Raw genomic sequence first — 72089 nt, 5'->3', positions numbered from 1 at the left:
GTGACAGAAGGAAAAAGAAGAACAAGTACTTTATGGCTCCTAAGGTAAGCTTTTCCCACTGAAAGAACTCATTCTATGTTGGTGGTATATTTGCAGTAGCTGAAATAAAAATTTTATTGGCCACTTCAACAATGTGTCAAATCAGTGTGGTATTTTGATATAAGCAAGATATAAAAATAGAACAGCAACCCAAAACATTCACTGCTCATAAGCAGATATGCAGAGCCTGCAACGTACTTAGGGCCGTATTACAGATCAAGCTCGACCAACGTTAACCTAGCTGTGAGAAGGGGAAGATCACGACTAAGTCAGATTTTCTTTATAGAACAGCTGGTGAAACCAACAAAGTTACTCATATGACAGAAATAAACTGGCAGCAACCATAGAGGTAAGCTGCATTAAGAATACGTAACATTTATCACATATTGGTCAAAAAGAACATGATGTTATTTGTGAGTTGCTGAAACAAAGTGAAATACATGGTTCATCTCATGTAACAAAAGCAAGAGTACTGCCTAATCAACAATGCACTACCCACCTCATTTTCTGCTGCCAGTTGTTCTCAGCTCCACCAAAGACCAGGTCAGTGGCAGGGTGTCAGTCACTGGTTCCTATGGTCCTGACTGCTCTGTAAATCATATCAGTCCATCTGGGAATGCTGCTGCAGCAGCTGATTTTCATCTCGTGTATCTTCTCGCACCTCTCAGGTTTTGTCACAGACCAGCTATCTGCTTGTGCTCTAGCTTCCAGAAATTCAGCCATTTTTTATTCTTCTGTATCTTGATCACTACAGATAAAAAGCACGACAAGGCCATTTTTAAAGCTTTTTTTCCTCATTAACTGAGGCCCTTCTTTCTCACTGTGTTCTTCAGCCTCATTTTGAGCTTGTCTCTAGCTGGCACCTATACAGCCAGGATAGCATCTAAGCCTTCCACTAGCCAAGAAGACAACTTAATTCAAAAAGCGTTCCTTAAAATTCTTATACATACACTTTCTCAATAAGTTTTACAAAGAAATCCAACAGGAGTAATCAGAAACCAAGCCTAATGTTTGCACTGGAAAGGTGGTTTCCTTGAAAATGGTGAAAGAATTAAAAGTATTTCTTGAAGCGTAGAATGGTTAGGGTTGGAAAGGACCTTAAGATCATCTAGTTCCAACCCCCCTACCACGGGCAGGGATGCCTCATCCTCGACCATGTTGCCGAAGGCTCATGAAATCTAATCAAGATTGTGTTTTTCACAAAACCAGGGAAATCAGGTGCAGGGTGTTCTTAGCATTGATTGTTAACTACTGGGAATTAGGAAATGGAATTAAGTTGCAATGTGCTGCATACAGATGCCTGACTTGTCCTTCTTCAGGACTGATGAAAAGAAAAAAGAAGTTAGCCAGAAAGATTACTAAATTGTGGTTTTTCACTATGCAAAAATTCTGAAAATGCTTTGTCCTACATCTATATGGAATAGTTCATAAAAGAAAACCATAATTCAAGATTGATGTCATCAGAACCATTGCTATTCTGAATCTGTCTTAATTTCTAGTTGCTTAATTCAGTTGCTTCACTCACTTCTCTTCAGACAGGATTTTAATTTATAAAGTTTCTGCTTTTTCTGTAATATTTTTCAGCAAGTTTAGCTGTCTTCTGATCTACAATGCTACTGAAGATTTCACAGTAAGTTAGCCATCTATGCTCAGTGTCACCACTTTTAAAGTAAAATTATTGAATAGAAATGCAACCAAAACAGTAAATATCTGGGAAAAGACACTGCAGAACACCTTTCTTACTTAAATTCACTTTAATATGCTACAGTAGAAATTAGTAAAATTTCATTTTTGTTTTAATCCAATCAGCACAATATTGATTTATATACGGCAAGGAAGCTATGCTCTGTTAAGGGACACAAGAATATCTGGTTTGGACTCCGGAAGTATATTGCTTTAAATGTTTCTGATGTTTGAAAGGGTAAGTTTACCAGGTGGATACATTTCATTCCTCTCCAAAATCATAGCAAACTGGAAATACTCTACATGAATTAGCTAAATACATGATTTCTTGGGAGCAGGATCTCTTCCTCTATTCTAGATCATTAAGTGGTGAACAATGTGAATGAACGCGGGTGCTTCTGTAAATTGTTTTCAATTAGCTGTTGAAATAGAAAACTCATCTGAGAAACTGCTCTAAAATTATACCACAAGTTTCCCAAGTGAGTGCTTTGTTACTGAACTAAAAGAGCAGTCCTGTAGCTTAAGCCACTAGAGACTGTTTACGACTAATGCATCATTTTTTGCAGATGTATTTTTTATAGATTTTGTTAGGGTATTGGCATTTTACAGCTAACTTCGATTTCACCAAACTGAAAGTTGCAGTTTTAGTCCACAAACCATATATTGAAAGAAGGGAAGTGTGTTGTTAAATGTTAAGTCCATTCCACATGGTTAACTTCCAGAAGACTATTTGATTTCCAAATTAACCTTTTGTCAATGCTGGCAACCTAAGTTGCAGCACTATGTGAAAGTCTTCTCTAAAATAATAATTCTAAACAGAAGGCTGCCTTTAAGTATCACTGGGCTCTATATACCACTGTTTCCTGAGATTCCATAATTCTCTTTCTGGAAAAGTAAACTATTAGCCTATCTCGAACCTTCAAAGGTGAGAGCTGTTTTGTACTGACTTGTACATGGCCTTTTCAAAAACTAATTTTGGGGACTGGCAGATCTGGTGAGTAATCCTGGCTTGTAGTAAAGGATACGCACAGTGTTCACATGAGCTTAGAAGACATGAAAAAATACAATTTAAAAAAAATCTGTCAAATTCAGATTGGCATCTGTTTATCGTGGAAGTTTAATACCTGTACTCCACCTGCCTAAATAAAAGCAGAGTGGTTGACTGATTCTTCTCAGTGAAACCATCCACTGCAAGTGGGACACTAGAGAAAATTACTAGTCTGAGCTCTTTTGTTTGTGACAATGAAATTAACTACAAACCACCAACTGTTTAGGGCTTCAGTGTCTTGCTAGATATTTAATGTCTAGAAAAATTGTTTTTTTACTGCACCTAGATTTGTACTAACATATTAGCACAATTAAGGAAATCACCCTGCAAATGTCTGCTGCAGGCATATAAAAACAGTTATTAGAAACCTGTGGGCTGCAGAATGTTATGCTCAAGATCCCTGAAACAATTCTGTGCAGCCTCTGCATATCTGTATTGTTTGTTAGGATGTTTTTAATTGCCATAGCATTGTTATTTATCATTTAATACCGCTTGTTCATATAATTAAATTTATTTTTCAGCTGTTGTTACACCGGAATGGCATTTCTGTGGTCCCAGGCCACAAGAATTTTCAGCTGGTACCAATGCAATACTGTTAATCACAATGTCATTTGAAAATTCCAATTTCTCTCTGTAAATCATCACTCACAGATCAAAAAAGCATCTGTTATAACTTCACTCTTCTGTAACTCTCTCTGTAATTTCAGGTTTAGCTCTAAATACTTTGTTGCTACAGGCTCTCGTGCCATGTTGGTCTCCATTGCTACCGGCCCGTTATGTGGGTCTAAAACACAGAAATATCATCTCTAGTTGGCATGAAAAGTAACACTGGCCAGACACAGAATCTGAAGTGAGAAATTAATGGATATTTTCACTAGTTTTATGCACTTACACATTGGGACAATGACAGGGTATATTGAGAGGAAATGGAGCGCTATGGGGGATGAGAAAAAGGAAAGAGAACAAAGATAACCAACTTGAAGTGAGGTTAGCACAGAAATGGTGTCTTCCCTCCCTCTTCCATATGCTGTGAAATGTAAAAAAAATAAAAAAGGAAGCTGTAAATTCTAGTTTCAGACAATTATTATTTAAAAAATACTTGCAGGATGCAGAAAGATAACACATAAGTCAGCAGAATAATTCTGTTTTCTGATAAACTGCTAGTAAATGTTAGAGGTGATCGAATGACACAGACTGTCAATGGGACTCTAGCTGTGCTTTAGGAGCCAACTCAGACTCTGATTGCCCATGTGCCATCCTTGGCACATCCTCGGAGTTCAGGAATTACTGGGATTATAATGGTGCTTTCCCTTTGTTAACTCAGGTCGGCAAGAACCACAACAAATGAAACCTGGCTCTTGCTTGCAAACTGATGGAAGCCACAGTTGTGGCTCTCTCTCCTGGATAGAATGAGTGTTTCTTCGTTCTAACTCTCAGTATGGGTGCTCTCTACCCAGCAGTTATTTTTACAAAAATTTAAAACTCTTTATTACTTTAAAGGTGTATCTACCTTTTACCAAATTTGTCTCAAACCAGCCTATGTGCTCAAAACCTATTAATGGGGCACATATATGCTACGACTGCACAAATCTCCTTTCCTTAGTAAACTAGGCTAAATACCTCTAAGAAGCCAAATGAAAGTTTAATCTTTAAGAAATGACATGTTGTTAAAAATCCATTACTTACAGACATTCCTACCACATTTTATGTCATGTTAATATTACATTCAAATGTAGAGGATAAAATGAGAAATTTCATATGATTTTCTGATCCCTCCATCCCACTGATTTTCAGTCAAGCTGTTTAGAACACCTGAAATGTTGCACAGCAAATGACTGCCTTGTCTTCCTCACAATATTAACACCAATGAAGTATGCATCACCGTGGTATTCAGACGGACTCTGAATTTTGATTGAAGTACAAACACGTCCAAGTAGAAAGCATGCGTTCTGTTTTGTAATTTGGCGAGAGAACTACAAACTGCCTAAATTTTAGTGAAGGACCAAATATTCAAGAATCTGGACATGATGGAGAGCCTTGACAATATTAACTCTGTTTTGGAGTTGCTGCTCACAACTTTGTTTCACAAGTTTTCTTCCACAAGTACAGTAATTCCAGCTACGAACACTATATGCCCAACATGAGGGACCCTGAAGGAAAGATAAACAATTCAAATCTGCTGAATATTGAGGCAGAAAGGAAATAGCTGTGTAGATATGAGGGCTGTTGGACAGTTTCAGACTTTATAAATAGCACTCAGTTGATCAGAAAACTTGTAACAAAAAACCCCAGCACAACCATTTCTTACAGTTTTAAAAAAAATATAATTCTACCATTTGAAAGTTATCATTCATATGCTACAGAGGAACTGTCTAAAACTGAAGAGAAAATGCTGATTTCCTAAAGACTGGTCTCCATAGAACCTGGGAAAAAAAGCAGTTTAAGGGAAGGCAATGATACAGTATTCACATGAAATAAACAGCATGTTTTAGAGGCCAACACTTTCTTTTGATGGTTCCGAAACTTCATAAAGCAGTATGAATGCAAAACTCTAGGACATGACTAGCTAAATTCATAAGCAAGAAGAGGAAGGCAGAAGTGATGATGCCTTTCATCCAAAAGTCCAAGCACCAGCGCATTCATCTGGGAGAATGCACCAGGCAGAGAAGACCTCTGCTTAGCTCCCTCTTGCTTGAGATCTGCTCACTCAGACTAGCAGGGATTTTGGAATAAACCTCATTTTGATTCACTAAATCAGAATGACTCAAGTCTGACAGGTAAACCAGGAACTGGGGAGGTGAGGCTCTTAATCCCCATTCACACAGACATTTAACATTCTTAAACTGGAACAGCTAAATCAGAGAAGAACACCCCAAGTACTCTGCAAAACTGATTAGATCAGACCCATGGGAAGTGTTGATTCTATGACCAATATGGGATCTCTCCTTACAGACTGTAAACTACTTGGCTAGTGGATAAAACAGCAATCCCCATTGTTTTCTGTTTTGTTATCCCAATACTTTCTTCCGTTTCAGTTTGGCAGCCAATCTGACAAGTAAAAATCAGTTACTGGCACAGACACACTCAGAAGTCATGGACACATTTTACAGATGTGATGATAATGTCAAGAAATCACTTTCAGTTCCAGTTTTATGAACAGAAGTTGCTAGGCAAATGCACGATTACTTGTACAGAATAAAAGAAATCTAACAATCTGAAAGTGTGTCACTTTCTCCTTACAGTGATTTGCCCAGAGTTGCACATAACTCAGCAGAAATTCTGAGTAATATTATCCTAAAGGAATATTACATTTAACAAATTTTCTTTGCTTCTGTATTATTAGTGCTTTTCTTTTGGATTATGAGAAAATACTTACGGCTTAGGAGCTGATATGTTTCTATGTTTATTCTTCTGGTATTTTTAAGATCTTTGTAATATCGACTCACTGTGACACAACATAAGTCACTTTGATTTCAAAGCAGATGAGTTAGTTATTACTTCTTGTAGTGTCTGCAATAGCCTAAAAGCTGCATTGGGGCATTGTACTTCTACAGGTTTAAATTCACCTTTTTTTGTCCTTTCTTTTTTGTAAGGAATTACCCTCTTCTTGTCTGCCCAACACAACATGGTTTGCTTGGGGGATCCTCTATGAAGAATGGCTAATCTGTCGTACAATGGGTTAATCAATTTTTAAAAATCACAACAAAAAGAAGCAACATATGACTTTTTTTTTCCTTTTCCCAGCAGAAAATATGACTGTAAACTTTACCCAGTAGTGTCATTTCTCAACAACAGTCTCTGGGGCATATGCTGAGTCAGTATCATGTCACTTCTCCTATTTAAGGCTCTGCCAATATAACAATGTCTGGCGTCAACCCAGTGGAACAATGTTCTTTGCTACTGAATTACTTAATTGAGTAGAAGTGGACACAAAGGCTAAACCAAGCAGTTATTTGCTTGGATTTTCTTTACCATGTGGAGCACACAGTAGCAGACAGTTAGGATTGAATTTGTTCCAAGGTGAATGATAAAAATGAATCCAATAGACAAGGTGTATTCCCTGTGTCTCTGATCTGAGAACCAGACGAGCAGTTGCACTAGATAAATGGATGTACATAGTATCTTTTTTTTTAAATCAATTTCTTAAATGAAGACTAACCTATTTCAGGACTTATTTCTTAATGTTAACTTACTAACTTTATTTTAACCCAAAGTCATTAAGAAAAGTTTCTGGAAAAGAAACCTTTTTTTTTTTAAGAACTATTTTTCTTTTGCATCCGAATAAACAAACTGGATTTGTAATAGCAGTAGCTCTCTTTGTGGCCATTTTGACTCTGATAGAGTTCATCCAATTCAAACATTTCTTGTAACTTCAAACAGTTTAGCATGTGTTCTCATCTGTTAGTTTGAGTAATGTTGACAGGAGAAATATCTGCACACTGAAGAGACACTAACTCTTAGAGATGTTACTATTTTTTTTATTATTATTACTATTATTCTGCATGATGGTAGTTAGAAGTGTTTAAAAAGAAAATTTATGGTTCGGGTTGGGTTTTTATCTTATTTTACAGAAGCCTACTTCTAAAGTTTAAAGGACTGGAAGCTTATACTTTCTGCAGGGTTGCACGTTAAGACTTCTCATATTGTCTCAAAAAGGAAAACATAAACATGTAACGTATGCCTAACAAACATTATAAAATAATGTTATAAACAGATTAGCTCACCCCTTAGTGTTTATACTTGTGCCAAATTCCTGGAGGTATGATACCATAATAACAAACCACAGCAGACTAAATGCAATCAATTTTACAAATGTATCTTATGGAATACTTGAATACTTGAATAAACCATACATGTGTTGAACAGTGTTTGTTTTGCAGATGTTCATTTAGTATCTGTTTGTGCATTCATAGTTACAGGCTTCCCATCCGAACATACCCATTCCAGCAAAATTTTGGCAGCAGCTCCAATTGCAGTATCATGCAGGTTGGTACTTGCTGTATGTGTGTAGTGTGTCTAAGAGTAACAAATTATATTAAACAAACCCATAACTTCAAACCCATAACAAGCCAGACCTCCTTACTCTCCTGTGTTCTTACTGACACACGAAAAAGGAATATGACAATTGCACTTTGATTCCCAGATTACATTCAAATGGAGTCCTTATTCAGTAGGGTTTTAAAAAAACCATCATCATTAGGTGTACTTGCCACGGCAGTTTAGTAGCACTTCCACCAGTAGCTTATAGCATGAAATATACCAGGTCTGTGTCTGACATGTTTTAACTTACTCCAGAAATCTTCAGTGATGGGGACTTCACAGTCTCCCCAGGTAACTCCAATGAAGTAAACTTTGAGGTTAATAATAAGGCAGCATTATGCTAAAGTCAAGCCACACCTAAAATTTGTTTTTCAGGATTCTGGTCAAGATGTCTCAGAACATACAATAAACTTCTCTACACTTCAATCACTTGCCAAATACTAATTTTGTTTGCTAAATCAACAGCAATGAAAAGACTCAAAGTTCACTTTTAAATAACACAAAACTGAAAATTACATAAGAGATATTTTAGTATCAGCAAAGCAGAAGGGGATGTCTGATGAAATGTATTGTAAAGTTTTAGTCTGTAAAAGTTGTTTTCCTAAAAAGTTTGATAACCTTATGTTCTCCTAGTACTCTGCTTGTATTTCTGTGTAGGTAAATTTATGATTCCTATTTAACTTGCCTGTAACTTTCTTTGTATGTGGCACTCTGCTTCAATTGGAACGCTCCTGGCACTGTTATATTGATGTCCAAGTTCTGTGACAGAGATATCTTCTTGCTGGTGGAGCTTAACCGATCCCCATGTTTATGTAACCTATAAACTTGTAAGAGGCTCACGCAAACAGTTTATGATGACACCTGTCACTGCTTCAGTTACGAAATGTGAATTCCTTTTTTATATATATACATATATACTATCTCCCATTTGTCTCTGTATGTGGAGAGAGCTGGGGAAGTGAAGACTTCCAATCTAACAAAATTGGTTAGGTCATCATAATAACAAAATGGATTTCCTAAGATGAATGTCAATAGCAATAGTTAACAAGAATGTCCTTATAAATTCTTAATCCAAACACAATGTAAGTTGTAATGCATATCTGATTTTGTGAATCTTTAATGGCATGGGTAAAGGTTATCCGAATCAGCTGTAACTACAGATGCATACAACACTAACTTGTCTTATGATTTCATGGTAAGAGTTAAGGTGGTTTATATGCTTTAAGCACATATTTTGCAGTTCTTGCACAGCAAGGTTTATAAAGTATCAGCTACATTTTTTTGTTTCCCACTATCTAGCTTTCCAGTCTTGATCTGGAAATGTAAAGCAGTTCAACCAAACAATTTGTGTTGCTAAAAACCTTAATGGAATTTCTACCTTTTAACTACATACGGATGGATGTCTGTGGTTAAAAATCAAAAGAACCAAGTTAAAATGTATGTTGCCAAGGTGAAAAGTAATCATCCAGCTTTTGCAGACGTCAATGCACTGTTTAAAGACCTGAAAATTGATATAAAGAGTATGAGGATTTTGCTTCCTCAGCCCCAAGCTTTTTTTTCTGTAAGAGAGAAATGGATGACCATCTGGAGCATTATTATACTGAGCCTTTTGGTTACAGAAATCAAAGACAGATAGACATTTACTTGCTCTTTTTTTTTTTCCTAGACTCTATGAATCAATATGAGGATTTTATTTCTTTTTTTGTTAACAGTTGAGCTGAAGCAATTGCGAGCAACTGCTGTCTTGCAACTTGCTTGTCTCTAGTTATTACTTACTACTTGAGAAGACATGCTTTGGTTTCCAATTTGCCCCCGCTTTTTTTTTGAGTTGCCTACTCAACTGCAAAATCCTCATGCTTAGCTGATGCTCTAGCCTCAAAATGCCTGAATGTGATAAGCAAAATAAGAACAATATGAACAACTGCTGGTTGATATGCAGAATAAAGCTGATTGATAGCTGCATTCATAATTTCTCACTTACTCATTTATCCCTCTACCAACATAAAGTCAGAGGAGTCAAGACAGGAAATAAGTTATACCCTCCGGTTTTGTAAGCAATACATCTACCAGTTTCTGCTATTTCTTAACAAACTTTTCTATGCCCTCTCAAAATTAAACTATCATCTGCTAATTCATCAGTGGGCGATACAGGGTGATGTGGGGGAACAGACCACTGGGATAGAAGCATTTTGGACCACTGAGGGATTCTGCAATCAACTGACTTCTCTGGCACAGACAATGCCTTTGAGACAAAAAATGAGAAACTGATGAGGGATTACTGCCAATAACTTTCAGAAGGGAAAGGAATGTCTCTTTAGTAATTAAGTCACTGGCCGGTAGATCTAAGATGAAGTAATTCAGACTAGTTAGCTTTCAAGCTCAGCTTTACTACTGCAGCCAACAGTGCATGCATGCTGCCAAACTGCATGCAATACAACTGTTCCCTTTAATCAGCTTCTGTGAAATTTCTCTTTTAGGGTGTATCATATGTTTGCTGTTTTCTCTGTAAGTTTTCAGGCATGGTTCTGCTAAAATATCTCGTTACCTTATCAGTACTTCCTCTTACATATAAAGCAGCCTTCCTTCATGGTACTTAATTCTGGCTGGCATCTCCAGAACTTGCAGTTTTTTAGACTGCATTTGAAAGTACTGCATGTCTTTCATCTGCCTTCTCCTAGAGGAGATATAAATCTTCCTGTGCAGCGCATCTGCCCATGCCTTTCTTTTTTCAAGGGCACCATGGAGGAGTATGTTCTTTAATTGCCTGGATCTACTTGCTCACTGCAATAACTGCCCCAGACTATTACTAAATGTGGAGGGTAGGAATCCCTGGTTTTATTTGCCCCCTACCCCAGCACATCCCACATCATTTCCATTGCTCATGAGGAACATTAGAAGGTCACCTTCACTGCTGATGCAGTCTATGAAGTCTCACATCTTAATGTCAAGGAGACATGGCTCACCTACATCACAGCACGCTAAGTTTTCAGTCTCTTCTTTTATAAAGAGCTTTTTCCGATCTCATTGAACTTTCTTCTTTAATTAGTCATCAATTATTTGTTGCAACGCAAAGTTTTAGGGCTTTCCCATTAACCGCCTACTAAGCTTAGCAAAGATGCTTGTCTATAAACCAAAGGGGCCTTGGAAAGAACTATTTTATTGTAATTGTGGGGCCTATTTACTATCCTTCTTTCATTTGTGAGTTTTGAAGTTGTGAACGCTTATTGATTCTCACTGGACAAACTTGTTTTGCTCCTATGGCTTTGTAGGATGATGCAAAAACATGATATTCAAACAAATTTGTCCAAGGACCTAGGTAGGGGTCTTGCAGAACAGACAGTATGCAATTGTGCACCTTCCGAATGCACAGATTTACTTAATTATATATGCAGAGTTGATTCTATTTCTGTTATTTCACACTTTTTCAATGTTTTACCATGTAATCTCAACGTACTTTTTATATTTATCTTGCTTTAGAAAGAACATAAACACCTGCAATTATTTCTCAGTAAGTAAATGAGTAGTCGAAAATGTGTTTCAAATAACTGGACTATACCTCTCACTTCACAGTCACTTCTATCTAAAATAAGTTTCCCTCTCTAGTTCCCATACTTTTCTCCTTTTCTGCCAAATATCAAGAATATTTCTTTCTCTTTTTTTCTCCTACTTTGGCAGAATGGCATAGTTTAATAATTGTTTAATTACTAAACTGTAACAACCAAATGATTTAATGGCATAATCACTAAGCAGCAATTATTTAATTACTGATGTTGTTTAGTTTTTTTCTTCACTTCTCTGAGATTCCAAAGTAGCCTGGAAGCATCTCAAGCCTAAAGATGATAGCGAAAATGAACAGAGTATTTTCCAGGCTGAACACAGTAGTCAAATCTTGAGAGCTTAAGTTCACAAGGACAATTCAGTTATTCTTCTGAAAAAACCCTCAGCTTGAGAGAGAATCTACAATCAATTGAGGATGCCTGAGGGCAGCCATGGCAGATGTCACCAACAGTAACTTCTGAGAATTATGGGCTGAAAAAGTTGAGTGATACAGATTAATTTGGATAAGTACTTTCCCAGTATTTATCTTCAAAATTCACCAGAAATATTTCATACTCTACTAAATGAAGAACCGTGTTGGGGCTTTTCTGTGTGCGGTTTTTTGTTTTGGTTTTTTTAGGGTTTCGTTTTTTTAAATTAGGGTAGAATGGACAGCAAAACTGAGAGGGGAAAAAAGGAAATTTAAACTCAGGAGCGTTCTTAGATGTTGGCCAGGGTGAGAGAGCACTATGGACAAAAAGATATATGAAAAACTGAGTTTCTTAATCACCTTTTGATTCAGAGATTTTCTTGTGTAAACTCTGAGGTGAATGAAGAATGCAGCAGGTCTTTGTGGTACTGTGCTCCAGGGCTGTTTTCTTTAGCGACCATGGCTTCACTGCCCAGTTTAGGCCTTGTGTAGCAGTTACGCAATGTCCCGCTGAAAGTAATGGGAATGTTTTATTGAGTAAAGGTTTGGAACAGTTGATCATGTATTTATATTATTTAACCAACTGGGTAAACAACCATGACAAAAACCCACACGGAAAACACAGGCACACAGCACACCTCCCGTCAGCACAGCATTCAGTTTAACAGCTTGTACTCCACTAATTCCAGAAACACAGTGTTAAACTGAGTTGTCTGTACTTCATGTTAACTCTGGGTACAGCTTTCCCTAGCTTTTCTTCGGCCACATGTGGAGATACTGGTGCTTGTGATCGACTGTACCGCAAGGGAAAGGCCTGCGCGCCGCTCGCGGCCTACGAGGGATGCGCCCGTCGGCCCTTGCACGGCAAGCGGGACCTACTTACAGGGCTGCGCTGAGGTGACCGCTGCTCGCGGGTGCTGGGCCCACCGCGGATGTGGCTGCGGGGCGGCGGCGGCGCGCAGGCGGCGCCGGGCCGGGCCGGGCCGGGCCGGGCCTGGCGGCGGCTGACGGGGCGCGAAGCGGCGGGCGCGCAGGCCGCAGCCGGCCGCGGGGTGTGAGGCCCGGCACATGGCGCGAGGCCCCGCCCCCGCGCGGCGGCCCCGGCCCAGCCCCGCCCCGCGGCTGCCGGAAAGCACGCGCCGCTGTGGGGCTGACCCGCGCTCTACCCGGCAGGCAGCGCGCCGCGCGGCGGCCTCCCCCGGCGGAGGCTGAGGTGGGGCGCCGCGGTCCGGCGATGTGAGGCGCCTCCGCCAGCGACGCTGCCTCCCATCCCCCCTCCCGCCAGCCCGCCACCGTAGCGGGGCGGCCTGCCGCGGCCTCTCCGGACGCTCAGCACGGTAAGCCAACCCGCTCCTTGCCCTCGGCCCGCCCTGCCGGGGCGGCCTGCCACCTCCTCGGGCGGAGGGAGCCGCCGCTGAGCGGCTGGCGGGCCGCGGGGGGATTGTCGCCTGTGAGAGCGACGCCATCTTAGGTCGAAGCGCGGCCTTGCACCCCCCCCTCGCGTCTCTGGATGGGGACCCCGCGTCGTGAGGGTTTCCTCGGAGCCCCCACGGGGTCCTGCTGGGAACCGTGGGGGTCTGTCCGCAGGGGCATCCCGGGCAGGGCTTGCTCCGCCCTGCTTGCGCTGTCCAGGGGTCGGCTGCGGCCAGGGCCCCCCGGCCATTGGCAGTGGGTGCCAGGCTCGCCGCCGGGCCTCCTCCGCTCCCGCCAGGGCTGTGGTATGCGGGCCTCGTCCAAACCCGAACCTGCAGCCTCCGCTGGAGTCTTGCGGTCACCCGGCGCGGGAAGGCAGGACGGTCAGGCTGCGCCCGAGGCGGCGGCGCTGCGGGCGCAGCGGCAGCTGCTCGGCTGCCCTGGGGGACTTGGCTTCCTCCCGCGGCCTCGCACCCATCGCAGCTCGGGGGTGTGAACTTCTGACTCGTTTGCAAAGGCAATATTACCCTTCCCTAGGCGGAGCTTATACCACCTCATGGCAGAGAGGGTGGTGTGGGCTGTTTAGGTTTGGTTTTGAGGGAAGTTGCTTTATATTTCGACGTTTTAAAACTTCCAGGTTCAGTTTCAGCCTGGTCATCGTTTCTTTGCTGCTGAAACAAATGCGGCACTCGATAAAAATAAAATTGCTTACAGTCCTGATGAAGCTGTGGATTGCACACTCCTCTACAACTAACATGTTATGTGCCTGTATGGGGAGTTGTCCGAAAAATACAACATACATGCTCACCGTATATTATTTACCACACAGATAATAACTTCCATGTTATCCTCCAGCTATTAAACTGGAGGGAAAATGTATTTGAATAATTCACTGATGCTAGTATTATGGAAAGATGACGAGGCCAGCATGAGAACTTTCTGGTTAAGGTAGATGTCCTCACTCTTTAAGCGCACTGCCAATTTCATACTAGTGATTTGATTTCAGTTCTTTTAAGCAAATCCAAAGAAGTGTTGAGTATGGGAAAGCTCGCTTGACTTTAAGAGTGGAACAGGTAAATTGCATCTAAAGTAATAAATGGGGTTTCAATAACTCTAAATCTGATTGCAGCTGCATTTCTCATGGTTTTGTATTGTATTGATTTCTGTGCGTCTTTAAGGTGCTCTTCTACAGATCACTTTCTGCCATTTTCACTATGCTGTTACACTCTTGTTACATTTAGTAACGTTTGTATCATTTTTGTTGATTCAATGTGAGTGCTTTTAAATACAGTTAAAAAAAACCCCAACCAACCAAAAAACCCCACTGGTTTTTGATAAACTTAAGTATGTTTAAACATAATTGCCATGATAAATGAAGATGTTCGAACTAGTGCTTTTAAACCCCTTATTTTATCAGAACCTTATTGCTCTTTTGTGCAATGAGTTCAATTTTTTTTTCTGTCTTGTATCACGTTTTTAGTTCATTGCTTGTCTGGTAACAATACTGCTGTTCGTAGAATTGTATTTTCACAGGTTGTTGATTATCTGTGCCTGCCTAATGAACTTACATGGCTAGCCTTAGCTTTTGATGGGCAGTTGCCTTTTAAAACAATATCTTGATACAGTTTAATGATATTTTTGAGTGTTTTAAAGAGCTAGTTCACAATTTTGACACTTGTTCTCCCGGAACAATGGTTTAAAAACTTTTTTATGAGATACATTGTTTCATTGGAGTTTTGGACCTCTCGGATCCAAAGGACCTCTCACCTTTAAGGAGACTTTTGTATGAATATGTATATATGCTTATACATCTTAAGAAAACAAGGAAAATATATTTTACTGGCAGTAAGTTTACCTTTCTTATCCTGGTGTCTGCATCTCCACTGGGAAACATTTGTGGAGAGCGGGGGAAGGATTCACTGTTGGGTTTGGCTTTGAGAGCAACCACTAGCAGGATTCCTGGAATGCATTTTCTATGTTAATGTAGTTAAAGAAGCTGAAAACTTGGAAGCTAGTTGTAATCTAAAAATGGATCTAGAGGTTTCCTTTGGTAATGGAGACCATTTGAGCAGTTCCTGACACCTGTAATCAAACCCATTCCCCCTTACTGCAACTTTGATTGCTCAGGCCACATGTTTTTTGGCCTTAGTTGTGCTGGTAAAACTCTTAGTGGGCCAAGTTATTTTTAACCTGCACTGGTTCACGTTTTAGTCCCTTGAAAGGTTGTACTAGTACAACAAGGGAGCAGTGCAGGAGCAGGATGGGAACCTATTAGGTCGGCTTTGCTGTCAGGAAAAAAAGACAGTGAAAGCTTGGCTTCAAAATACACATTGAGATTAAAAGAAGTCTGAAATAAATAAAATAGATTAAAAGGTCTGAAATAATCTCGATACTTGTCTTTTAAAAGTTGCCATATGTTTTGAGTCACCTTTTGAGAATACCTTAATGTATACATCCTGATTTGTAAAATTAAATGTCCTTAAGAGGTGCCACCACTTCGTGTAACTGTCTAGAAGTCCATGGTTGTCTTATGAAATTACTTTTAACTGTATTTAAAAAAAAATAATAAATCAGCTGCATTATACTGTAGCTGAGGTTATCACATGCATCTGTTAGAATGTTGCTAATATATCGATTGCTTGTGTCTGTTTTGTGTTTTCAGTATAAATTACACATGCTCTCATTTGCACTCGCTGAGCACATTTTATAATAGATTACTTTTTTACCTGAGGTCAAATACAACTTTTTTTTTTTTTTAATAAACCCCACAACTCATGTCAGTTCCATGAAAAAAAGAATCTGAAAATAGTCTTTCATTGTGCCTTGAAGTCTAGTAAACTTTGCCTCTATGTTAGTAAAGGAAAGGTGTTCTAAGCAATGTCCTTAAACACGGTCGTGCTGGATTCTCTTTCCAAGACCCTGGCACATTGTCTGCGTCAAGTGGAAATTGGCTTTGTGCTCTTCCTCTTTTCGCGCAACAAGAATCTAGTTTAGTGTCTTATTATCTTCTTTTCTAGCGTGATGTTTAACTTCAGCACCCAAAACTGATGGAGGGAAGAAGGAAGGAAATAAAGCTTTACTACTTTATACTATTCCCAAGACTTAGCATGTAACACCAGCAGCCCAATTCTCATGGACTTTAATGCAATGACTTGAATGATTTTTCTGCTCCCCTGTGATATGCTATTACAGACTTTTTCTTTCTACAGTCCATCACCAAATCTAGCAGCTCATTACTCCTATCCTGAAGTTGTCTTCTCTTGTTAGATACTAGATGGTTTCTCACTGCATCTGTGCTGAAGACTTCCTTTTAAAACCCTGCGGATAGACAATGAGGGATATTCTTGGTTTTGCCTAATTATACTTCAAAAAAGAAACTTGACCCAATGGTTAGTACATATGTTGTTCTTGAAATATTTTTTGGAAAGGAGAAAATAATGGGAAATTGTAAAGAAAAATGTGTTGAATAAACACCCGCTTCATATTACAAGATAAATAGTTTATATTAAAAGACAGAATCGTAGAATCAACCAGGTTGGAAAAGACCTTTAAGATCATCAAGTCCAACCATTACCCCAGGACTGCCAAGTCCACCGCTAAACCATATATAATAAAGACAAATAATTTAGCTTAAGAGGTACCAGTTTATGATTATGAATGTAATCTTGATTTTTCTTTTTTTTTCCAACTTGTATATAAGTTTTCAATGACAATTATATAGATTACTGCTGGTCTGATGCCCTGACTATTACGTTTGGGGAATTAAACTGTCAGAGAACTTCCCACTGCATAATAGTGGGAAGTAAAGTTCGCTTAACTAGTTTGCTTTGTCAGGTAAGTGTCGCATCAGCACAAGAATGAAAGAAGTATTGGTAATGCTTTCTGTTGGGAGTAGCCTGGTAATAAGACCAGAAATACTGATTGTGGCCTTTGTGAAAGAAACTGTGGCTCAGATATTCTTCACTTTTTGTCAAAGCAGTCCAGTGATGAATTGAATTGCATGTGCTTAACTCCTCATTAATTTAAAGGAATTCCTATTGTGGCTGGATATTAATATTCCTATACTGGCTGGGGTGTTCATGCAAAACTGCATTGTTTCCCCTCCAATTCACCAAGAAATGGAGACACTGAATTTTGTGAAGCTCTGTGTCTAAGGCAAAGCAAGTACCATTGTGTGGGAGCCCTGATCCAGGTTATTGCTGAGGCAGCACTGTGGTTTTATGAAATTACTGCTCTTACTACAAATTAGATCATTGGTAGTGTGTGTAAAGAAATACAAAAGTTTCTATTTCCTGTATTGTTCAGAAATGCTTTCAAGATTATGTTACAGGATGTGAAAAGAAAGAAGAAAACTTAATTGGCCATCACTATTAAAAAAAAAAAAAAAACCAAAAACCAAACCCAGTTGTGTTAGAAGTGCTGATGTTAATTGGTTAATTCCAGAAGTTACATATTTTCATTACTATTTTCATACATGACTTTTTTTCCTTATTGTAAGAGCAAGTCTCCAGGCACAAGGGATTCAGTCTAGTGAGATAAATGCAAAATTTTTATGAAGTCCTAATTGATGATAAAAACACTATGCGCTGTGTTGTGGGCATGGGTTGGGATTTTTTTTGTTGTCATGGGTGTTTTGTTTCAGGGTGGGTTTTGGGTTTGGTTTTCTTTTCTTGTGAATGATTTGTTTGGGTTTTGTTCTGTGGGTTTTGGGGAATTTTGTGATGGTTTTTGTGGTTTTAAAGAAAATGTGACTATATGGGAAGGCCTGGCAAAATCTTAGAAAATTTGTGGGGCTGTGGTGTAGGTTGTGGGTTTGGGTGGGCGTTTGGTTGGGTTGGGTTTATTTAGATGTAAAGAGATTAAAGCTGTAATTAGTGTTTCAGTAACTCGGTTGTGCTAGGTATATTGCATGCTTTGTAATAGGGTCTTCGTGTTTCTTGTGAATCACTTAACAGGAATAGGAGTATTTTTTTTTTAAAGATACTTTTCAATGTGGTGTCAGAGGCTTCCTCTGATAGTTACAGGGAGATTATAAAAAAAAAATAGTTTACCTGCAGGATATCTTTGGTCTTTTCTTGTCTTTAGTAGCAAGAATTGGAATTTAGCGAATCATCAGAAAGGCGACGTGGTGTCAATCTTTAAGATCTATATCAGATCAGGTTCAACCTGTACAGAACATGAGGGGTGGGGAAGGGAAAGAATTATTGTCAAGTGCAGTAATCTTTACTGAACAGTGAAACATTTGTTTCATGTAAGTACGGAACGGTTTGGTATGTGTGTTTTGTTTTTTCTTGTCTAGTCTCAAGATGGCAGAATTATTTATGGAATGTGAAGAAGAGGAGCTAGAACCATGGCAAAAGAGAGTGAAAGAAGTGGAAGAGGATGATGATGATGATGATGATGAGCCAATCTTTGTTGGGGAAATCTCAAGCTCGAAGCCAGCTAGTACATGTAAGATAACATTTTCCGTAATTTAAAGTAGATACTTCTGGGTGTAAAACTTTAAACTTAATTTGAAAATAGAGATTTTTATTTTTTTTGCTTAACATTAATACTTAAGAAATTCTACATCTTAAAGCTGTTTTGTAGGTCAGTGTCATACTGAAAATTTGAATTCTTAAGAAATTCTGTTCCAAAACCCAGGTTATACACAGCTCTGTCTACCTCTAAACTTCAGTCTCTACAGTCAAAACAAAGACATTTGAAGGGTTTAGCATTAACAATATGGTTAAAAATCAAATATATACAGTGCTGAAACCATGCATGCAATTGCTCTCAATATAGTTGATGTTTAGTTACATACTTGGAAGTGTCTCCCTGCTATAGCAATGTGTGTGAATTTAAGTACCTGTTTTTTCTCCACCCCACGTTTCATGTGTTGGTGGACAGTCTGATTGGGTGGACATCATTCTGACAAAACCAAGGTAACTGTCTTAAAGTGTCTATAATGAAAGCACAATCAGGAAAAGTGATTAACGTGAAAATGGTAGAAGCCTCTCTGTTAAGAGAGAGATTTTTATTAATAAATTCATTCATCCTCTGTAAAATAAAGAGATTTTTTTTCATCAAGTTCTGTAGTTTTCTCCTAATGCAGGCAGTGCAGGGAGTGAGGTTAGGTGGTTGTGATGACAGCAGATGTGTCAGAATTCCATATTTGTCCTGTACTTGTGCAGGTAAGTAAAGGAGAACATCACTTTTATTACTTGAATTTTAGTAATGAAACTTCTTGATTTCTGTGTGCGACTGTCTTGCAGTCATTTGTTATGAGGTGTGACCTAAGATTTCTCTAGCTGTTGAATACTCGGGACTTTGCCTGGTGAGGTTACTGCTTTCAGTTTCTGCCTCATCTCTGCTATGCTTTTATCCAAGATTTCCATAGTTGTTTTCTGAAGGTGTATAGTTTGCAGTGAAGAATCTCAAGACAAAATATTAAACTAAGCTTTTTGTCACATTCCAGTGCGTGGACTTTAGAACTGTTCTTAGCTGTTCAGTCAATTTAGTTCACAATACTTTCATCTTGCATCTGAACATTATTTTTGTTACTCACTGGGATAGTAAGTCTAATGCTTCTTGCACTAGCTTAAAAAAGTGGAAAATTGTGCTTTGAAGAAAGATGGAAGCTGATGTTAAAGTTCTCTCACCTGAAAACAGTTCCTAAGGGTTAATGTTTTTGAATATTTTAAATATATTCTAGATCCTGTTGAAAATTTGAGGAATGTTTTAAAATCTCTCTAAGAAGTTTTCTGCAGTTACAAACTTCTAGAAGGATGAAAAAAACCTTGCTGTTTTCTGGAAGGTCCAGAAACCTCTGGATTGCTGCTGATCCTTGGCAGTAGGTTATAGCATAGAACAACTGTTAAGGCACAAGGCATACATTGGAACAACAAATATGCCAAGTTTCATTGCAGTTATTGTGGTTTCAAGACTTTTTTGTAGTCATAAAGGATAGAAATAGTTCAGATGAAAACTATAATTTTAATATGATTCAGCAACTTCCAAGAACTTTGGTAAAAGATAGCTAAAATGTATGCATCGTATTCTAGTACTGTCCATACTCGGTCCTGACACAAGTAAAATCGCTTATGGTATAACTTTTTACTTTATCTCTTTTCCTTCCCTTTCCTCAACTTTTCTCTTTGTAATCTTCACTATCAAAAACAGCTATGGAAGAATGACCTCAGTTCTTCTCTGGCTTGTAAGTAGTACTACCTGGCAGTAGTCAGGCTTCAGTTTGTTATTGGTGATAGGCAAGACACAGTGAACTCAACTTTTCTTATCACTGTTTAGTTTTTCCCTGAGAAAATTCCTGTCTGATCAGATGAATAATTAGATGACAAATGGAAACTTGCGTGTAGTTCTTAATTTTCTGAAAGGTATGTTTTCTGCAGTACATAGCATTTTTTTTTAACCTTTTCCTGACAATGCAATTATCAGTTCTTATACAGACTGGTGTGGAAAACTGGAAGGCAATGGTTAAAAACTCAACTTTGACTTGCTGGCACAGTGTCATATACAATAAAGTGCTGCTTCGGATGTTCTGGAGGGTTAGTTTGACTAGGATGAAAAGTAATTTACACTTTGTTCCCTTTACCATTTCCTGCAACCACTCATTTTTCCTGCAATTACTGCTCATTTTTCTTGCTTCCTTTTTCATAATGATACAGACCTGTAATTTGTTGCTACTTTAAAATGTTGTTCTGCATGTTACCTTTCTTCTACTTCAGTGCTGTTTTGCTTACACAGGACAAATAACACTTTGATGGGGAAGGGGACAGGTCTCATTAAGACTGTGGTGAATCAGTTGAGTCATGTAAATCTAGTTTATAATTCCAAATCACTGAATTATTGACATTTTCTTTTTAAAAACAGTAAAATCTGCCTTTGCATTTTAGGATGTCAATTGTGTGTGCATCAGACTGTCTGAAGCTGAATATACTTTGTGAGACAACTTTTAGGATAGAGGGGTTTATTTTGTAGGCAGATGAAGCTTCATTTCGCTCTGGAATTCAAATGTGAGGTATAGACTTATTAGAAACACAAAGAAGTATGTATTCAGCAAAATACCAAGTTAGGATAATTCTTGCTCATAGTGTTGTGTTGAAGTAAAAATAGTATTACTGTTACAGAATGAAATTTTGTCATCGCTTAAAAAATGTAAACCTGTTTGGATCTGTTTGCAGCTGCTTTTTTATTAGTATGATCTAAAAGCAGGTGACAGGTTGAAAGCTGTGATTGTCTGAGCTCTACTGCTGTTAGTTTTATTCATCAACCTGAGTAGTGTATACTAATGAGCCATTGCTGGCGGAAATAGCCTTAAGGTTGTTAAAGGCAATGTGTAGATACTCTGTATTGTTTGAGATCCTGATGTAATCTGACCCTGGTTTGAGAAGGAACTTTAAATCTTGTTGCTTAAATACTGGAGGATCAATCTAATTTCATATGCATATTTTCACATGTCAGAGCAAGAAACTCAGTTGCAACAGTAACAAAACTGAGAATCTGGGGTAGAAGAATACTTGGATTTGATGAATATTTTTGTAACTTTCTGGAATGATCAGAAAGCCCAGACTAATATGTAAAAAGTTGGGGAATGTTGGTGGCATTAGCTAGGGAGTAAACATCAAATCTAAGAAATTGCACCTGTTTCCTGCGAGCTAGAACTGTGGTCAGAGACTACCATGTAGGATGTTGAAGAAAAGCAATCCTCCTGTAACACAGTTCCAACACAACTGCTTTGGTTGCTGGTCTGTTGATTTGTCTTTCACACTGGAAAATGGAGATCGTGAAGTCTAAAACCAAGTTTGTAAGTGCTGTATTTTCCTGTAATACAGAAGCAAATCGTGTAGTTACTGGTTGAGACAAAATGCTTCCTTTGATGTAGAGCAGTTACAGTATTTGGGAACTTATTATATATGTGAGAAATAGAAGTAAATAAATGCATTATAATCACCAAAGCTAAATATTTATGAAATGTTCTTTTTTGCTTGCAGTTTTATTTGTGTGTTAATCTATTTCTAAAAAAATAAAAACTGAGATTCTTAAGTGAACTAGCTTAACCTAAAAGGAGGGGAGAATGTATCTTAATTTGTACAAATTGCACTTTGTTTTGCCAGGTATTTGTTTTAGAAATAATCTTCTAATTTAGTAGTCAAATCCTAATTGGCTTACTTAGTGGATATGAATGCTACTTTTAATTTGAAAAGCAATTAAGCTATTAATTTAACTGCAATTAAGATAATGTAACTTTTGACAGATATATTGAACAGAGTCAACCTCAGCTCATCACGAAGGGGGATACAGAATGGTGCACCCAGTAGAGGTACTTTATTGTCCTAATATGGTAATTAAAAACAAAAAATGCACAACACTTATGAAACATCTGACTGCAAAATTATCGAAAGATAACTTTGGAATCCTTTGCAACAGGTACAGTTACTACATTCAAGCCTGACAGTCACCATTATGCGCCACCTGCCTCCAGTCCCAGTGCCATGCCTGTTTCATCCGTCTTTCAGTCTGTATCCAGACCTACAACTAGCTCTATAGCAGTTCAGCCATTGTCTATACCAGTGAATGTTTCAGGAACTTCACAAACACCGCAGAGACCAGTTGCTGGATGTTTATCAACACAGCAGATGCCTGGGTCAAGTTCGGGAATATCACAGCCTGTTAGCAGACCTGTAACCATTCCAGTGACAACACAGCCAGTATCAAGAAATATCACGGTTCCTGTAGTGGCTCAACCTGTATCCAGGCCAGTGACTACTATAACATCAGAGCCTGTAATACTCGATCAGGTAAATTTTTATTCCCTTAAACTATACAAGACTTGGGTGCAATTACTTTTGAATAAATTAAGAAGCAACATGCTGACCCAGTCTAGTAATTTGAAGACCTGGACTAGATTATAGACTAGCATTATGTAAACTGTAAAGATTCTAGGACCATAACCTTGCACTGGTGAATTAAAATATATATTTGAATATACTAATTTGCGAGACTCAAAGATGATAGCTTTAGTAACAGTGGAATTACATTAAATGAAAATCTTAGGCATAAGAGAAATAAGTACTGTTTAGGTTATGTTGTGTGGAGAAATAATGGAAATTCATATTCTCTAAATTTTGCAGATTTTATTGTTCAGAGACAGATCCTCTGTATTGATAAGTTAATTTCATTTTTAAATAGCTTGCATTTGGTGTTTAAAGTAACATTGTGCTTTTCCCACCTGATTTTTACAGACCCTCTCTTGGTATTTTTGCTTCTGAAGAGAATACTATAGTGGTAGCTCCTTAAGTGTGTTTGCTTTGTGGTTCACTTAGCACTTGCAGTGAAACAGTAGTATGGTAAGGAGGGCTTAAGCAACCGAAAGTTGCAGGGTCAGTAGATGAAACAATTTGACAACATAATTGTTTAGTTTGAAAAGCCCAAGGGAATTATGCACATAGTTTGTGTATCATAGGTCTTCCTGGATTGCCACAGAACCTCAGAATGATAACTTCAGGGAGTCAAGTTAAATGCTGGTTTTATTGCCTTGGCTGGCAGACATTTGTGAGAGAGAAAGAATAAAAATTAAAAGTGTAATACTTGGATGAGGTAAACTATGATACCATTATTGAAAATAGTGTAAGATTAAACTGTTTAGGCAGTGTGCCTATAATATTAACTACTTCTGTCAGGTTAAAATGAAGCCTGACAGTAGGTTCCATATCTACCATCCATGCAGATATTAACACCTGTGGTTGTCCCAACTGTTAGTCTTTTGGTGTAAATAAAAATCATGCAGCTTAATGTATTCTGCATTTGTTGAACAGGGCAATCAGTCTGAATGAACATAGTTAGTAAGGCCATTAAGGCATGAGAATTAGAGGTTCTTCTTAAGACTTGTGGCTAAATCATTGCTCATGGGTGGTTGTATTTTAAGAAAAACAATGCAAAGTAATCATTGCCTATCAACTGGGTAGCTGAATCTCTCGCCAATTCATTAGGAAAGAACTCATGGTTTCCAATTTCGAGTCTTCGGCAACTGATTGATAGTTTACAGAGAGAAATTGTGGACATATCTGCTGAGGCAGGTTAGCAAAATCAGTCTGTCTCTGTGTGTAAGAATGCCTAAAAGTGATATAGGCAAAAGGCCAGGTATCAGTAGGATATTTAGATTGCCTCTGGAGTTCTCTTAAATCTGTCTTTATACAGCAGGCCAGATTGATATAGAAAGGACTGCTACTTCACATGATATATACACATGTTTCAAGTCTGTGAATTTTATTTTTATAAATGTTTGCTTAGGATATAGTATGCTTTATAAAATCCTTCAAAGGAGTGCTAGGATGTCTTGCAGAATCTTTACTGCAAAAGAAAATCCCCTCCTTTACTTCCCTCACACATCCATGCTTATGTTTTTGTTCTAATAGATAAAGCTGCTGGTGGCTTCTATATTGTTGTTATTAGAAAACCTTAGAGTACACAGAATTAGGAAAGCTGAACTTCTCCAAAAGGTATATGTAAGCTGGACGTAACTCATCGAGTCAGTAATTTCCTTTAAAGACACTATGCACACAGCACTTGTGAGTTTTCTCATTCATCAAGTTTACTTTCAGCAGGAATGTCACAGATGAGACTTTAGTTAAGTTTTATAGTCTTACTTTGCCAAAATCTGCAATTTCTTCCTTGGCAGAGTAGAGAAACGCCTATTTGAAGAAGATGCAGCTTGAAATATGATTTTCAAGGTACATGGCATGGAAAAGGATTTTTTTTTTTTTTAGAGAGGTACTATAATTCAGCTTCTTGGGCAAGATTCTGTGATTTTTAATATCATTTGTGCCACATTGCCATTTGCTGTTCTTAGGGTCATATGTATACGACCTATATTTTAGTTCATGTCCTTGGTTTGAATTCTTCATTCGAGAGCTCCATAGGTTTTTTGAGAACACCCCTCCCTTTATCTAGTCTTTATTTCACTTGGGTCCACTGTTTCATAGTGATGATTTTCTGCCTGGGCCGTTCTGTGATGTTTTTGTTCACCCTTTTTCTATTTCTTCCTGACTTGATTCTTCCAAAAGGGCGAGGGTTTCAAATAAGTTTTTCTGGGCAATATTTGGCATTTGGATCTTCAGCTTCCAGATGTTGAAACTTACCTTAGAAAGTAAAATAGCGTGATGTGAAGATGGCTGTGAGGTCTGACTAGACACTGTGGCAGGACCCCTTTTTAGCTGAACATCCTTTAGAGTGCCTTTGCATTCTTAATATGTTGCAATATTTCTTAATCTCAGGATGTGGCAGTTTTTTTCTGTAGGAACTGATTGCTTTTGATTGCAAACTGAGTTGGAACACATTTCCTCAATTTCATAACATGTAGGTCTATAAAATACCTTTTGTTGATGTTTGCTATTCTAGTTTTATCATTGAAAATACCCATTTCCAGTCACAGGCTTGATTCACTGACTTTCTGTGAAAGACTAGTTCCTGTGTTCTTGTTACTGCACTATGTTAATGCAGTTCCAGAAATTCTGAGTTTAATTTGGCTTCAGTTGTATTGTTCACAGCAATTCTAATTCAGTCAGAGCTAGTACTGTTGTATATAATGGCACAGGGCTATCCTCTTCTGCAAGAAAAATCTGTTCTTAGCAGTGAAGATTTTCTCTATCCCAGCAGTCGCAATGCTCTCCCAATAAGCCCCAGCCAATTTTGTCCATATCTTTCCACTACTTAATAGGTATTTTTGTCAGTCAGAGTGTGATTCAGGTTCCAGTTGTTCCTAGTTAATTTTGGGAGAGCAAAGGTCCCACACCACATGTGGTAATTTCTCTGTGTGGATTTGGATACCAATTACTATGTTGGTTTCCACAGTTAGGAAATTTATGATGCACAGTATGAACTCAGTATTTTCATTAGTCTCTTGGAAAACTAAGAGTGGTGATGGATTATTTTTCTTCGCTTGAGCCTTAGGATATTAATTTATAAAGGTGGTGGGGTTTGCTTTTCTGCATATGAGAACACCTGTATGTTAGTTGGATTTTGTATTTTTCATTGATGTGGTAAATGTTTTTCTTTAAAATGCTTTCGCTTTCTAAAGCATGGGAAGATATTGGGTGGGGGGGGAGAAGGTTTGTATGTAAAATGATAGAGCCAAATTGCATGAAAAGAATAATTGTAAACAGACAAAGAACATTTTGAAAGTGACAAGACTTTGAATTTCCAGGCTGTCTGCTTTTACTTTTTTCCTTGCCAGGTAGAGTAGTTACCACAGAGTAGTAAGAGAAGCAGATTTTGCATGTACCTATTGTATTGGTCATATTTTAAGTATAGGTGGTGTGCATAGTCCTTCACACTAAGACCCTGCCACCAGCAGCCAGTAGCATTAGTTGTGCTTGAAGTAGCGTTTAGCTGAAGCTACCTTGCTTGTAATTTATTTCACTGGCTAGTCTGAAACCATTGTGGCTACAGTAACACCTGCACTTTTGTGACTGCAGCTCAAGTAGGTGTTATTCATGACAGAGTAGAGAAATTTAGTAACTATTTCCACAACTACTCTAGAACACTTATACTTAGTTTGGTTAGATTGGATTAGGTCACTCGCCAAAAGGAAGAATGGCTCTTCATTATCATTAAGGACCTGGAGGGTCTTCATTTAAGACATGTACAACAAAAAGGCAGGATGGCAAGAAGCATCTTCCTTTTTGTTCAAATCTTTTCTCATACTTAGGAGTCCTAAAACAGCCTATTATACCTGTATGTTTGCTGGTGCACCTAAATTGTGGCAACTTCCACCACAGAGACATTTTCAAATAAGTAGCACAACTGTGAATGGGAAGCATTTTTTGAGATTGATCTTTACAGCAGGAAGTATTTTGGCCTTTGTCTCATGGATACACTGATGACAAAGTCTGTGTATGTGTATGGGGTGATTATTTTGTTTTCCAAGGAAAATGAAGCTACTTTTGTCAAATATTTTGTTTCACAGTACAGCTTGATGAAGTGTAATCAACTGAATTATTTCCAAGTAAAAAGATCAAGTGTCAGTATTTTGCCATTCATACCTTAACATTGAAATTAATCCTAACTTTATTATAAGGTTTTTCTTAGCTCCTTATTGCTATTGCTGAAAATATTTCATGTTTCAGATTGATTGTGTTAGGATAAATGGCATACTAAGATGTGAGCAGTACCGATGAACTTTGGAAAGTGTATTTCTCCTAGCTTGCCCTGAACCTTGAATATGTGTAAAGAGAACAAAATTTCATGTTTCTTTTTTCTCCAAATGTGAACTGTTGAGTGATCAGTGAAGGTGTTTAATTTTAACAGTGTTCGGTGTTGGAGCCAAAGAAATGTGGACTGTGTAAGTTTCTAGGTTATATGTGATATTAAAGGGCAAACCTTTTAAACTGAAGGGTAAGAGAATTCCTGTACTGGGAGGTGCACAAAACTTAAGATAAGAAGGCACTAAGTAACATGAACCAACTTTTACATTAACTGTGTGCTTTCAAAAAGGGTTTGATTAGATTGGTTACAGAAGTCCATATGAAATTACTCTACACAAAAGAAAAAAACCCCTTAGTAATACTGTGTATGATTGCCATTCCCAGTCACCATCCTATAGATACTTACTTTAATTAAAGCTTGACCACTTAGTAGAATTTGACGTATTTAATATTATCTTCCTTTGAGAAGCTTCTGCTTGCTGCAAGTTTACGCTACTTTTGAATTGTGTTTTCTGATCTTTTAAATTGCACCTAGCACACTGTAACACACAAGAGTAACACGCAAATGCCTGAGTTTTGGTTGAAGGAAGAAAGTATTAAGAGTTTTTTGAAAAACAAGTATAATTTGAAATATCATCAGACTTTTGAAAAAAAGCAATTACAATTAGCAATTCAAACAGGTTTAGTAATACTTCATAAAATGGACTTTCCCAGGTCTTATGGTTGTTTTTACTATTCTGATATACAGCTATGAATAAATGAACAACCACTGATGAGAGTTGCAAACTTATTAAAATGTCAAAAGAAACTATTTTGGGGAGATTGTAATTAACTTGATTTACAGCTCAGTACTTAGAAGTACTTTTAAGCAATCATATGTTTTTAAAATAAACCCTTTGAAGCCTGCAAGTAAAAAAATGTTAAACCTCAAATTTCTTTTCCCTCTTGAAAATATCTCATTAGGATTATATTATGGATTCGCCACCAGCTGCGCCAGATAATACATCTGGTATACTGTTTGGTGTGAGAGAGAACTCGGGAGTTCCACAGTACCAGACTGGGCCAGCAGTGAATGTAACAGGTGGGTATAACTGTAGTAGTTGATAAGAGAAAGAAACAGCCTGATGTCATTTAACTGGAGTGCAGATCTTTGGATTATAACTTTAAATAGGATTTCTAGAACATAGTATAGTTACTTTTTTCTTCCCTCTGTACATAGAACTGTATAATGTTTAATGAAATAAACTTTGGATGCTCGTGTTGTCAGACTTTGCTTTTCAGTGCATTAGACTGACTGTAATATCGACTGATGTCTTACAATGCTCATTTAGTAGATCCACTGTAATTTTTTTAGACTGATAAAGGCTCATTTTCAGTATGTCCAGCACTCTTTGACTAGCATGAATAGGAATGATTTTTGGCAAAAGAGGGGCTGTCAACAGTATGAGAAGAACTTTGAGCCTGCTGAGTGGATTCCCTTCAATGATGGATGATGATCTTGGTTTCTTGACTGCTATGTATAGAAGCTGGAGTAGGTGAGATCAAAAGAATCCTGACTGAAAAGGTGGGAAAGTGAAAGAGTACATAGTTCAACAATATTGATTGGTTTTGGGTTGTTTTGTTTGTTTTTTTTTCCAACTAGCTAAATTGTGTTTCTGCAGAGACTATTTAACCTACTTAAAAACAAACCAAAAAGCACCTTTTTTTGTGTCACAGCAGGTGAAGTAGGTTTGAAGCATGCAGTGTACTCAATCTTAAACAGGCTATAACTTGGAACTTGCCTTCTCTTTTGTGAAGGATTGTACTTTTGTAATAACGGACCAGAATCCTGGCATTCAGTCTGTAAGTTACAGATGACAATCGCTTCTGATTCTTCCATGAGGTAACAGGTTATGTACAATGAATGGCCTAACTGGTCATACTAACAAGTTATGTAGAACATAGTGGTTGCTAGTTTATTCTCCTTGAAGTGATGATTCGGCATCTCTAGTTTAGATACTTATCAAAGAAGTTGTGGTAGTGTATTTCCTTGCATGTGTCCAACTATTCTCTGATCTCATTCTTGTCTTCCTGGGTTACATAACTTTTTGTTAAGTAAGCAGAGATCTTATTTCTTGCAAATGGTTTGGTATTCCAGCCATCGTTCTCTAAAGAACAAAGTTTTTTATCGATTCTTTGTTGATTCTTTGTTTGTTTGTTTGGGAGACCTGCTTGCATATTAAAAGCTTACTTGCATTAGTGTCTTATCAAGGAAAAATCAAATACTTCAAAGCATCCAGGATTGTAATTCAAAACATCTTAAATATACCGTATTTAATCTATCTTTATTTCTGTGAGGTGACAATAGGATTTAGAAATTAAAAGGTTTAGAATTGTGGGTTGAAACATGAATCTTTGTCACAGAAGGCAAATTTAAGATAGATTTCACTTTACCACAAGGAGTGTCTGCATATTTTGTGATTTGGCTTGTATGATGAGGTCACGTAAGACGCGTGTATTCATGCTGATCGTATGTCCCAATGCCTAGTTGCCTGCTGGCACTATGTGTCCTCTTAATTCATGTTCAGCACTGTAGGCAAAAGACATTCTGGAATATGGTATTTAAAAGCAGAATCCTTTTAGGAACTGGCCTGTGATATGCAGGACAATTTAACATCTATACATGGATCACTAAAGACATTTTTTTAGCTCGATAGCTTAAATATTAATTTCTGAGGTCTAAGCAGGGAAACGACAAGCTGTTAATGGACATCAACCAATAATTTTGTTACTTTGCTAAATAGGTGGTGGTGTTAACTTAAACAGCATTGCTAACTTATCTGCAGGTTGGATGGCCACTGAGGATGTATGTAAAACTGTAGCTTGCTTTCTGTGAGAATATTTTGAGATCATTCTCCCACTAACTTTACCCACTTGGAGGAACCAGAAAATGTCATGACCAATAGAAGAACTGTTCTCTTGTATTTAGGAGTTGACTGGGCTGTATACTGGGCTGTGTATTCATAGCATTACCTTAATGGTAGATGTTGGTGAGGGATTGTGCACTAGAGTCCTGAAACAATTTGGTTTTCATATCCCTATTCTGTTAATTTGATCTGTTAGCACAGTACATTTAATGCTTTTATCGTAGGTTACCACTTCTGTGTCTTTTGCCATCGTTCATAAAATCAGGCTCAGCCAGCACAGATGCTCCCAACAGTGTTAAGGATTTTACAGTAGTGCTGTAATGTGTGTTGAGAAACCTATTGGCTTGGTGATACAGCATCCAGTATACTTTGCTCCTTCTTGCAATCATTTTAGATATTGTACACAATAATTCTGTGTGAGAATAGCCAACTGTTTTGTAATAGATAGAAAACATTGACAGAAGTACTCACTAATAGCATGAAGTGAAGGTAACAGGCTCCTGAGCAGCCTGAAAACTAAAGAATTGTTTGGCAGCTCCTTTTCTCGGCTGTCTCGTGTACCTGGAGTCCCTGACAGTTTCAGCTGTGTGGTCTGCTGGGTAGATGATTGGACAAACTAGTCTAGAACACAGGTGACCTACACAGCAGCTGTGTTTACACAGTAGCCGAGAGAGACACTTTGATGAAAAGAGGAGTCAATCTGATTTATATTGGCTAGATATTAAATAATTCTTGGAATTGGTTTCATTATCTTTCAGAATAGGCTTAATTTTTTTTTTTTTTAAGTGAACAACAATTCAAATGCAAACCTATGTATATTCTTCTGAAAGAATTTATTAGATCAGAGTTGTATAAACTGAGTTAAGAATGTTCACCTTTATAAATACATGAAATAGCCTTCAGGCTTTAATTGAAATTATTACCAAATTTGTTGATGTGTAAAAATAGTCTTTTCTTCCAAGTCAGGTTTTCTACAGCAAAAAATTTTGGTGGTGGTGGTCTTTTTGTTATTAACTTTTGTAAAATCAGTCAGACCTCCTGTGTTATCCCTGGCCCTCATTACACAGCTACACATAATTAAATATATTGCAGCAGTGCCTGCTGTAGGTTGATGGCCTGATGCTTGAATAGCCTCTGATATAGAAGAATGCTAAGGTCACACCAGCTTTATGGAAGCCTTTGCTGGTCAAGGCACATATGTCAATGTAACCAGCTCATATACCTAACAGTGCAAGCGTAAGTAAATTAAAAAACCCTAGAAACAAGTAGTATCTAATTAACAACCTGTTTATTTTGTGAATGTGTTCATTACCTTAGCCAAACAATGCCTACAGTGAGACATTTGAGCTTAATGTGTTCATTTATGTTAGAAAGAAGGAAAGGTGTGTTACAATGGATAATGTTCGGGTTATTAAATACATATATAACAAGTGAATTATGTTTTCCTGTATGTGAGATAGAGTGTAGTAAGTTCTCCAAAATGCTTAAATATCAGCATTGTCTGCTGGGGGTCTTTGCCTCTGTGGGTTGAATGGGCAGACTATCCAAATTGCTTGCTATGTGTAGATAGCTATTACTGAGTAAACACAGCTTGGGGGTGGGAGTGGTTTTGTTTCTTCTCAAAAGGTTGCACCATTGTGTGACACAAGTTACCCCTGCTTGTTGAAGATGACTTTCTAATTCAGTTTCTTATTACACCCAAAGAAATTGTTGGAGCAACTAGACCGTTGCGAGGGCAATATTCAAGAATGTTCTTGGTTCAGATTGTTGTGTCTGGAACCAAAGTCTGGTCCTTGTCATTGCTTATGATAGTCTTAAGGCTATTTGCAGTCTGTGATTCTGACAGATTTACAGGGCCTGTGCTAGCACTTCAGACTTCTTGGTATGTAGCTCTGCTTTTTCAGGTCTACTTGAAGGCTGATCTCTGTATTGATATTACATCATCAAGGGTAATCTTACAGTGACAGACATGAGTTTCAGGACAAGATGGAGCCAGGTTTTGATGGGCATGTTAATCAGGCACTGAACCTCTGATTTCAGAGTTGTTATTTAGAGATTTTCTTTTGTTTAGAAGAAATACTGCAAACAACTGTTCTTGAAGAAGGGAGCAAATAGGTGTGCTGTGATTAGTCATTAGGAGTCATGACACTTTTCATTCTACATACAACCTCAAGTCTCAAATGTTTTACAGGGTTATATAACAAACTAAACCAGCATTAACACAGAACCAGGAGAAAGGATAGATGTTTCTCATCAGAAGGGCAGAGGTTGTTTCAGACATCGGGTATTGCAGAAACCAGCTGTTTAGCTTTATTACTGTGAACTCACCTTGTCTCAGATTAGTGTGGGTCAAGATGTGAAAAGTAGGCCAAGTAAATTCAGGTGGGCATAGTATGATTTACTGGGTTTCAGGGATGGCTCTGTATTTCTTTCCATTTACCATTTCCTTCTCCACTGGCCTTCGAATGTTTAGTCTGAGTTGGATATTGTTTTCTTAACTTCTGTATGGTTTATTATTTAGGGAGATCTTAACTGGTTTATGTGGACTTGCCCATCCTTTAAAGTGTAGGCATCACTGCTGTGTTTGTAATATACTATGGAAAAAACCTGAGGTTCTTTAATTTACACCACTGTAGGTCTGAATGAGAGTGTTTTTGTATCTAAGTGTCTTGCTATTTCTGAAGGCAATGGAGTATCTCCAAAAAAGGCCAAGCCTCATGAGGTTGGTGCTGGAAGCAATTCAGCTGTTTCACCTGCAGTTAACTCTACAACAGTAACACCATCACAAAACGTATCTCCAAAAGGCAGGGTAATCGAATGGTCTAGCTGTCAGTCCATGCATTTGTTGTGTGGAAGAAGGTAGCACTCTTGTAATGTTTGAGTTGATTGGTATTATTAATACTATTAAGGCAATGTAAATGGGTAATTGTTCTTATGCCTTAAAACAAGAAAAACCTTTCTACGCAAGGGTTTACGTACCTTTGCAAGTTAATACACCTTAGGTTTTTATCTGTTAAAATTTTAGACCTTTGTTGTTTGAATTCTGTAAAGCAATGACTTATTTGTTCAGTGGCTCTGAAGACAGATGATCAGAATAAATGCCTCTGACATCATACCCTGAATTCAGATTTTCTGCATCAAATAACTGAATAGAGAGTTGAAATTTAAAAAACAACCAACCAGAAGATCAAGATTGAAATAATTCTGTGACTGCTGAATTTGTCAACCAATTCTGATTAGATAAAAGTAAGAAAAATAAATCATTGTAGCAATGCCAGGCAAGGCAGCAAGATTGTAGAATCTCCATCTTAGGAGATATTCAGAAGCTCGCTGGATGTGGCTCTGAGCATCCTGAATAAAGTTGGACTCTGAGTGAGAGGTTGGACAAAAACACCTCCAATTTAGGTTCAACCTAAATTACTCTGTAAGTCTGTACTTTGACTAATTATTGCATTTTGCAGTTCCTCCCTTTCTTTTGCAGCTGTGTTTTTGATACAGTTTAAAGTAGTGGGAAGGGAGGAGACAGATTTAAGTTTCAAAGAGAGGATGTTCTTTGAAAGACCTTTTCCTCCCTACAAGAAGAGAGGTAGTCTAGCTGTTTCAGCGTATTAATAGTTAGGTGTGTTTTCCTCCAGAGCCAAAAGGTGCTTTCCAGCTGGTTGTAATAGACAAAGATTTATTCTTGACTTTGAGAGATTTCCAGTCACATACTCTCTCCCATAATGTTAAAATGGGGCCCTATCTGCGATTCTGTTGTTAGGAATAATTTAAGATTTGGGGTTTATTATCATACTCTTCCCTAGCAACCAGAAGGAAGTGGCTATAATATGGCATATTGCAGCAAAAAATTTTCCTCCACCCTGTGTTTTATAAAACAGATACTATGCTGCAGTCTAAAATACACTAAACGTAATTAGAGGATCTTCCTAAATGCTGTAACAAAGTCTCTAAGCCATTCCACGCTAGCATAGCAATTTCTAATCTGTCACAGAACGCAGCACTGAAACACCACAGAACACAAAATCTTCCTGCAGAACCTGTTTTCTTCCAACTCAGCTTGCACTTAGCTGTGATGTGTCCGAGTGTTTTACCAACAGTGATAGCAGCAATTTGCAGCACTGTTTTGCAGTACATCTCTTGCATGGCCATCCATTCATGTGGTGGACTTTGTGCTTAATTATGATTATTGGCAATACTGTTAACTTCAAGGAGGAACATTGTCTGATCCATGTCTACCTCATGGACTATGCAGGACTACTTTTGTGAAAAAATGTGTGATGCATGGTCATCTCTTAACTTATACTTACTTACTTATTCCCTTGTTATGAGGTGGATGAATTTGTGTGGTTGTTTTTATCACATTTTTTTCATAGCCCTAGCAGGGTACAGTTGACTCTGCAGTTGAGATGTTACTTGAAACTCTTCCTGTGTTTAACTTCTTCTTCTAAACTACATACTCGGCATGGAGTCATCCAGCTGTGTGAATGACTTGAGAATGCAAGAGAACTTTATCTGGAAAGTAGCACCTGCTCTGATGTTTTTTGGCAATAGGGAGAAAACTGGAAGCATGGGTTTATTCATTGAAGTTTAAGCTAATTTAGTGTTTTTCTTGTTTTCCTCAAAAGTTATTAATCATTTTATGGTAACAAGAAAAATACTATTTCTATTCATTACTGGGAGTAATTACTTAGAGGATTTATTCTCCAGGTTCTCCTTTGCTCAACAGGAATGCTGCATCTGAATAGGCCTAGGTTCCAACAACTGCCCAGAGAGAAATATCCTCACTGGCAACCAGATGGTGAAATTCCTTTCCAAAATCCATTATCTGAACCCTATTGTGATGATGATCAGGTCATGGCATAAAACAAGTTTTACATGCTCATTTGAGAATCAAAGTTCTTTAAAACATCAAAAATCCATGCTATCTGCATAGAATTAATGCTTTGTCTCTATCATGCTACCTTCACCCTCCTATTATTTCCTTGGTTGCTGCTAATATTTTATAAAAGTTGTTTATCAAACAGAACAGGGTAGTTAGAAGATGGTTGTAAAACCTTGCTTATGGTTACCTCAGCTACATCAATTGTAATAGTTTTCATTTGAAATTGCATATTTTGCTAGAATAATAATAAATCGAGTATTCTGTTTGTGAATTCTGAATCTTAACATATTTTAAATTTTACAGGTACAGATGCTGCAGCAAGCACCATTAAAAATGGAGGGCCTTTTCCACGAGCTTGTCCGAAGTGCAATATTCATTTCAATCTTATGGATCCTCTAAAAAATCACATGAAGGTAAAATGTTTTGGGCTGTTAAACATTGTAACAAACTTACGTGGGCTTTGTTCGATTATGGAAGAGTGCCATGTTTTGATATGAAGATAGACTGGCTGCTGGCTATGATCAGCCAGACCCTAAAAGCTCAATGTCTTGCAGTCACGGAGTTGAAGAATGGAGTAGGGGATTTCTAAATCCTACCACTTTTTGCCTTATTTTTCCAATGAATGGAGGCATATTTGCGGTCTATGTATGATTTCTCTCTGCCACAGCTGTGACTTTTTGAACCATTGGCCAGATTCATGTGAATTCCATGAGGGTAAGTGTCTATGATAATAGGCAGCCAGATGACCCAGATCTGTGTTAGATCACTACTGAGACAAATGTAACAGTGTAAACCTACCTTTTTATTTTGATACAGTTACTGTTCAAAATCTGTATTTGAATATAAATAAAGTCAGTGTGTCAGAGAATTGAGCTTTGTATCTGACTCCAGTTAGTGAGTGGCTTCAGTTTTTAAAATGTTGTTTTCATTGATGCAGGTTGGTAAGAAAGATTGATTCCCTTGTTTCTGTTTCCTCTCCTCTCCACTTCCATCCAGTATTGTTGTCCAGATATGGTAAATAACTTTTTCCTGGGAGTGGCCAAAACAGAATGTTCCAGCACAACAAGCAAGATTGCTGAATCTGAGAAAGGAAAATTGATTATGTTAGTTAATGACTTTTATTATGGGAAACATGAAGGTGACACCCAGCAGGTACAACAGGAGCAGAAGACTCATACGACATTTAAGTGCTTCAGTTGTCTGAAAGTTCTGAAAAATAACATAAGGTATTTGAACTCACTTCCTTAATTGTTTGTTAATCACCTACAGCCCATAGCACGTAGTCTCATGCATTGTCTTTCTGGAATAGAAATTTTTTTCTCATTGAAAACTGGTGATAGTGGGTGGCTGAATAGAAATTGAATTAATTTTTACTATGCATGTATAGCCACAACAAACTTTTTCCAGATTAGAGTTAGAAATTTTTATGGTGTTTAACATAAACAGTAGAGTTTTCATGAGAGCAGTTGTAGGACTTTGGGGTTAGAAAGGGCAACACAAAGTATTTTACAATTTGCCATCTGGATTGATGGTGATATCAGTAGATGCAAGTATTAATTCCCTTTAGGGCTGCACAATGACTAATGGTTGGTGGTTTCCTTATGTAACATCTGTTATTTTGATGGAATAATTTTACTTCCAAATGCTGCAAAAAAAGTTCAGTAAGCTCTTTTAATGGGTAGACATGTTCATGTCATTGTTCCTTTGGAAGTTAAGGTCATTGAACTTTTATACATGCATTCTTCAAGGGAAGCTGAAGTAGCAGAATGTAAAACTGAAAAATGGACTATTCCTTCAAAGGGCATAGTCTGCAATTTAAAATGAACAGGTTTTTGCTAACGTTAGACCCATAATATTGGAAAAAAAACAAGTTTCATATAATTACAAACATTAAATTTGCTATTAATCATTAAAGATTTTTATATCCTAAGTGGAAGTGTTGGTAATTTGTCTTAAGCAGATTGAAATTGTCGTATATTGCTAGACTTTAAAAGAGTTTACTCTTGTGAGTTTTGTAGTTCTTGATAATTATGGCATTTCTTCCCTTGCAGTTTACCTTTTTGAGTGTAAGAATCAATGTTTGATACGGGCGAAGAGGTTTTTCTTCTGTTCTCGTATGCAGAATACTTTCAAGTAGGCCTTTCTTGCACTATCATGAAAAGTAGTTCACAGAAAGAATCCTTCATTTAATGATACTGGGTTCACTTTAAAAATATTTTTCAGGCATTATTTTCTACTCAGCATTATATTGTAAGCTATTGGTGCTGTAGTCCCTGTGTGTTCTAGAGCAAGTCATTAAAAATGAGCTGTTCATTTGTTTCTCTGAATTTCTCTAGAGTTGACTTTCAGCCATATTAATTTTTGCTGTAACTTTGTAGCTGTATTCTATAGTTCTCCAACTTCAGGATTTCTTTTTCAAGGCATATTTTACGCCTTTAAATGTTTCTAGTGAACAAAATAAATATGTAGTGTCTCTTCTAGTGGAAGTTTTCTGGACCTTTATTCAGAAAAGCACAAAATGATTTATCAGTTAATCCCCTACCTTCTTCAAAAGATCTATGGTTGAACACATAGGTCATGTTGAATCTATGTGAAATAATGTTCCATTAAGGTAGTATGCAGCACTAGTATCAGTTCCTTTCTTCTGCCTTTTTTTTTTTTTCTTTTTTCTTTTTTAAGCAACTGCATGATATTAGAAGCTTGAGCTCAAGAGACTATTCTCCTTGCTCTTCCCCCTCCCCTAATTCCAAGGTCACCACTTTGAGAACTACATTTCTTATGTGTGACCTACATTTAATAGTTCCTCTGGCTGTGCTGAAATGAAGCACATTCAAAATAGAACAGTTTTTGAAATCTAACAGTAGTGGGTTGTGCAACCAACCTATCCTTGTGCTGCTCCACCAATAAGTGTGACCTGCCAGTGTCTAGACTTCTCAATCAGAATAGGTTCCTGCTACAGATAGGTGGACATACTAATGAGGAAAAGGTGGTAGCTTCAAGTAGTAACATATCATTAAGTTTCTTATAGTCTTTTGATTGTCAGCTGCCCAGTGTCATTCTTCGATAACCGTCCTTCATAATTCAATTCAGTCCTGAGTGCTTTGTACAAAGAAAGCTCCTGGAAGCCTGCCAATTTTGAATGGAGGTACTTTCAGATAAAGCTGTAATGTTCTAATTACAGATATGTTCTTGCTACTTTAGTAGTTTTGAGCAGAGCTAAAGTTATACTTGTTTCAGAGCTTGTCTTTGAGACACTGGTGGTGGCGAAGTGTGAACAGCTGACACATTTTGTTGTTGCCTTTCCTAATTTCCCTTTATTTCAAGACAATTTGCAACCATGAAAAATGCAATAGATTGCTTAGTCTCAGAACATGTTTCAGATACATTGCATGTTTCTTGTAATAGGATTTCTTTTTAAGCTTTGAAAGGTGACTTCTGTCAGTCAGCTTGCTTAACTCCGTTACCTCTTTATTACTTTATGAACACTTATTCCTTAGATTTTTTGAAATTGAGAAATCTTCCAGAGTAAGCTTTTTAGAAAAAGAATCCTGTACCTCTTGCATGTGATACATCATTTACAGTGAATGTTAAAATGCAAGGTTTGCACCTGTTTTCACTATTATTTAAAGGTTTATGAACCACATGAAACATCACTTGGAACTTGAGAAACAAAGCAGTGAAAGTTGGGAAAGCCACACCACCTGCCAGCACTGTTACCGTCAGTTTCCCACACCGTTCCAGCTGCAGTGCCACATTGAAAGTACACACACCCCTTACGAATCATCTAGTAAGTTGGATTGTGTCACATTAAATCTTTTTGTGATCTAAAATTTTTAGATATTATCTGACTTTTACTCTCCTGGTTTGTAACTTCAGACTAAAGCTATTGTATTTTAAGAGTAATAATCTTGATTTATTGTAGGAGCTGAGTACTCATTCATTTTATGTAAGATCAATGTGTGTGGAAAAAAATATTTTTAAAAAGCTTTTTGGTTTGTTTTGGTTTTGTTTTTAGTTGAAAGCTTGACTGCAAGAATTCACATTGTTTAAGGGCCTATGCACTCCTGGCTTTCTGAAAGTGTACAGGGAATTTCTTCTGAATTATAGAATAATAGGTTGCTTTACTTTTATAGATACTTACAGTTCACATATACATAGTATTAAAATTTATCTCCTTGTGTCCCCCAATGAATTTTTACCTCTTTGTTTTCTTTCACCTTTCTAGCTATTTGTAAAATCTGTGAGTTATCCTTTGAAACAGAGCAAGTTCTTCTGCAACACATGAAGGACAATCATAAGCCAGGTGAAATGCCGTATGTTTGCCAGGTATCTCAAGAGTGACTGTTTTGTATTTAGATTAAACACCCTCCTACCCTCCTACCATCTTTACTATCAATAAACTTTTAACAAGAAAGTCAACCTTTTTGTTTTAGGTATGCAACTACAGATCCTCAGCTTTTTCAGATGTAGAAACACATTTTAGAACAGTTCATGAAAATACAAAACATTTGCTATGTCCATTTTGCCTCAAAGTAATTAAAATTGGAGCACCATATATGCATCACTACATGAGGCATCAGGTAAGCAGATATTTTCAATCCTTGATGGTAGAAAAATGCTAAATATACATAATGAATCTGTTTCTGGGGTAAAAAAAGAAAGATGTAACTGGTTTGTGTAGTTGTTGCTGGATAAGAATAGTTAATAGAAAGTCTTTAAGGGAATTGTTAGACTTGCTCATGTTTGTGTGTGACAGCAGCTGGTTAAAAAAAAAAACAACTGAATATCCTTGAAAAAGTATTTCTGCTATTTGGTTTCTTCATTAAGTTGTAGTCATGTGTTCTGCTTCTCTTGATGTTAATAGCAAACCTTTCACTAGTTCAAGTACACAAATAGATAATGAAGTACCGTGTCTTCTTGTAACTGATTACCCGATTCCTTGTCCTCTTAGTAATGATACTGCCTTGCATTTTCATGTATTTAAATTAATATTATTAAATACTGTTTAATAATATTAATCAAATTAATACTATTAAATTAATATAATTCAAGTAATTAAAGAGAGGATAATATTCTCTCTTCATTCATACACAGTAGGAATATGGCTTTGTGCAATATCAATTTTTCTGGTTGATGTTGTAGAAACTGGATGACAGTTGCCTGAGACCAGCTAGGGTTGGAGTTTGTTTATTTATCACTACATTCATGCTTTCTATATGTCTTCTATTTTTAAAAGAAAAAAGGAATATACCGTTGCACTAAGTGCAGACTGCAATTTTTGACATGCAAAGAAAAAATGGATCACAAGACTCAGCATCACCGAACATTTAGGAAACCCAAACAGTTAGAAGGATTACCTCCTGGAACAAAGGTAAATCTTCATACAGGAGAATTAGAGGGGACGGGGGGGAAAAAACCCCAAACAAACAAAAAACAAATCACATTTTGGTAGCAAAAGTCATGGAATAGAAAAAAGGGCTTTTCTCTTTTCTTCTTTCTTTTCTAAACCAAAGGTTTTTTTACTTTATTTTTTTCTTTTTTTGCCACCTCCATATCTAGAACTATAAAAAATATTCCTGTTGCAAGAACTGCCATTCACACTTTATGGCTTCCTCCTGGTGATCTGTGGTGTTGCTTTCTGTCCCATTCATCTGTACATGGGTATTCCAGTAGTTCAGTCAGTGCTACTTTCTTGAGCTGTTGGTTCATTTGCCCCCCTCCCACTTACCCTTTCTTGTGCTAAGGCGCAAAGGAGATAGTCTGGGTGTGATCTGAGGGGTCCGCATCATTTCTTGTAGAAGATTTTTCAACCCGTGGAAGGTGGTAGCAAAAAAATCATAGAGTGCAAGACCTACTTCTCTGTAAGCAATATGTGCTTAAAATTTGAGTTCACCATGTCTTTTCTAGCTCCAGCATTTGAAGAGGGGGGGAAAAAAACACACCACAATTTTCTGCTAAGCATTTTATGAAGTAAATTTGGGTCCCCCGAGAATGCTTAGGTGATCTTTAAATCGTTCTTCCATTTCTCAAGAAGGAACCACTTAGACTAGGGTTTTCCTATAGATTTCAGGACTTTTTTCCTACAGTTTTTTAATGAAATGTGAAGATATATGTCCTTTCACTTGAATGGCAGAAGAAAATTACATTTTAATCTGATCAGCTCTTCACAGTTCATTTGCTGTAGAATCAGGAAGAGAAAATGACTGAAATTGATGGCGATTGTGTTGCTTGGCCTAATGTAGAGCACTGACAATACCTCAATTTTCTAAAGATTTCAGGGTCTTCACCATCTAAGAAAAGCTTAGATTATTTTTAAAATTTTAGTGTTAGTAGACACCTGGGACCAGGTTTAGAAGATGAGGTCCTTCTAAACTATGAGTATAGGCAAGAATTAGCTCTTGGGGATCTAAGATGAGGAACAAAAATATCTGAAGGAAGTAGATACGCTAATGAAGAGGCAGGAAGACACAGGGCTTTTATTAAAGCTGGTCAAAGTACTGCGTACAGTTCTGCTGCCCCCACCATAAGAAGGACATGGAACTTGGAGCAAGTCCAGAGGAGGGGCACAAGGATGATAGGCCTGGAGGGGGCTGGAGCACCTCCCACACAAAGACAGTCTAAGAAAGTTGGGGCTGTTGAGCCTGGAGAAGAGAAGCTGCATGGAAACCTCATAGCAGCCTTCCACTATCTAAAGGGGGCCTACAGAGGTGCTGGAGAGGGACTCTTCATCGAGGACTATAGTGACAAGACAAGGGGTAATGGCTCAAACTTAAACAGAGGAGATTTAGGTTAGATATAAGGAAGAAACTATTTATTGTGAGTGGTGAGGCCCTGGCACAGGTTGCTCAGGGAAGCTGTGGGTGCCCCATCCCTGACAGTGTTCAAGGCCAGGTAAGACAGGGCTTTGAGCAACCTGGTCTAGTGGGAGGTGTCTCTGCCCATGGCAGAGAGGTTGGAACTAGATGATTGCAAGGTCCTTTCCAACCCAAACCGTTTTAAGTACAGGCACTGACAGAACTGTTTGATACTCTTCTTAGTAGGGCTAATTGGGCTGATCCCTCTTTCTTTTCTTTTAAACAAAACATTATTGTTTTGTTTAAGAAAGCAGGATGTAGCCAGGTACAGGTCTGAACAGAGAGCGGTGTGTTTTGTCATGGCTATCTCCTACCAAAACAAGAGCTTTTTAAGCATCCAGTAGACTATTGAGGCTGGGTTTACTCTAGTCAACAGCATTTCATAATTTTCAAAGCAGTCTTTACTGTGGAGCGTTTCTTATGCTCTAATTTTTGTCCTAAAGTGGCTTAAACATTGAGACAAATAGAAATGAGAACTTAGCTTAAATCTAAATAGAAAATGTTTTCATTTCATACTTGTAGGTGACTATTCGAGCATCTGTTGGATCTCTTCTATCAGGAGCATCAGCTACATCCTCTGTTAGTACAAGTACTTCCACATTTCAGTTATCACCTAAAGCTAAAAATACCACTAAAAATCATAACAAATCTAATACAAATAGGTCAAAAGCAAAATCAAAACCAGCTACATCAAAGAAGCAAAATGCATGGACCAACAGCAGAAAAAAAAAAGAAGTTACAAATACAGCATTGCATAATCTGAGGTAATATATTGGCATTAAAAATATCTTTATACTTTGAATATAAATAACCCATCATTTCAATGTCTCTTCCAATAACTTCTAATTGATAACTTATACTGCAGTAGAGAAGATTTCAGTTTTGTAGAAAAAGCTACTGGTATTGTGATTATAATTCTGAATCTTCATTCACCAGTTTTGTTGGTGGTAGACTACTTTATGATGCAAAGACATATGTTCTGGAAACTTTCCTGTCCTAAATTTAGGGGTTTTTTTTCTGCACAGAGCCACAGAGTCTTGAAATACTGACTCATGAGGCAGATTTATGTTTAAAAGTGACCTGAGGATGGGAATACATCTGCCTGCCTGGGTGTTCTTTCCAAGTTTTCTTATGGAGGGAAAAGTATTTTCCTCCTTCAATTTTTTAAGGGGTTTATTTGAACGTGTTATTTGAAAGGTTAAGTCTTGTCTGTCCTAGGAGATACCTTAATGCTATTGGGAATGCTGTCTTTATATTTAGAATGTACTGGGTTTTGCTATCCTTGTGTTAATAATTTAATGGGTGTTTTATGGACTAGAATATAACTTCATTGGCTAAGATGAGTTAGCAGTTTTCTTTGTTAAAGATTGTAGATGTCTCCCTTCCGGTAAGGTGCTGATGCTCCCAGTGTGTAGCTCTCTGAGACATCCAGAAATGTCCAGCAAAACTGGGGAAGAGGAGGATTACATTCTTGCTTTGTAGATATTTCAAAGCAAAGTGGGGAATATCGGGGGCGACAGGAAAACCAACGGCTTTTTCTGTGTGTCGTGGTGGATGAAGAATTTCTTTGAAATCTTTCTCAAATACATAGAGACAACAGCAGCAGCTGAAGTTGGAGGTTCTTAACTACTGCGGTATCTTCTTGGCCAGGAGTTGCCAATAACAGATGCTTACATTAACTTTCACTTTTTTTATGAAGGTCATAATGACAGAATGACAGCATAAATTGAGGAAGGAGGGAAACAAAAAAGTTTTCTTTGTGTGCCACCATAACCTTTAATCAGTATTACATTTTAAGTTAAGTTCCTCAAGGAGGAAGCAGGGAAGCTTGCTACTAACTTAAAGCAGTAAGTTTGGAATAGTTATCTTGTCTTAAAATGTTGATATTAATAGTTAACTCTTTCATATTACTATTAGGTATCTTTCAGGAGTTCACAAATGCATTGAATGTTACTCAGAAGTAAAAGATTTTGCAAGCCATTTTCCTGCTTATGTCCACTGTAGCTTATGCAGATACAACACTAGCTGTAGCAAAGCCTATGTGAATCACATGATGAGGTAAGAACTCTTCAAAAATTTCATTGGGTTATCAAATAATTCCTAAATTCGTATAAGGTTTCTTAAGTGTTTCTGTTAGCTGAATTTTGAACTGGATCACATGACTGGCAGGGAAATGTGTAAAGTTAGATTTTTGCTTTGTAATGAGAGCCTAAACACCATGTTCTTGTTTTGCCTTAAAATTCCAGTGGTTCAGGAAGTGTTCTGTCTTTGCTTCAGTTCCTGTGAGATCTTCCATAGTGATTTCAGCCAGCCTTAGCAAATAGTGACTAATTGTTGCAAGTTCTCCGGGTTTCAGATGGAATGCCTTAACTGCTTTTGCAAGTGTTGAATGCATACAGCCACAGATATTGCTAATGAGATCTGTGCTCTATGATGTAAAGGATGTCTCAAATAGCATGCTCAAGTGGATAGCTTTTCTTAGACTACTTCTGGTCAACTGTTAAAATAACATCTCATTTTGCAGGAGTTTTGTCACTGATTGTAAGGCACTGTAGGGTTTTAGTGATGACAGCTTTAAAAAGCCTGTTAAGAAAACAAATGCATTTGTTTTCAGAGCAATAGAATTATACTATTCAATAATTAACACATAGCAGTAACAGTAAAACAAAACTTTAAAAATCTCCTTGTTTATCTTGCACCCTAAACAAGCCAAATATATTGCATGAAAATATAGAATGCAGTTGCCTTTTTAAATATATGTATGTATAAAATGCCTTGGCATTTTTGAATGCTAGAATTCTTGAATTTATGACCCAAGTCTTTAGAAGTTTTTGTATGCTTTATATGTTGACCTAATTATATTAATTTCAATGCTTATGTAAGACCTGGGCTGAAGTAGTTTGCTTGATTTTATGCATATAAACCATTGGTTGCATGCTTAAAAAAATAATAAAAATTGATGTGCTTAATTCTGATTGTACAAGAGTTTTACTCCAGAAAAGGGGGAAGAAATCCAAGGTAAACTGTTCCTACTGTTGCCCATGTTCTGGGTATTGTGAAATTCAACCATGCAGTAAAATAGGCAGTCTTTTGTCTTTGCCTCCTCGACACACTAATGCTCTCCCTGCTTTGACCCGTTGCAGCGTCTATCATAACCTTTTTTGGTGTGTGTAAGAAACAAGGGATGGTGAGGAGGAAGGTTGTTAGAGGGAGGGTGTTTCTGCAGTAGCAGCCCCTGTACTCAGCTGCTTGCTTTTTGTTTCATATGGGAGTACGGTGTTGGCACATACTTAACCTGTGTAAGAGAACTTAGAAGTTGTCTGAGAATTTAATTTATCTCATTTTAAGCCATTTCTTTAGGAAGCGTGAGTTCAGCAAAGATTCACTTCTGTGAAGCACTGTATAGCTATAGCCATGGTGCTTCAAGAGCTAAACTGCTGATGGAAGCAATGTAACTAGGTTCTTGCAGGACTGTGTTGACAAAGTTAAGCCTTGCTCCTGTTATTTATAAGAGAGTCAACATCCTAAGCTAGAACCGAGATTCACAATTCTGTAAGCTTTCAGCAATTTAATGTTTTAGGATAATACAGGTCAGTAATCAAACCTTCTATTTTCATGCCTTGTCATAAGTAACGTACAGTGTAGGGAGTAATGTACTCAACAAAACCAGTTTTAAGTGGTAATGTTTTCATATATTTAGTTTTCACAGTGCTCGTCCAAGTAAAAGATTTTGGATCTATAAGAAGCATTCAGAAGATCTCCGGTAATTCAGCTTTTTTCAGTTACAGATCATTATGGTTTTACTTTCTGATAGTGAACCGATTTGTTAAATGAGATTAGAGCCTCTTGAATTTCTGGACTTCCACAATTTAGGAAGAGCAGGGAAATAAAAGCATTAGCTCTTCCACTAGCAGTGTTCTGTGCAGTGTCAACTATTTGTTATATATCCACATTCAGTAACTTCTATAACTCTGAGCAGTTTTTAAAAATATTTGTTTCTTTATTTTCTGGTTATCTGTAATATGCAAAATGGGGAGGGGGCAAGGGAAACAAAAGAATGAACAAACAATACCCACCAAACCCAAGAAACTCATGCTTTACAGATTTTGTCAAAAGTGTTCTTTGTGCTATGTCCAGCATGGAGATGCTCTGGTCATTCATAGGGATTACCAGGTGCTAGCTGCAGTATGAAAAGTAAGAACAGGTTTTTGAGAGTAATCTCATCTTAAGTTAGAGGAAATGTTATTTTATTTTATTTTTTTATAGTCTGTCCAGTTGCTGTAAGTTAAGAAAACTGTTTCCACAACTTTGTTGTATTTATACTTCCTTTTTACTTTCTGTTCTCTAGAGGTGTGACTGTAGTGTGTCTTAACTGTGATTTCCTGACTGATGTTTCTGGCTTAGATAGCATGGCCACACATCTGAGTGAAAGCCACACTCATACTTGTCAAGTTGTTATAGAGAAAGGTGAGTACATATAGTGTCTTTTTTATATAATATACATATACAAGTACCTACATGCGGATCTTTGTGTTATTGCAGTCCTTTTTTCAGTTGTGTTATTGTTATTTCTGTGTACTTGGATTTAAAAGTTCCACATTTTTAAATATTTTTAATAAAATCCTTTATTTTTATTTTCAGTTTCTGTAGATATCCCAACTGCTGAACAAGTATCTGAGTAAGTTTTGTTTTACTGCTCAATGTTTATTTCTATTACTTTAGTGACAGATGGCCAAAATTTGCACTTTGAACTTGGATTTTTCTTTGAATTTCATAGAATTTTGAATGTATGGGTAAACATAGACCTTTACTAGTACTTATTGCTCTTACCATGTCCACAATTACAAGAATGAGGAGATAAAATGATTACTGCAGCCAAAATCAAAAGCAGGTTTTTGTTCAGTTTGGCCGAAGAGACATAAATGATTCTTGCAGTATTAGAATTTGTCAATCACAACTTTTAAGTGTTAGAGATAGTGAGACTGTTAATTCAACTTGCTTTTAATACTAGCTTTAGTATTTAGTTCTAAAGGAGTGTTTTATGTTCTTACTTAATCAATAAGAATATAAAAATGTGACTTTTATTGAAGTAGGACAAATTCTTAATCTGCTACAAATATTAAGAAAATATTTTCAAAGTTGTTGTTTATATGACACAGGAATACTGTTTTGTACTAACTTTTCAGTTCTGTTAAGGATTTGAAAAACAAACCTGCAGAATTGTGGAAGTCATGTTGAAGAGTTTGCTTGGGATTTTTTTAACCATAGAAGAATCAGACATTCCAAGCCATCCCTGATTATCCTGGAACAGTACCTGTGGCTTTACAATGTAGTTTGTGATCCTACTTATGCCTTAATCAAAGGGTCAGAGGTGCACCAGTCGAATCAAACATTTGAGTTTTCTATAAACAGTTTCAGAACACAGGAACATAAAGGTCAGTTAGACTGTAAAGAAATAAGTTTTAAAAGGTGGAAGAAAATAGTTTAGTCCTGATTCAACAAAGTGTCATTGAGTCTACCTAGCCTATAGCAGGATTCTAAAAGGAGTTAGATACTCATGCATAACAAGAACTCTTTCAACAATCCTTAGGCCTCTAAGCATAAATCAGCCTTCAGTGAGTGTTGGAAATATCCCCAGTAGGTTATTACATAACTGTGAAGTATTTTCTTCATTAGTTTCCATAAAGTGGCTAGTAAGAGAGTGTACTGGAGTAATGTCATCTGACCCAAACATAGAAATACTTTTCTTTGGTTATGAGTAATAGCATCAGATACAGTTGAATAAAACTGGTAGTCTGATGGGATGACTAATAGACATTATTAAAAAGAATTGAAGATACTTTGGCAGGAAGGCAGTTAGTTTGGGAAAGCATTCCAAAAAGCCATTTAATAAAAATAAAATTTCTGATTTTGGAGCACAGAATATTGGAATTGGACAAAACACTGGAGGGAGTCATCTAGGAGGGCGAGCTATATTCCCTTAATTAATCCAGGGTGGCTTGTGTTCTTGAACAGTTTAGATTTCAGTGAAACTCGAACAATAGAAAAATAAAGTGTTGAGCTGTGGTAGCTGTGAAAACCTTAGCTTTTCTACTTGGAGCTGGCATTAGGTGTTGGGAATTAGTACTTGCTGAACTGTCTGCAAGGAAAAGTTATAGCTGTATTTAACGGTGGGGGAAGAGGTACAGTTGTCAGTACGCACGAGGGTCTTGCTGTCTTGAGTATATTATAGAGATGTCATATAAAAATAAGGATGTTGGATTACAAAGTACGTATTACTTAGAAACAGATGGGTAAGCGCTGAGAAGATGTGAGGTGGAGTCAAGAATATGTGCAGGTTTCTTTCTGCAAGCTGTTAGATTAGGACAGATGCAGTTAGCCATTGTTTTTGAGAGCTCTGATGTTGGCATAAGATTAGTTGCTGGTACTACATGAGATGATATAATATGTGATGATGCTTTTTGAAACTGTCACGCTCTCAGACTTTATTAATTTCAGTAGATCTTGTCCTGTTCCATGTACTAATTCTCTAATACTTTGGACAAGAATATATCATTGCTAAACCTAAAAGCATTGAATATACCTGTGTAGCATATTTTTTTAAAAATCATTATTTGCAGTACAGAGTACACACAGAAATGTGCATCTTTTTGCGGGATGGTTCTTCATAGTACTCTGTGGTTTGCTTTGGAAGAAGAGGAACTTGGAGGCAGTATTCATAACTTTTGCTGTGTAGTTTCTCCGTGATCTGTGAACATTTCTTTCCATTCTTTGACCTATAATTCAATGAGATATGACTTGTTCATGGGGCTCTTCAGAATTACTTCATCGTCAGAAAGAATGACTTAACAGTCTTGAAAACTTTTGGATCTTCTCTTGCATCTCTCAGATGGTATCTTTTGATATCTTTTATTATGTATCAGACTGTATGTGTTGTAAAACTCATCTTTATTGCTAATAACAAGACGTGTTCTGTGACCGCTGTGTAGTGTTGATGAGACTGTCTTTGGACCAGAATCCTGCCGTGAATAATACAGATAACCTAACTGGAGATGCTCCAGTAGGAATTGCTATTTAAGTTGTTACTCTGCATAAAGTTGCCTTGTTTGTTTAGTGATCCACCTTGTGCTGAGGGAATAAGGCTTAATAACTATGCCAATACTCTTCTAATGCTCAACTCTCTGCTTTGCGCAACAATTAACATTTTTGAATGAACTGACAGCAGACATTTTTGTTGCAGGGGAGTTGAAAGTGAGCAGGTATCCTATACTGCCTTGGCTCACTGATACATCATTGTGGACCAGAAAATTGAACCCAGTCCAGCTTGGGATTATTTTGGTATGTAAGCGAACAAGGATCTGACCAGACCTTTTCCTTTTTCTTCATGCATTGAAGCTGTGGTATTCTCTTCTTGCATCTTGTAGGCAGCAGGTCTGGTCTTTTGTCCCAGTATTTTAGTCTGGCAAAGGCCCTTCTGTGATAACGTTCTTTGCAGCATTGACTTGCAGCTTTTTGGGGGCTATACACCTTTGAAGAGAGGCTTACCAGGAGTTTCACTTATGTGATACAGTGGTTTTCTGCTGCTCATTTGCAGTGTTTCTTTGCTGCTCAAGTCTGTTGTTACCATCCCGAGCTAGAGTAGTGTGTAAATGATAATGTATATGTGTTGACATCAAAGACCATTTTGTTCTGAACTTGATCCTAGCTTCTGAAACTAACGGGCTTTGTCATTCTCTTTGGATGTTCACTAAAACATACAAGTCCTGATCTATAATTCAAGTAAGTTGCATTTTTGTCTGCCAATGACTTTACAGTATATAGTGGCAAAATATACTTTGAATGACTTCTGTCGCATGTAACTGCATAAACTGAATCTTGGCCAAAGGATTTTGTTAGCTGCTTTGCTCTGGTAGCTAAGCTTCTTTTTGCTCCTAAATACTGTAGGAGGAAAGCATGTTATGGAGGCAGATACATCTATTGAGCCTTGATTCTGAGGGTGGAGCAGCTACAGTTCATTCACACCCTGTTCTTTTGGTATCATCTCTCATCCTCAAGGATACTCAAGCTGCTGAGACATCTGCTGCTTTTGATTTCACTGCTTCTGACTTCATCTTTAGTTCTAGATTATCTATGGCAAGTTTATCCATCAACAGGTTGTCTGGATATATGATAAGCTTTCCTTTTGTCATGATGAACATCTAACGTTCCTCCAAACTCAACCTCCCGATTACAGTGAATATGTGTCTTGGTTGAATCTCTCATTTACTAGCTTCCAAGCAACCTAATAGGTGGAGCTAATCTTAGTCTGAGATCAGTCACTGTTATAACCTCCTAGCTATAAGAGATTATTTTTAATGAATGCAAGCTGTTCTTGATTTGCAGCACTTTCTTTTTTGCATAATCAAATTCTCTGAGATTAATCCATTTTTACCAGTATTTTTGTCCTCTTCACTTTTAGTACTCAAACAGTAACAGTTTTGGTTACAGAGAGCTTCTGCAATCACTGTGGAATTGCTAATAATGGCAAGGATCCTGTCATCCATTGTCTTATGCATATTTTGTGATTGAGCATCTGCACGCTTACTCGGTACTCTAAAGTCTCGTTCTTTTTGCTACTTTTTTTTCCTTCTGACAGAAGCTATGTTCCATCTTGAATGCTGCTGTTCAATCATCAGTTACCTACTACAGGTTTTTCTTGCAGGACTTATTTCTGTTTTGACACAGCAGCATTCAAAAAAAGCATAGTGGGTTTGTGTTTTCATTGTGAACATGCTGTTGCATTTCAGAGGAAGCGGGATCTGTGATATTTCACTTATATTCAGGTTTCTGGCAACAACAAAACTGGAAAATGATTGCAGATTTTTGTGGCTTTCAGAAACGTTCTCTGAGAGTTTCCCAGAAACTACATTGGATTGACACTTTGATGGGAAGTTATGTGAATTATACTTCTTTTGAATGCTCATTTTGGATATTATCAATTGGTTCTTTTACAGCTTTGCTGCAGATTTTTTTCAGTTTCAGACTTGCAGTTCAAACATTTGTAAGCTACGTACAGATTTGTCAGCTTTGTGTAAATAGTTCGTGTAGAAACAATTGGCATCATGGTGTCCTGTTTCCATTTGTGTGAGGATCTCAGAAGTGTTACTCACGTGGAAAACACGTAACATAAAACCTGTGCTAAACCATGCAAGTAAACATGCATGTCTTGACATTAAGTATCCCTGATGGTCCCAACAACTACAAAATTGCGTGAATAATGAAACGTATTGGATTGTATCTGCAAGGACAGAGCATGAATATGCACAATATAACCAGTTTAGCTTATGCTCAAAGAATTAAGATTTCATTTATCTGTACCTTAACCTGTCTCTTCTTTGTTATTTTTAGGATGTTGAGCGTCACTGGATTATGGGTTCTTAAAAGACATGTAGTTGCAGGACAACCTTACTTGATTAGCGAATTATTTATTACCTTTGTTTGGAAAGTCTTTTGTCTTCTCTATTGACCGGACAAGAAAGGAAATGTTTGTTTCTGTTATTATTTTAAATGTTCGTAACTGCTCAGCTTTGCGTGTAATAACGCTTCACTACTCGCAATAACAATAGGAAGTTGTTACGTAGCTGTCTTCATTGCTAGCCATGCTTTCCTTTCCCATTCAGTCAGTAACAGTGTAAAACACCATAGTGTAGAAGCAGCTTTTTCTCTCTAACTGTGCAGTCACATGTACAGTAAGTGCCCATACAATCAGATATCTGGGGGAAAATTGTGCTTTATGAATCATTCTCTCTACTTAGAGTTGTATCTTTCAAAATGGGGAATTTCTGCTGAAAGCTGGAGTTCTCTTAAACAGAATAACCAACCAAAATCCTTTCCGTTTTTTTGGTTGTAAAATAGACTTATATTTATAATGCTGGGGTATGGTTCAGTAGAGTGGCTGGAAGCTACCTTGAGCCACTTAAATAACATGAAATTGTTTTCTAGAAATCTCTAAGGCTACAGTTATCCTAGAAAAGGTTACTTTTGGTAAGGAGTAGACAGAAAAAGGGATGTTTGGCAAAAGATTCCAGGTGAGTTCCAGTACTGCTTACCCAAAGAAGCTGTGGGAATAAGTCTCTGGTTGTAAGAAAACGACAGATCACTGGGATGACAGTTGCTCTTGGTTTGAGCTCAGTGCATGTGTGCATGCAAATATACGTAATTTTATTAATGTCAGAAATGAGAATACTTCCATCCATGCTTAAATTGTGCGTTTGAGAGTCTGCTTGTTTCACTGACTCCAAATATCTTCCACTAGTCCTGGGTGACTCCTTATATATAAAATATTAAGTTTCAGATCAGCTTGAATTTAGACTTTAAGGTATCTAAATTAATGTTCTTACTTACCTGGCTTTTATTCTGAGTCTCTGGTTTTATGGCACATCTGTTCTGTTTAGTATCTCAATCAAGCTGATTTTTTTTTGCTCAGCTTCTATGTTTTGTGGGCTTTTTTTTTTTTTCCCCATTGTTCTTACCTAAAAGTTTATTTTTATGTAGAATTAAGTATTTTTGGGGTTCTAGAGAGGTTTCAAAATACCTCAGAACTGTGGCCCAGCAGGCTGCACTTACCAGAAATGGTCACGATCTTTGTTTTATTTTCATAGCGTTGTTTCCAGAGGCACTGTAGCTCCACAGATGTAAGAAAGTATGTGCCTTTGTTGCTGTTTGAGAACTATGGGATTTAAGATTTCTTATCTGATGAAAGTGTTGGGTACATCACAAGGTGATAGCTTTCTATGATTTAGTATCCATTTATGAAACTTCTGCTAATTACAAATTAGAAGGAACTACTTTCTAAAACCTATTACTAAAACAGAACTAAGGTTGAGAATATGTGTCAGGAATCCAAGATAAAACCATATTAACAAAGATGTGGTTAGCACAAAATGTTGTAAGCCTTGTTCAGTTCCAAAAGAGCATGAACTAGCCAGTTTGATCGTTTTATAAGCTACAAAACATGTACACAGAAATCTGTTAGAATTTGATCATGTAAAATGTTTATAATGTATTTAAAACAGTCAACAGATGTTGGGTCCAATTCATACCCAATTATTTTGGTAGCAAAGCTTACATTTATTCAGATAAGAAGAGTATAATAGGATGTTTTGTCCTTGGATATACAATATATGATTTTTTTTTGTGTCGAAATTGGTCTGCTCTTTCACGAGTGTCTGTTTTTAGACAATTACTATTTCCAGTATACTTAAGTTCTTGCATAGAAATCATTAAAGCAGTGAAGCAAAGCTAAATATTTGGTGTTGCATCATCTTTTACTGGTATTGCTACTCATGATTAAATACTTTCGAGTATTTCAAATCCCTGACCCAAAAAAGATGTCATTTGATTTACCCTGATCATTTTTCTTGTTGTTAATGAGATGAACATTGTTACAGTGCTATCTAGCAATGTTATTCTAAAATAATCCCTCTTTTGAAGTTATTTTCACCATCTTCAATTGCAAATTAAGATCTAATAATTAAAATACTTATAAATGGTTGTTTATACTGCAGTCCTGGTGGTTCATTAGCTGCCTGCACATTAATATTAGAAGGTGTTTATGGTTTGCTGAAGCCATGTGCTAAAATTCTTTAAGAGGTCTGGGTTTTAGCACTGCTTTCTTGGATTGAATTAGGAAAATACATGTGGTAGATGTCAATCTAATATTAGTATACATTTTTCATAAAATTTAAGTTGGTAAAGCTGTTTCTTTTGTCAAATATTTTGTACTTTGTAGACAACTATTAAGACTTGCTGAGGTCGGGTATAATTTAATTTATGATTAATAACATTATTTAAATATAACAGAGGCAGCACCATACTTCAGCAGATTAAATTTGCTTTTAATGCAGCATCTACAAAGAAGATACAGGCATAAGCAATTTTGGGGGTTGTGTTCATTTTTTCTTTTTTTTTTTTTTTTTTTTTAAATAGGAAACCCTTGAAAGGTTAGATTTTATATTAGAACTGATGACTTAACAGATTTTGTAGGAGACATACTTGCTATCTCTTTGATAGCTTTTTCTTACATAAACACAGAAAATCAATGTTAGTAATGTTGTGATAAGCTGTTTGTTTAATATGGTTTTTAAAGGTCAATGAATTTAAGTAATTTATAGCTCATCTAATGTATGGTCTGTGTCTGTGAAGGTATTTTGAGGGAAGTATCTCCTCCAAAGAGCAGTTGGAAGTCAGCTGCAATGTTTTGCAGTTGTCCTAAAGTAATCTACAGCTGTGTTCTGGGTATTTGGGTTATGGTAGGCAATTAAAAGAAAACTGAGCTTGTTTTTGCAGAATGTTTTTGGTGGGTCATAGTGTGGCTTGATGCAATTAGTTTAGCATTTCAGATCTTTAATACCTCAGTCTTGGTGTAAAAGACCTTTAATCCTCATGTAGAATTGCAGGAAACACTAGAATAAAAGTACTGCTAACCATCTTAAGACTTGCTTCCTGATTTTCATGAGGTGAGGTAACTGGAAGACGTTACATGAAACAAGTTTATCTTATAATTTCTGCATACCAGATAAAACATTTTAAATTGCTGAAATGCTCTTCCAGAACTCTGAAGTACATCTAAGCTCAAAATAAGTAACAACTTGAAAAAATTATTTCAGATTGTCAAGTTGTTTTCTTACTGTAAGTTATCTTCACCCTTACCTCTATTTTAACCATACAATATTTTAAAACCTTGAATCTTAATTCATTATCCACTAGGTTAAAGACCGAAATCTCCATTAGAGAGAGAGAAGCTAAGTTGGAGGTAATATCTTTTCTTTTCTCCACACAGTCTAACAATATCTCTGAACTTCATAACTAGTTTGAATATCCAAGACAATTTTTCTTTAGCTATACAAAAACTACTGGGTCATGGTGTTCAGAAGACACGGATAGTGTAAAAATCTAGCTTTGTGCTTTGCTACAGACAGATGCAGCAGTGTTGGAGGGACGCCTTCGGTTTGTCTGCCACACCCAAAGATTTCCAGCATTCAGTTCAGTCCATTCTGGTCGATTTGTATGCCAGGCTCCAATGAAGCAATGGTTTAGCTGCTTTATTTATCTTCACCTTCAGGGAATCTGGAAAGTGACCTGAAATATAACCTGAGAATGGCGTAAATACTGACTCTGACCTGTAACTTTTGGGAGTTACTCTTTACCCTTCTTTAAAGAGGAAAATCTTCAGAAATGCCTCTTCAGGCCAGAAGTTTTATTTTTACGTGTACAAATTTTCCCCTGTTTTCTTCATATCAGAGAGTGAAATGATCTCACACTACATTTTGTTTTGTTTTGGGGTTTTTAATTTAAATATAATCTTTGGATTCTGATTTTGGAGGTGGTTTTTTTTTTTTTTTTCTGTAAGAAGTTGTCTTGCTGTTGCCCTTCAAAAAGGGCGATCTGTTACAGAAATCCCAGCTGGTAAGAGCATGGGAGAAGTCCTCAGATCTAGTAAAGATACTTCTTGTAACACTGCTTGCCTAAGTTGTTTTTTGGGTTTTTTTTAACAAGCAATAATTTTGTAGAAATGTGAGAAGACTGTTCATCTTCATTCAACAGCATTAAGGAAGATTCTCAAACATACACAGTAACACATTTTCTTTCCATAGACTCCATTACCACTTCAGATGTGTTTACTCTTAGTTTTTCTTTCCTTTTTTTTTTTTTCCCCCCATATTGTGTTTTAGCATTACAGAATATGTTGAATTTGCAGTTTTTGCTTCATAAAACTGTGTTCTGTAATAGTGGCTTTCATTTTAAAATTAAAAATATAGCATCCCCCTCCCTCCCTACAAAAAAACAAAAAAGAAACCAAACTAGCCCATGCACCCTAACCCTTTTTGCTGGAAAAGAGAGAATGCAGACAGAATAGGCTACTTGCGTGCTAGCTGTCTGAATTTACAGAACACCTGAACCAAGACCTTTCAGAACAGTGATGAGCTGCCCATTCAGTGTGGCCTGGGCCATGGGGTTGTTTTTCCAAGGTGCCATGGAATGTCTGTTGCTTTGCTGCAGCCAGATGCTTAACATTTTGGCAGTGTGTTGAAATACACAGCAAGAAGACAAAGGGTAGATGCCTAGGGTGCTAAAGAACCAAAAATATAAATAGATGAATTGGGTTGTTTAAAAACACAGCATTTAAAATTCAGAGGTAAGTCAAGAAATCTTCCTTTCCTGGTAGTTCCCAGGGGGTCAGCCAGGGCAGAGGAGGATGGTGAGAAGGGAAGGAGGTTTCCTAATAGGAAGTAGAGTGCAGTAATTTTTAAGTCAGAAGCATGGGTCGTGTGTATGGGCTTTATATGACAGAAATATAACAAGTATGATACAAGTATCACAAAGGGCATTTTAGAAGATAGAATGAGCTTAACTTTGCCATACAATTTTAAAATATTTGCTGCATAATTTGGCCTCATTGAAACAAAATATACCACCTTTGTGGGGAAAAAATTACTATGCTTAAAGTATGTAACACTGTTTACACAGTTTTGAATACTTCAGAGGTTGTGATAAAACCAAAGATGTAAAATGTTCATCTTTCCCTGTGTACACTGACATCTTTTTATTTTAAAACCAAAATTAACTTCAGACAGAATAAAAGTTCAATTTCTTAATTTTGTCACTTATGCACTTACAATTTCCTAAATGAGAATAAGATTATATAGACAAGGTGCCCTGTAGCATAGAAGACTGGTGTGGCTTTTTCCAAACAGCAGTTTTTAATCACTTGCTTTTCTCCTGTTCTAAAGATGAAGGGGGGGTGCGTGGGTTGCCTTGGTTCATGGTGTTTAGAGATAAAAAGGTATTTCATTGGGTGAGTTTTAAGAGAGACTCAAAAGTTTCTTCTGTGACAAGCATTTTAAGTCTTCCTTATACTTACACTTAGTCTAATAGCATCTATAGGACTAAACCACTGTGTAAAGCTTAGAAAATCACCTATCCTCAACCTTGTCTTTATTGCTTTTCCCTTTTTTATTTTTTCCTAGCAAAACCCAAGATTAGTTCAGATTTTTGTTCAGATTGTTAGAAGCGTATTTTTATAATATTACATATGAGTTAACAGTATTACTGGGGCAGTTGGGAAATTATTTTAAAATACAGTATAAAATGTTAGTTCTTGAGTATTCATGTAGGTTTTTAAAGCCCGTGTCATTTGCAGAAAGCATGCTTCACCAAATTCTTAGCAGTCAAATATGTGGAATTGTTGTGTAATGACTACAGGTCTACATCAAAACCACACAAATTTGTGGAATTTTTTATGTCAATCTGGGGAAATAGTTGGGATCTTGCACATTTCTTTTGGTGTACATTGTGGGCAGGTTCATACTTCATATAATTCATCCGAATTGTTATTCCAGATCCCACAGCCTGAAATGTCTTATTCCAGTTAGTGATTTTTCACAATTGTTGGTGCAAATTTAGCCTTTAAAAGCTTAGTCAAAACATAATTGTAGTTACTTGTTACACATGCACTTACAGTCAGAGCTTCCAGTTCATTTCCTCAAAGAGAAACTTAATTTGCATGCCTCTGGACTGCTCTGTAAACCAAACCAGCATTTGGGAACAATCAAGGAATGTGCCTTGAAACGATAGTTTTGTTTCATACCAAACAGTTAAGGTAAATGCAGCTGTAATGTAGGTTTTGTTATCTAGGAATACTTTTCCATCTCTTGGATTCAAAATTATGTCTTGTACTACTCCCTTGAAGTAGTCTTATTCTAAAAGCTGATTTCATATAGGCAATATGGCAGGTAGTTCATTAGTATAGCCAATATTTGATAGTCTGGCCACAGTTTGTATCATGCTTTAGAAAATGGGTTCATTGTCTTCATTAAACAAAAGTCAGATTTTCACATTTTCCAGTCTTTTTGATATCTGAATTTTTTGTTTTCTTACACTGGAACCAGTATTGTTGCATATAGAGTAATAAGAGTATGCTTTATCCCTAGTTTTGAATGGAAGGCTCTTGTTTTTCAGCTACTGACTTAGAGAATGATTTCTTGAAATGCTATATGATTTTTCTTTCTATTGTGGGATTTTAGAGCGTCACAGTTGCTAGGTTTTGCTTATCCATCTGCAGTTCTCAGCAAAGGTAAATTATTTTGTTGGAGAAATGTTCTATCTAATTGAACTGAACTGTTGTGGTTAGTGATCTAAAAGATCACTGTTCTTTGTGGATAATTTTTGCACAACAATTGTCATCAAAAAAATGTTCAATTTTATTTTTGTATTGTTTTATTGGTATTATGACTCACAGGAAGGAATGCTGATGAGAGACAGCTTTTCTTCTGCATGAGAAATGGAAATATATATATATATTTTATTTTTTTTTCTTCCTTCCCACTTCCTCCCTTCCTGTGGTTTGCCACAAATGAGTGAGAATGAGGGGCTGGGGTTGGATGAAGCTGGGATTTTGGTTACTAGAAGGTGAGGAAGGTTGTGATGGATTCTTTTTATATGTTAAGGGCAGATTTATCCTTTAAGAGTTTCTTGATGTGAATCTTGTACGTGTACATAAATGTAACCCATCTGGAGTTTCCAGTGTGGAAGCACTGCTCTGTGTGTGCAAATGAGGCATTAGTCATCTCTTTATTTAAACCCTTTCATTTTACTTTTTTTTTTTTTTTTTTTTTTTTTTGCATATGTGTTCAAAACTTCCTACATAAAGTGTAATTCTGTGCTTTTTAGCTCTGCAACTACACCTCACCCTCAAGCTGCTTGTGGAAGATAGTAGCTAAAGGTCATGTGTATATACACTCTTCCATAAAGAGTTGACTGGATTTTCATATGAAAACAGCTCTAAATATTTACTAGCATTTATACAGCTCTGTATAGCTTAAGTGTTTCCTTGGAATAGATGAGGTAATTAAGAACAGTTATGGCAAGACTACTTATGTGAAACACAGCTGATGGGTGGCTCTGAATGTTGGCTTTTGTGCTGGAACTGTCTTGAATTTCTTGAGATTTCCACCAAATATTGCCCTTCTTCCACCCCCCCAACCCCCCTTTTTTTTAAGTTTGAGAAAGAGAACAACTTAAATAGAAATTTTGTGTATTTGAGAATGTCAGCTACTGGTTTTGATAGGTCAATAAATGAGGGGAAAAAAAAAAAAGGTTCTGTTTGACGTAAGTAGCAAATATAGGTTGCAATTTGGCCTCTTGAGTGAATTCCTTATTATAAATGAAAAATTAGTGGAACAAGATGAAAAGATTCTTATGAATGACTGGTAAGATTTCATCACTAAAGGATATGCCAGCAATCTCTTATTCCTGTTCAGAATATTCTTCTGATTTAAATTCAAAGTAAGGAATGGAATATTCTTGGATTAGTTTATTTAAGTGAAAGTAAAACTTGAAAACAAATTTCTGTTTTTATGAATGTTCATAGTATGTAGCACCTCTTTCAGAATAATTATTTTCTGTAAAATAATTTGGCATATAGCCAAATCACGTGAGGTGTTTTAAATTCCTGGGTCAGTAGAACAACATATCTAGACTTTAAGCTTGAAAATGTATCATAAAAACATAGTAGCAGGGAAGTGGTTGTCCCTTTAAAGAGTCCTGAACTGTCTATTGCTTAGGTAATGTTAAAAGTGGTTTCAGGCGAAAATTATTTCAAACCATTTTAAGAAATAAAGTACAAATGCATTTTGATTAATGAGATGTGTGGTGATATTGTCTCTCTTACATCTTCTGTCTGCATGTCACTGTTCAGAGACTACTTTCAATTTAAGTTTTAAATTTTAAAAGGTAGTTTGGGAGACTTTGCTCCTAAATTCACTTCCTATATAGAATTTATATCTTAAATCAGACCAACTGTTGTTCTTCCATCTTCCTTCCCCCCTGCTTTCTTTTGTCTGTTACCATCATCATTTGAGCTACTTATTCTGAAAAAGTCTGAATGGGTTAGAAATTATAGTTAACTTCTACCAAATTTAAGTCTTTACAGCAAAACTTGAGTTCCATCATCGAAAGGGTGGGAGAACCTGGTGTTCCTATAACAAATGAAGAAAAATGTTAGAAACTAGTATGTAGGATTTTGACTACTGGAATATGAGCATGTGAGCAAATTGCATATAACAATATGACCAGGCTATTTTGTAGGTTTTGGCTGGGGTTTTTTTAGGTACACTTGGCATTTGAAATGTACAGTTCAGACTGTCTTTGGAACATTCTGATTATTTTCTTTTTCCTGGTCACTTTAAAGTACTGCAAGCATGTGCCTTTATTGAAATAATACAAGGTTTAAACAACCAGTTTGTATACAGAGTTGTTTAGATTTTATTATGCAATAAGATTCTCATTTTTTACTTGCATAATTAAATCCGGATCTGTATTTCCTTTTCATAATGAGTTTTACTCTGAAAGGTGAGACAGATTCACTTTTTCAGTAAATCCAAATTTGTAGTTGCTCAATTAAATTATAGATTTAAGTTAGTTTGGATTTTGACTGTTCGCTTTTTTCCTCACTTTACTCTCCTTAGTATTGGTCAGTATAAAGGTACAAACTGGCTGGCTTTTTCTTCATGTTTCTGGCTTTGCACATCAACAAAAGCTTCCAAATAGTTGTATCTGCATCTGTGTGTCCTCTGCTTGTGCAAGTAGAGAAACTTAACATTGTATTTTGGAAAATTCCATGTGTCACACAAAGGGGACAGCTTAACTTTCCTTTTTGGAGACAAAATGCAAGAGCTAGAGAGTAGTAGCTGACTGCTGTATACAAAGCTGAGTTTGTAAATAGGTAAGAAAAATGCAGCTGTTAGTTAAATTCAGCCCATCTTGCCGGGAAAATTTGTGCGAAATACCAAGTAGGAAATGTAGAATACTGCTTTCTCAGTGTCACTTCGTGGAGTACAGCCATGTGTTGCTTTATTTCATTTGTTGTTAAAAATAACTTGTTTTGGTTTTTTTCAGCAAACAAGAGCATGACTCTTCAGACGAAACAAAAGAATGCAAGAGAAGTCAAACTAAAAAAGCTGCATCAGTTGAAAAGAATGAAGAAAACTCATCATTGTCAAATACAGAAAATGTTCCTAGTTTGGAACTCCCTGACAACAGCTCAAAGAATTCTTTGCATGAGAAAGGAGCATGTTGTGATTCGTATAATAACAAACAATTAGTAGATGAGAAACAAAAATGTATTTGTGATGAAAGCGAGTTGAGAACTTGCCAAAGTTCAGATAATGTTATCTTGAATGAGCAGACTAAAGTACGTAGTTTGGATGAAACTACGCTTTCAGCAATGAACGCAAGGGACTTAAAACTAACATTAGGTGAAGACGTTAGTTTTGAGCAGTTCTTGAGAAAAAGAGATGAACCTGAATCCATTAGTTCAGACATTAGTGAACAAGGCAGTATTCATTTGGAGCCTTTGACTCCATCAGAGGTACTAGAGCATGAAGCTACTGAAATCCTTCAAAAAGGTAATGTTGCACCTTCAGCAAAGAAAGCTGGACAACTCTCTGAACAAACAGATGAGACTTCTAAAGAAAGCAATCCCACCAGAATGGAAACAACTGTAAACAAGACAGATGAAAATGAAGCAAGCTGAAATAATGTTAATTTTATTGTTTGTTTAAAACAATGGTAAGAACACCATGGACCATTCCTGATGAGTGTGCTCATTGTTTCTAATTACTAAAAACAAAAGGGGGTGGGGGAGAGGAGAGAGAGACACTAAAGGGAAGTCTTGCATGTGAAGATAGCGTGTATGTGTATGTGCAACTGATTTAGCTAAATTTACAAAAGGTGTTCAAATACATCTTCCTGTCTCTTGAATGTGCTATGAGATTGACAGTTGAAAGGAGGAATAAATTCTAATTTTATAGTTAACTAGCCTGGGATAAGGTAATTTGTTTGCCAAGAAAATATTTTTTTAAATCCTTCAGTGTGAATATCATGAAACAGTGGAATTTAGTATGAATTCACTTCTGATGCTGAAATGGAGCACACTTGCAATGATGGTTATTGGTCTGCTGATACTTCGGGTAAACCTAAACCTTTGGACTTGGTGTCACATTCCTGTCTGTAGAAGCATGTAAACAGAATTATATGAATCTGTGCACCTCTGTACAGGTGTAATCCTGCCAGGCTGTAAGCTTACCTTAATAAACTTTCAGTGAAAGTGAAATTATTACAATAAAAATATATATTTGTGGGGTTTTCAGTGTGCAGGCTGTGCAGAAATACCTAACATAATTGTATAAAGTAGAACATAATGCTGAAAGTACTGTAGCTGTTAGGCTTTTACCGTTGTTTATTATGATTTTTAGCCTTAGACCCATAGGAATGGTCTGTAAGTCACACCAAAGTACAGTTTAATGTAAAAATTGTTTTAAGCAAAAGTAAGGAAAACCCCAAACTGGAAACACCAACTGGCATGCATTCTGCCATTTTGCAGCTGCTACTGGCTAACTGTTACAAAAAGGACACAAGGGCATATAGAGTGAAATTGTACAGTTCAATTTCAGGACTTTTGTAGTCTAAATTGTGTACAGAAAGATGGCTGCTGGTTTTCATTTAGTTTCTTTTGGTTTTGTTTTTTTTTCCTTTGTCTTCTAGTTAGCAGCTAGATGTAGGAATGCATATGATTAACAGTAGCTTGCTCTTATGACTTCATTTCTCCATTTGAAACATTCAGAATGTGCTTTTGACTTACAGTTTTGTTTCTAATGAATGTTAAGTGTTTTGAACAGCTGTTAAAGCACTGCTGTAAATTATTACTTTTTGAGTAAATATTTGCAACAAAATTTTGTCTTTGTGCATAATTTTATGCTCAGCTTGAAACTTTGGGCAGAGTCTTCCCACCTTTTAAAAAAAAAAAAAAAAGTTTTAGTGACAGTTCCCCAAATCTATTTCATCTTAATATTGTGAATTTGAGGCTTATGGTGGGGTTTTTTGTTTGGGAGGGGGAAGGGTTGTTGTTTTAGCATTAAATGAGCAAGTGCCTATGCGTAAACACATTTTTGTAGCTGTGTGTTGTGGTAAGATGTGCTAACTTTTCCAGATTATATACAGATATTTTCTGGGCCATCAGCATGCAACTGAAGCCTGCTCTGTCTTCCTGGGTTAACTGGGCTCAGCTGCTAAAAGAGTCTAAGCAACAGTATTAAAATTTAGAGACCATCGCTGTTTACTGGAGTAGTTGGAGCCTCTGAATAAAACACATCAATCTCAACATCTCAAAAACCGCTTCATACTCTAAAGAACTACATGACTTAAATTTTGAATTGCATCTTAATTTTCATCCATGCAAGTTTGGAAGATTTTTTTAAAAAGAAAAATGGAACAGTTTACGTAGTCACAGCTTTTCAAGATCTGCCACTTGAAGAAGTTCAAATAACAAGATGTGAAAAACCTGAGAGCAACAAGTTGCAGTATTCTTTTGTTCTTAGTTGTTTGGGGATTTTATTTGTTTTAGTGATGAAGTTAGTAACTTGAGATGTGATTAACCAGTCTGATGTCTTCATGCTTGTACATGTGAAAGATTATAAAATACAGCATCACAATAAGGACAGTTTAAAGGACTTAATCCGGTATGGAACTTGGTGGTTATGTTACCGATGGAGTTCCTGAATGCGTTTGTGTTTAAATCCAGGGAAATCTCTATAGTATTTTTAATCTGATTAATGATCTTCCATGCAAATGATATATTTTGAATAGAGCTTTGCTATGTGGTTTTGGAAAATATTAAGTTCAACTGGAACCATTTGTATAATACTTGCTTGTAAATTTCTCACATCTTTTATTATGCAATTAAACTTTTCAAACATTTGCCATTTTGATAATATGAATTTGGCCCCATGCTGTTGAAAAAAGTTGGAAAGTAAAACAGATTTAAAAATTGCATATTTGGCAGAAGTATATATTTTTACTGTCAGGTACTTAATATGTAAAGCATTGTTTGTTTTAAACCATGTAGAGAATGCTTATACAAAGGGTAATGTTAAATATAAAACACCTTTCCAAAGGAGGAGGTGAGCTAGCACTAGATTGTTCTAGCAAGACCATCAGATTGCTTTAAATAGACAAGTAAGGTGATTTGTGAAAACAGTGGCATGGAATTTTTGCGAAGGAGAGAAACTAAAATTCATTACAATTTTTCCTAAATGAAGTAATTAATTTGCTGACTTGAACTCTGTAGGTGACTGCATAATAAGGAAGATTAATCTCGATCGTGTTATTTGGGAGGTTTCCTGGAGATACGTTGAATTGGTACTTCTGGCGGAAGTCACTCCAGAGGATCAAGTGACATCAAATGCATTTTGATATATTTGAACGTGACTACACATAATTCAGGTTTTTGTTAATTTCTGAGTAATTTCAAAGTATTTTTTCCATCCAGTATTTCTTATTCTGTGCCACCTCTGGTTTTGTACTTGGGAAGGCATTTTACTTCAAGTTTTCGTTGCCTTATAAAAAACCTCCCAGTAACTGAAAGTTAATTATTTGTATACGTACTAGAATCACCATCTCCTTCCATCTCAAAAGATTAACCATATTTGCTTGAATAATTATTGCAGATGGTTTAATGTTGATTTTTAAGGAAATCACATGCCATGCATATGCTATTGTTGTTATTTGCATTTAAACAAAAACTTGACATTATTAGGTTATGGCCAATGAGTGTTCAGTGACTTGGAGCTTCCTCAAGTGCAGCCAGTGTCCTAGGTTGCATTGTGCAGTTTGGGAAACAGACTGGCTTATTGTGGTTCAGACTTCCTTTAACAGAATGGATGAGTAATCCCAGGGGAAAAAAAAAAAAAATCGATCAAATTATAGCCCATACTCAGTTCTAGGTATTGGGTGACGTGTATTAAACAAGAAAATGCTTATGACAAAACCATGTCCACTTTTTTCCTGGAAATGGGGAAAGAGAGGGAAGAACCCCGGTTTTAAATCTGGTTCTGTGGTGCTTTACTGCCAGAAGGCAGTAGGAACTGAAGGTCAGGGTAAAGAATCTTAAGTAACACTTGCAAAACCTTAGAAGATCTGGGAGCTTTCCTGCAGGCATTAAGCATTGTTATATGTTGGCATGTGGAAAAGGGCAGGGGGGAGTTATGCTGTAGGAAATACTAATATTCCACCAAAGTCTTGCCATAGGCTGTCACAGTAGAGTTTTGTTAGAGACTGTTTAGAAACTTCTGTGTACGGCCAATTTTTGTGCCCAATTGTTCTCTTTTTGTTTTTATTACTGTTTGATTTTTGAGGCTTGTGAGCTTATTTTGTCTAGTTGCATCCTGTATTTTTTGATGTATGCTTAATATGCCTCTAATAAAAAAGCATTGGTAAGTATGTTTTATGATTACTTTGAATGATTTTTGCTTTTAATAAAACATTTACTCCAGTTTTAATGTAGCTCAAAGGGACAGTTCTTAGATGAAGCCAGGCATGTATCTTCTTTAAACACTACATGTTCATGCATAATTTTAACTATATTTTTTCCCCACTAATTCAGTGCTAAGAGGGCAAGTATGTTGACTAGTATTTCACATTAGTTTAGACATTATGCAGAAAGTTCTTTTCTGTGTTCCCTTGAGTTTTGGTTCACTGTTTTAGCTAAGACACCTAATTAAAAATTTGTATTCAGCCATTTCATGGATCCACAGTAACCATCTTGGGTTGGTGTTTCCTGTATTGCATCAGATTTAAAAAATACAATAAAAGGTGGGAAATATTCAGCAGTGAAACACTGATGTAGTAGTTATGCCTGTAAGGTGCTATAAAGTTTTGTGTTTATTGATGTAAATTGTGCTTGTTTTGTTAAGGAGGTTTTTTACTGTTCACACTGTTATGTCAGAGAGGCTGAGTTTTTTGTGACAACCACAGGGATAACTGATATTATATGTATATCTGCATTTAAATTTGGGCAAATTTAGCTTCATCTTAAAATTAAATCCTCAAAGAACATGTATGGGCTATATCACACTATTTAAAATATGGTGAATTCCATGATCAAAAAGCGTTGGCTTGTCAGGAACCAATTCTCCTTTTTATAGCAATTTTAAAGTAGCATTGCTGAATGAATCCATTATGTTATGAATTTAATGTGAATAAAAATAATTTCATATTTTAGTTCACTAAACTCTCAATATTAGTCATTTAATTCAAAAGAGCTGTTTTCTCCAAAAATTGTAGTGAATGGGGTAGCATATAGTGGTAAGAACATTGTCTCATACTGATAATATGGTAGTCTTGACAATGTAACCTTTGTATGTTTTGCTCATAGATAGTATAATTAATATCCTTTTGACTTAAGGAAATTAAGCTGTAGGTCTGTTTCTTACAGCCTCTTACAACTTTTTCATTGTGATGCTGTCATGATATTCTAGCAACAAACTGAGGGCCTTGCTTTCCTCTCTTCTAAGGCTGTAGAAGTGGAACATGAATACTTAAAATTTTTTCAATTGCATATATTTGAATTACCTGTGTTTGCTGCCTGAAATGAGGATCGGATTTTGTTTACCAAGTTTTCAGCTGAATTCAGCTGAGACTTGTGCCTTTCCACTAAATCTTCTTTGGAAGGCTTCACTTCCTCTTTGGGCTAGCAAGTTGATGGCACATGGTTAGATTTTCCTGCGACATTTAATGAAATGCAGTATATTTGTTAGACATCATTTAAATAGCTGCTTTTTCCTGCTACAAGCCTTTGTACTTTGTAATGTCTTCTCTCGATGGTGGGTGTATAATCAACTTTTAAGTTGTTGCTGGTGATGGAAAGGAAGAGACAGTTCCGCAGAGGAGAATCAAAAGTAAGTTCAGAATTTTTATCATTAATAGTAGTGTGCAACATGCAGGACAGGTTGGTGGTTAACCTGCTTTATCTGATAAAGTGAAGCTTTTCTTACTGATGCCTAAAATTGTAACTAGAGGAACCAGAGCAGTTGGGCACATCCAACTTTAATGGCTCTGAAAGACAGCGAAGAGCTTTAGTACCCGTATCAGATCAGAATTCCCGAAAGGAGCCTAAGGCAACACATTCGTGCTAGGGAAGCTTATCTTCTATTTATGTAACTTTCACTGTATTTTCTTTCCCAGATAACCTATACTGGATGCCCTCTTGAGGCTATAGGAAGGCCACTTACCATAGAGGAGCCAAGAGTGCTTGTATGATCTTCCTTGATGGACCCAAAAAGAAGATCTTGACACGTGGCATGTATGCTGTTTTATATTAATATAGTAAGATGTGCCTTCGTGTTGAGTAGTTGCCTTTTATTAATCTTTGCTAAATAATGAGGTTCTGTCAGTTTGTCTGAAGAGTCTTTTAACATCCTTTCAACTGTAGCTTGTCACTTTTCAGTGACCTTTGTCTGACATAGCAGGCTAATAAGTACCACAGCAGAAATGTGTCAAGGCAGGCTGTCTCATCCTCTCTTTTAAGGCTGATAATGACTTAGCCTTTCTTGAGGATAACCTATGAAGTTTCTTCAAGTTTGTTATAAGAGAAACTTCAGTGCACAGAACTTACTATTGATAAAATTTAATTTAGTGAGATAAACTTATTCAAGTGGAGCATACTTTTTAATACTTTAAAACTTATTTCAATTTGATAGAGGAAGTCCATTGTCCTCTGTGTTCCTCAGAAGGCAGCCTGGATGATGTAACAGGAAATGAAAGTACAACCTGTATTTAAAATACAGTAAACATACCAAAGTTTTTCCTACCAAAAGTAATGCAAGCTACTTGGGAATGTGTAAAATAATCCACTCTGTCCAGAAGTCTTCTCAGTTTTATTCAGTGGAGTGAAAGATAAAGCTTCCTCCCTTCCCTTTCCAGTTGTTTCCCTTAGCATATTTGAAATACCAGTGAAGGCGTAGCGCCAGTATCAAACCAGCTATTACATTTGTATGGTCTTTAAATATCCAAAGCAACATTATTGTGAAATATGTTTGAAAGATGAGCTGAGGAGCTGAAACTCAAACCTTTCGTAGGTATTGAAAACAATGAACTGAGTACAGCATGAAACTAAAATGTACTGCAGTTAGAGTTTTGGCATCATTCTTCTAATTGACCCTTGGCTGTTTCATAGTGATTTTTTTTGTCCATCCTGCAGGTTTTAAAACCCTCCTAGTTTCTCCACTAGATAGTGTCTTGTGCTCTTGTTTAATTTGCCTTTTCTCTCAAATTGGGGAATTAATGAACATGACAGAATTCAAAATAATTATTCCCAGCATGTACTTGGCTGCAGTTTGTTGCTTTAGTTTCACAACCCCAAGAAAGGCTATGTACCTGATGGTTTATCTTTCTATTATAGCCACAGGCACAGCTGAAGGGGGAAAAAAAGATGATTGTCTTCCCCTGTATACCTGCATTACCAACACCCTCTTGACTCTCATACTGCACCACCACAAATAGAGTTAAGTGAATTTTGCTTTATAAATAATTAACTTAACAATTACAAATTATTATTTTTTTTTTAGATGAAAGTATTTGAGTTTCAGAGATTTTCTAAACCAAGGCTTGTAAGGCTCTGATTTTGGAAGAACATTTCCAGTGATTGAAGCAGCCCTTTTCCCTTGTAGCTGCTAAGTCTTACTTCAACCAATTTTTGCAGATACATGCTGAGCTAAAGCATGGAGCTGATCAGGATAAAAAACCACACTGGCAGCAGCGGAGGACAGCATAGCCAGTTTAGGCCATCCAGTTGCTGCTGAATGGGAAACCACAGCCTCAGAAATACGGCTTTTGGAGTGGTCTGTAGGGAATTGTAGACAAATTCCTACTTTGTCCAGGGAAAGCATTTCCATAAGAGGAATAAACACAGTGAGCTTTCAGTATACCAAACAGCTGCAAGTAATGAAGCCATTGGATCAGTTCCTTTTGGAAACTGTCTGCTTATTATGGCTGGATCTCCAGAGATGTTAGTGTAGTGTATTTCAATTGTTACATGAAGGATAGTTATGTGTATTTCAATTACCTGCTGCCACTGAAGGTAGAAAACTTTTCTGAGTATGACCTATACATCCTTCAACATAAAGGCTTAAAATTATAATACAACTTCTATAATTTGCATGCATGTGATGTAAATTTTTTAGATCTATGCAAATTCAACATAATTGGTTCATCCAAGCAAGCACATCGCAATAGGGACACTCTGTTGCAGTTACAGGACTCATTTTCAATATAAATGCTGAAAATTCAAATGTTATTGTGTGGGGTTTTAGAAAGTAGAAAACTAGTCTGATACCCAGAAAGATGTTCATCACTCACACTTTAATTTTTAATCATTTATATATGAAATCTTATTGTGAAGTAAACCTGGAGCAGAATGGAGGGACTCAAAATGAATCCCAGTACAATGAGCAATTAAGAAGAATTCAGCCTGAAAGGAAATCTTTATAAAAACTGAACAACAGGGGTCTTATTTTTTTAGCATGTTAAAAAGAGGGTAGAGTTCAGCAACAATCCTTATGCTCTCTTGAGCACAAAGTTGACTAAACAGATTGTTGTAAAATTGTCATTATACTTGAAATATAGCATCTTGCTAATCCAAGCACACTTCTGACTAGGTGACCTACTCAATGGACGGAAATGGGATTTCATTTCCAGTCTCCATAAAAGTAGGTGAGATGTGTGCTGAGGAAGTAGGATTCCCTGAGGGCTCTGGAAAGCATTGTTCCTGTCCAGGACAGCTGTGCCTCTCAAACTGTTGCTAGGCTTGTGCACTTCCAGGCTAAAGCTGGCCCTTCCTAGTACAGTTGATCCGTAGATGCTATTATCTATGGGAAAGTTTATTCTTTGTTGAAAGGAAACAAACAAAAGAAAGAATTCTGTATGAAAGCAGACCTCTTCTCCTGAGCGTGAGCTTTCACAGAGTGATTTAACTGCACTGGGGAACTGCTGTTTAACAGTGGTATCTTGGAAGCTTTTAACATGCCGTTGCCTCTAAATTGCCATTTGTATTTTGGCAGTAATAAATATTATTACTGCCAAAAATATCTGTTGTCTTCTCATGTCACATGTGACTTATATTAATGTATTCTTTATTTTATGTGTTTACACAGTCCTTACAAATGCATTGGTTCTTTCTGTCAAAATAAACTGTATTGTTTGAGAGAGCTTACAATCCATTTGTACATTTATGAGAGTTTCTTGATCAGATCTCTCTTAAATCATTGGTTGTTACCCTGCATAAAATAAACTGGGGGGGACAGGGACTATGAAAAAATGTTTTAAAGGTCAGTCTCTTGCTTATCCCTAATTAGAGTGGGTAAAATATATTCACCCTGAACTTCTGACTCCCTGCAATAACAGTCATATTCTCTTCCTTATAGGTGATGCTAAAGCTGGTAGGAATTCTGCTGAACAGAATGTCCAGAAAAAATACAAAGCCGCAAACAAAGAGTGTCATTGGATTGTCAAGATGCCTTACTGCAATAAATGGTCAATAACAAGCAGCAGCAAATGGGAACTTGACTGTGAGTGGAATATAGGACATGTACAGGCAAAATGCTTCTGCTTTTAGTCTTTTAGTTAGTGAGAATAGAGGTCTCTATCAAGAAACATGAGATTCTGAGTAGTGTCTGACCGAACTAACTGTTGTTAGTCGCTTCACAGCACAAAGAGATTTGACCTGACTGTAAATTGATATGCTTGAGTACAATGTACACCAATTAGCTAAAGGTCAATAATTGTTAAAATTCACTCAGTCCAAACTCAAGTAATAATTCTTGTCCATCAAGATAAATATATTTCACTGCCATATCTGGTTTGGGGGAGGTGAAAAGCACTTTCTGCACCTCACCCATATTAGATGCTATGGTCTTGTCTTTCATTTGATCTGCTGAAAACATGCAGAGAATAGAAAACTTTTATGCTTGCTGAAGACCATATTAAGTCAGTACTCTTTCTAGTTGTGTAACACCTCGCATTTTGGGGATGCAGTAAAAACAGTTTCAGTTTAACTCTCCTTGTGTTCTTTCTCCTAGCGTAGGAAATGGACTGACTCTCCTGTGCTTTTTTTACACAAACATATCTTTACTGCTCTGCCATCAGTTTGACAGTGTATATTTTAATTGTGCATAATAAAGTTAGGAATGCTGAGATATAAAATCAGTGTTTACGAAGAAGAAATAATTCTATGTATATAGATCTAATATTCACCAATTTCATGGTGCCTCTCTAATACCCTGAACTTTTGAATACTATGCCAGATCAGTTCTAAGATCAGGAACAAAGATATATATATTAAAAAACAATAGATACATATTAAAAAAAATAAAAACCAACAAACCACAAAAATCATCTTCCCCACTGCAACGGCAGGCAGAACTCTGGGATTGTAGAGGTCATGTCACAGAGCCACTCATCAGGCTCTTCCACACAGTGCCCAGTGGAAGCTCTAGAGGAAGTTACTGAAGCGGAAAACATCTAAAAGAAAAGCAGCTTCATCCATTTAGGTTTCACAAGAGTGTTCTTTAAATTTCCAATGATTTCTGGATCAGATGCTTGTATTTTTACCATTCCTATCATCAGCAAGTTCTGTATTACAGATTGTGTGTGACTAGAAAGGTTAAAAGGTAAAAGTTGATCAAAGAAAGTTAATGGAAGTATTTTGTTCTGCACGTAGTTGTGCAAATAAATTTAATGGACTAGGAACCTGCATATCTAGGGAAAGGTTCTCAATGCATGTGCTGAGCTTGAACAAAGAAATTAGCAGCCCTTCTGCTGGCTGTGGTCTGCATGTGCTATTGAGATGAAGCAGAGAAGCCATTACTGTGTGTGTAGATGGATAGCTACTATAGTTGCCAATGAAACCATAGCTCATTAATCTTTGCACCCTTTTATGGACTGTTAGAGTATGTGGTGGGGTAAATGAATTGCAGGGGTAACCAGCTGCAGTTGTGAAATCGAGACACGCTTAACTAGATGTGATTTGAGGTATTAGAACTGGAGTCTCTCCAGGCAATCCAGGCAATGATTTCTCCTGTTACTACAGAAGCAAGAGGGTAATTTTATTTTTTTTTTTTTTTTAACAAAACAGTATTTCTTTCAAAGTATGGGTGAAAATCTGGATCAAACTCTCTAAGGTTCAA

At 36.9% G+C, this 72089-nt stretch overlaps 1 protein-coding gene across 12 annotated transcripts; it reads left to right on the top strand.

The window, feature by feature from the left end:
- The first annotated feature begins 12294 nt into the window (after positions 1–12294).
- Positions 12295–63467, top strand: ZNF280D (zinc finger protein 280D). Of its 12 annotated transcripts, XM_030496880.2 has the most exons (19): positions 12919–13114; positions 16458–16579; positions 18490–18641; positions 20352–20385; positions 22444–22509; positions 22617–22987; positions 28355–28472; positions 35483–35592; positions 36176–36405; positions 38809–38966; positions 39405–39505; positions 39613–39759; positions 40416–40550; positions 42556–42797; positions 43951–44091; positions 45734–45796; positions 46382–46500; positions 46675–46711; positions 60970–61888. In XM_030496880.2, exons 3-19 carry the CDS (start codon positions 18573–18575, stop codon positions 61604–61606), a joined length of 2778 nt encoding a protein of 925 aa, XP_030352740.1. In that variant the 5' UTR covers positions 12919–13114; positions 16458–16579; positions 18490–18572; the 3' UTR covers positions 61607–61888. The 12 variants fall into 12 exon arrangements, 11 of the variants coding, with proteins under 11 accessions (XP_030352744.1, XP_030352735.1, XP_030352740.1 ...); XR_003993070.1 differs by lacking the exons at positions 16458–16579; positions 20352–20385 and adding an exon at positions 49274–49371 and having other exon boundaries at positions 12880–13114; XM_030496876.2 differs by lacking the exon at positions 20352–20385.
- The last annotated feature ends 8622 nt before the right edge of the window (positions 63468–72089 follow it).

Source organism: Strigops habroptila, chromosome 9 (assembly GCF_004027225.2).
Source record: "Strigops habroptila isolate Jane chromosome 9, bStrHab1.2.pri, whole genome shotgun sequence".
Taxonomy (NCBI): Eukaryota; Metazoa; Chordata; class Aves; order Psittaciformes; family Psittacidae; genus Strigops; species Strigops habroptila.
This window is presented reverse-complemented; position numbering and strand designations above follow the sequence as displayed.

Bases quoted from the DNA above. Each gene is read 5' to 3' on its own strand.
- ZNF280D (XM_030496875.1), top strand. From the start codon at position 18,497: ATGGCAGAATTATTTATGGAATGTGAAGAAGAGGAGCTAGAACCATGG. The intron at 22,988-28,354 runs GTAAATTTTTAT...ATATCTCATTAG, and splicing joins AGCCTGTAATACTCGATCAG to GATTATATTATGGATTCGCC. The intron at 38,967-39,404 runs GTAAGTTGGATT...TCACCTTTCTAG, and splicing joins CACCCCTTACGAATCATCTA to CTATTTGTAAAATCTGTGAG.